The sequence below is a fragment of the Lithobates pipiens genome, unplaced genomic scaffold (assembly GCF_037356315.1).
Source record: "Lithobates pipiens isolate NorthernLeopardFrog02 unplaced genomic scaffold, aLitPip1_a1.2 Scaffold_1, whole genome shotgun sequence".
In the NCBI taxonomy this organism is placed as follows: domain Eukaryota; kingdom Metazoa; phylum Chordata; class Amphibia; order Anura; family Ranidae; genus Lithobates; species Lithobates pipiens.
The window spans coordinates 232,863,984-232,936,072 of NW_027507685.1; the positions used below are offsets into that span (position 1 = coordinate 232,863,984).

General features: G+C 43.7%; 1 protein-coding gene across 3 annotated transcripts; it reads left to right on the top strand.

Annotated features, from left to right (window-relative positions):
- Positions 1–5,182: 5,182 nt before the first annotated feature.
- BRD2 (bromodomain containing 2) lies at positions 5,183–24,156 on the top strand. Of its 3 annotated transcripts, none has more exons than XM_077484655.1 (13): positions 5,183–5,482; positions 5,581–6,362; positions 11,586–11,886; positions 13,308–13,445; positions 13,559–13,697; positions 15,221–15,429; positions 16,381–16,749; positions 17,054–17,182; positions 17,266–17,472; positions 18,628–18,860; positions 19,286–19,587; positions 20,343–20,492; positions 22,815–24,156. In XM_077484655.1, exons 2-13 carry the CDS (start codon positions 6,331–6,333, stop codon positions 22,946–22,948), a joined length of 2,343 nt encoding a protein of 780 aa, XP_077340781.1. In that variant the 5' UTR covers positions 5,183–5,482; positions 5,581–6,330; the 3' UTR covers positions 22,949–24,156. The 3 variants fall into 3 exon arrangements, with proteins under 3 accessions (XP_077340781.1, XP_077340780.1, XP_077340782.1); XM_077484654.1 differs by having other exon boundaries at positions 5,185–5,482; positions 16,378–16,749; XM_077484656.1 differs by lacking the exons at positions 5,183–5,482; positions 5,581–6,362 and adding an exon at positions 12,489–12,594 and having other exon boundaries at positions 11,738–11,886; positions 16,378–16,749.
- Positions 24,157–72,089: the final 47,933 nt, after the last annotated feature.

Below are 72,089 nucleotides of genomic sequence, written 5' to 3' on the forward strand. Positions count from 1 at the left end.
AGTGGTTAATAATAGAGCTTGCAGTCAGTAGTGTTAGGAGATAGTGTGTGCTGTCTGTGTGCTCTGTACCCAGTACATACCGCTATAATATAGGGCAGGCCCCTACTTTCAAACATCCAACTTACAAACATCTCCTACTTGCAAACGCAAGGAGACAGCAGCAAGTGAGATGAAAAAAGATGGACGACAAAACAAATTATACAGGGGTGATAACCCTTCCCTATGTTTTCCAAAAAGCTTAAAGATAGTTTTTTTGACTGGAGCTACACTTTAAAAATGTACCGGTTGAAAATGACAAACAGATTCAACTTAACACAACAAACCTACACAGTCCCTGTCTTGTTTGCACCGCCTGTATACTGCTGTTCTGAGTATATAGGGCCTGGGGGCCACACGCATTTCCTTTTTTTAATATGGGTACGGGGTTCCCCTTAATATGCGTACAAGACCCAAATAGGCTGGTAATGGGCAGGGAGGGCTACCCATGCCATGTTTCTCAATGATTTTCAACCATATTGCAGGAACCAGATATAACATTAAAACCGCAAGCAGTTTTAAATGGTGTTATTTCCGTTTAATGTCATTTTGTGCAGGGATTGTTCTAAACACGGGAAACACGTGGCACTTCACAGGCATACTACAGACACCCCCCAGGCACCATATTTAAAGGAATATTTCACTTTTTTTTTTCACTTTAATCGTCATTAAAATCAGTGCTCCCGCCAAAACGGCAGTTTTTACAACTTTTTTTTGCAGTGACCCATGTCCCCTGAGGCAGGAGGCAGGTCCCCAAACCCTTTTTAGGACACTATCTTGCATATTAGCCGTTAAAATTAGCACTTTCCAATTCGAACGTTCGATTCAATGGGGTTCTAACGTTCGTACCGAACGCGGGGGTCGTTCGCAAGTTCTGGTGCGAACCGAACCGGGGGGTGTTCGGCTCATCCCTACTTATTATTATTATATCACTGAGCTGTTACACACCATACAATATATGTATGCAATTTATTTATAAACCTGCAGATGTACCCACAAACAATTAAAGGGAGCTTCAAATGAACGATGGGTATGCCTCTAATTATAAATAAATGGGGTATATTATTATATCACTGAGCTGTGATACACCCTACAATGTGTGTAATGTATATAACAATGTATTTATAATCATGTATATATAAACCAACAACTGTACCCACAAACAAACATGTGGGGAACTAAATTAAATGAACCATGAGTATCTGGCACACACTTGATTGTATTAAAATTGGTATATTATAACAATGAGCTGTTATACGCCATACAATGTATGTATAAAATGTATATAATACTGTATGTACAGTATATATAAACCAGCAGGTGTATATGCTTCATATCCATACTTCAAAAGAACAAGGGATACCTGGTGGTACACCTCTAGGTATAATAAAAGGGGTATATTATATTGCCAAGCTGTTCTGCCATAAAATAAAAGTATATATTATGTATGTATAAACCAGCACATGTTCCCACAAACATTTGGGGGTTACCTCAGATGAACAATAGGTATCTGGTGGTACACCTTTATGTATAATAAAATGGGTATATTTTTACAGCATTAGGCAGGCATGTATACACCATACAAATATAGTATATAATGTATGTATAAACCTGCAGAGATATCCATAAACATATGTCATAACCCACACATGTACTCCTAAACATTTAGGGGCTACTGGGTACCCGGTACACCTCGAATTATATTAAAAGTGGTTAATTTTTATATCACAGAGCTGTTATATAATGTATACAGTGTATGTAATGTATATGTGTTTATAATAATGTATGTAAAAACCTACATATAGTACATATGTACTGTACTACTTCAGATGAACAATGGCTACCTGGTACATCTCTAGGAATAATAAAAGGGGTATATTATTGTATTACTGAGTTGGTATACTGTATGCCCCACAGGGTATGTAATGTATATAATAATAATAATAATAATAATAATAATAATAATAATAATAATGTATAAACCTGCAGTGGTACCCATAAACATATAGTGGCTTCAAGCCTCAGATTAACCATACTGAGCTGTTATACACCCTACAATGTATGTAATGTATGTATAAACCTACAAAGGAACCCGTAAATATTCAGGGGTCACTTCTGATGAGTCATGGGTACCTGGTACACCCAATATAATAAAATAATATATTATATAATAAAGGGGTATATTATTGTTATTAATATTATATCATGGAGCTGTTCTACACTATACAATATATGTAATGTATAAACACACAGAACCCACAAACATTTAGGGGTTATATCAGATGAACAGTGGGTACCTGATACATCTCTGGGTATAATAAAGGGGTATTTTTTTTTATAACAATGAGCTGTAATACACTATATACTATGTAATGTATATAATAAACTCAAAGAGAAACCCATAAACAATGAGGCTGGGTTCACACTGCAGGAATCCGGTGCGGCCCTTTTCACCGTTTCAGGTCGGATTTCAGGCCGAATATTTGGCTGAATTCAGACTTGAAATGGACCAGAAGATGCACAGGACTTCTGTGCAATTCGCACCAGAGCCGCTCCGGAGATGTGTGAACCGGCTCCACACACAGCTCCATAGAAAGCTGGTCACAATCTCCTGAAACCCACATCCAATTCGCAATAGTGTGAATCCAGCCTCAAGGGTTACCTCTGATAAGCCATGGGTACCTGGTACACCTTTAATTATATAATAAAGGGGTATAATATTAGATCACTGAGCTGTTATTTACTATGTAATATATACAATAATGTATATATAAACCTGAAGAGAAATCCACAAACATTTAGGGGTCGCCTCAGATGAGCAACAGGTACCTGCTCAATACCTGCTGGTATAATAATGGAGTGTACTATTATATCATTGAGCTATTATACACCATATAATGTGTTGTGTATAGAATATTGTACGTATAATCCCCACAAATATTTAAGGAATGCATTACAGCACAGTGGCCGGTGTGCGGTGTTTTGCGGGCAAGATCATCGCAGTGATGATGAGCAGAGCATCGCACTCTCCCCCCCCCCCCCCTTTTTTTTTTTTTTTTTTTTTTTTTTTAGGAACACAGACATCTTAAAATGTTCAGTTGCCAATCACGCAAGGTGAGGTCGTGGATTGCCTCACACTGCGCAGCGCTGGAAAAAAGTGCTGCATGTAGTACTTTTTTCATCTTACACCACCGCAACACAGTGATGTGAAGTGAACCAGCAGATAGAGAGACAAGGATTTTGCCTTATCAAGCGATGTGATTGCGCTGGAATAGCTGCCCAACGCAGTCCCTCCACGTGTGGTGTGAATTGGCCCATAAATGAGGCTCACACTATAAGAAAATTGGGTGAACGATCGTCCGATTTTCCTTGTTGTTTCACAGCAAGTCGGAACCGAAGAAGGAAATGTACAAAAGGTCCCATAAGACAAAGGCTGTTAACGCCTCATATTAAAGGGGAATATTAATATATCATTAAGCTGTTATACACCCTATATTGTATGTAATAGATATATAATGCATGTATGAACCCCTAAACATTCAGGATCCCTCTCAGAGGAAACAGGGGTACCTGGTACATCTCATATTATATAATAAAGGGGTATATTATATAACAGCTGTTATAAATCCTATATTGTATGTATTATAATATATATATATATATATATATATATATATATATATATATTTTTTTTTTTTTTTTTTATGTATGAACCCATAAACATTCCAGGGTCCCCTTAGAGGAAACAGGGGGAACAGGTACACATCGTTTTATATAATAAAGGGGTATATTAATATATAATTGAGCTGTTATATACCCATTATTGTATGTAATATGAATAATAATGTAGGTATAAACCCATAAACATTCAGGGGTCACCTCAGATGAGACCGGGATACACGACAAACCTAATTTTATGTAATAAAGTGTATATTATATCATTGAGCTGTAATACACCCTATATTGTATATATATATATATATATATATATATATATATATATATATATATATATATATATATATATATATAATTATGTATGAACCCATAAACATTCCGGGGTCCCCTTAGAGGAAACGGGGGGGGGGGGGCCTGGTACAACTAATTTTATATAAAAAGGGGTATATTAATATATAATTGAGCTGTTATAAACATTTTATTGTATGTCATATAAATAATAATGTACATATAAATCCATAAATATTCAGGGGTCACCCCAGAGGGGACAGGGGTACCTGGTACACCTCATATTATATAACAAAGGGGTATATTATATAACTGAGCGGTTATACACCCTATATTGTGTGTAATATATAATGTATGTATGAACCCCTAAACATTCAGGGGGCACCTCAGAGGAAGCAGGGGTATCTGGTACATTGGTACAAGTCATTGAGCTGTTATACACCCTGCATCCTATGTTTATATATATATATATATATATATATATATATATATATATATATATATATATATTTTTTTTTTTTTTTTTTTTTTTTTTTTTACACACACATACAAGTGTGTGTAATGTATTATGAACCCATAAACATTCAGGGGTCACCTCAGAGGAGACAGGGATACCTGGTGCACTGCATATTGGTTTATTATTATATAACTGATCGGTTGTAGATATAGTTTATGTAATCTAACCACCCAGGACCTCACAAATGACATTCAGTCGTGTATTTCCTTGATTTGGAGGTCGGGGCGAGCCGTGTGAGGAGAGTCCGCCATGATCTGTGACACACACGGCGGGTTATGGCGGGCTCGCCGCACTCGGCGCCATGACACTCACACCCTCCTCATACAATGTGATAGATATGGAGGACGGGGTCGGAGCCCTCATAGATGTATAGGTGTGATTTATTTTATTGTTGATATGACGATAACTGGGTCCGGGGGGAGACATAACCGTGTGTCTCGCCGCGTTTCTCCTCAGGAGGGGTGGTGGAGGAAGGAGGGGGGAGGTGAGGAGAACAATGAGCGGCCGCCATCTTGCAGCAATGACTATGCACATAGCAGAAGGAGCAGCGGAGGGAGGAGTGCGGAGAAAATAGAGGAAATTCGTCTATTGAGCCGCCAGTAGGTGGCGGAAAGGGTCCAGCATCCGGGGGCCAGGGCGTCCCAGGAGCTGCGGGAAGGCGGCAGCAGGGGGAAGAGGAGAGCCAGAGGAGGAGGATGAAGAAGCGCTGCTGCCTCAGCTCTCCGCAACAAAATGGCGGCGGATCTGAGCAGGCGGGGGCGGCGTGTGCCTGCGGGGACCGGGAGCCACTTTCCGGTGGCCCCGCGCGGTGGGAGCCGGCTCGTTTTGAAGCGCGGACTTCGATTTACCGGAGGACGGGTGCCTTTTCCGAAATGGAGGCGGCTTTCCCGGGGAAAACGGCCGGCTACTGGGTGTGTCGCCATTATGGGTGACCTGAGGGAAAAACCGACAAAGCAGCGTGCGGTAAGGATCAAACCGATTCCGTTCGATGTGTTGTTATAAGTTTATGCCGTTTTAACGTCTTTATATTAATTGTACGTCTTTATTTTACTTATTTGTAGACTTTCTACGACACTGGTATGAATTGGTGGCCATTTTGTGAAATACACGACGGTTCTCTGGAGCTCCGAGGCGGCTATTACGTTTCTGATTCGTTTTATTAACCGGTGTGCTTCAACGGCTGAGTTTTCACCGTTTTACTGAGGAAAACCGGAGCTGCGCAACAAGATGGCGCCGTCTCCTTCAAGGCAGCAGAAGGAGAGAAGAGGAGCCACGTCGCGTGATACCATTAGACCGCCCCGTCTGAGCTCGGCTGCCCGGTAACAGCCAATGGCGGGCGGCGGGACGGCAGAGTTCTGCCTAGCTCCAGCCAATCGCAGATGAGGTTTTCTTGGGTGACGTGGAAGCCGCGCTGAGTCACTTGTCCTGGAGTCCTAGAAAGGAAAGGGCGCGTCCTCCTGAGCTGCTGCAGTGGTAGTACACCTCTCCACCGCCGGGGGCGTCCGCACAGCGGGAAGCATGGCGACCAATGGAAAGGCGTCTGGTTGGCCGTGGGCGGAGGATGTCGTAATGGACGGATCTGAAAGCCAATGGAAGGGCTGTCCCCGCCAAAGAGGCAGGATTTCCGAAACCAATCGGCGACAGGCGCTGCGTTTATATAAGACCGGCCTCAGCCTCTCGAGGCGCCATTTCGCTGAAGCGGAGAGCCGGAGTTGGATAAGAGGGAGAAAAGCGTTGAAGTGTTTTGAGCCAAAGACAGCGCTGCGCCCTCAGCCGGAGAGCGGGCGTCTACACAATCCGCATCCATCCGCATGGAGGCAGCCCTCAACCCAGCGTTTAAAAGGTACCGGAGATCCTCGGGGCCCTCTTGTGCCCCCCACAGTCGATATTGTTACGTAAAACCCGCATTTTTTTATTCAAATGGTGATCTCCCCGCAGCGCCCCCCCCCTCCCCCGGCCTGGCTTCCATAGAGATGGCGTCTACTCCCCCCCCCTAACGCCGGATACAATCCGCATCCATCCTCCTCACCGGAGCCCTCCCCCTCCGCACTCATCACCGCTCTACATACACACGGCGCCGGGGACCTCACCTCCTCCCCGATCGGTGTCCGGAGATGCAGAGCCCGGCGGATCGCGGAGGATTTATACTCTGCCCCCTCCGAGCTCTGCGGCGCCGCCATTTTCTTCCGGCAACCCAGACAGATCTGTCCCGGAGGGGGGGGGGAGGGGACGCCGCGTATCCTGGCAACGGGGAGCCCCGCTCTGTACATGGTGGTCTCGCCTCCAGCCGGGTCACCCTCCACCGTACCCCGGATCACCGGGGGGGCTGCAATACCGGGGAGGGGGCTACTAATCTATGGCTTCCCCATTCAGGTCACTGGCCATATGAGGTCTGTTTACACTGATATGCAAATTACACCGAGTACTATTATTTATAGTGCTTCAGTGTTCTCATATTTATTTTATAGTGTTTTAAATGTTATGCACTGATTTATTTATTGATACACTTCATACATAGAACATTACATTTTATATTTATACATCATTTTTATGTTTTTGTTTACTAAAAGTCTGTATACATAAGACATCAAACATTTTACAATTTTACTCTTATGTGTGCAGTGTTCCAGTAATTTGTTTTTTATTTTACACAAAATATACAAATTTTTATAAACCTAAAATGACTGTTTCAGAGAGATAATCTGAAAACACTCCTTATCTCTCTGAAACACCCATTTTAGGTTTATAAAAATTTGTATATTTTGTGTAAAAGAGAAACAAATTATTGGAACACTGCACACAAGAGTAACACTTAAAATGTACATTTTTGATGTCTTATACAGTTTTAGTAAACAAAGACAAAAATTGTGTGTGTGTGTGTGTGTATATATATATATATATATATATATATATATATATATATATATATATATATATATATATATGTATATGTATGTATATGTATATGTATATATATATGTATATATAATTTTTTTTTTTAGTATGAATGAAAAAATTACTGAAATTTACATAAAATCATTATTTAATGTTTGTACAGCGTTTCAGTAATTTTCTTTATAAAATGTGTTTAGGTAAATATACTGAAACACTGTACACAACTATATAATTTTTATATATATCCCACACAGCATTTCAGTATTTTTTTTTCTCATGTATGCAGTGTTATGTATATGCGTGTAATAATATATAATGACTTTTATAGAGATGGATTAACCTACTGTTATGGGTATTTATTTTCCATATGGATTGTCTTGTTGGACAGACAGTCCTCATATATATATTTTCTATATATATATCTCTCTCCTATTTCCATTATTATGTCATACTTCCTCTTCACAGACTGTTGTAAGGTCACACATGTGGTGTGTGGATTGTTTATGAAGGTTCTCATCCAGGTCATGGGATATTTAGTAGTTGGTCACATTCATTTGTTCTGTAATGTTTTGTAGCTTTTCTCAGACACTTCAGTGATTTTTGATTATCCACAACTTTTTTTTAATTATTATTATTATTATTTTGTACTCTAAATCAAGGTAGAAGTGAAGTAGTATACTATCTGCTGTTTTCTGTGTTGGTCTTTTAAACATGGAGGCCCCCTGGTATGTTTGCAGTCTCGGGGAACATGCTGATCAGTGGGAAGACTCTCCTATTACAGATGGATAAAGGGTGATAGTTGTCAGTGATCACTTTATTAGTGGGACTTTCTTAGAGGAACACTGGTTGATAGACTGCTTTTTATATTGGTTACCTCCTAGGAGTGAGAAAGGAGTGGTGGTGCTGTGGGGGTTGTATTTGTTTTCTAAGGTCATGACCTCCCGGTTCATTGTGTAGTACAGGGATATGCAATTAGCGGACCTCCAGCTGTTGCAGAACTACAATTCTCATGAGGCATTGCAGGATTCTGACAGCCACAAGCATGGTGCCCAGAGGCATGATGGGACTTGTAGTTTTGCTACAGCTGGAGGTCTGCCAATTGCATATCCCTGATGTAGTAGATTGTTTCTGCAGAACCCTTTTTGTGTGATCTTCATTGAGCATTGTATAGGGAAGGTCGGAGGAGAGTGTTGTGTGTATCCTTGTAGTGGTCAGTCAGGTCATATTCAGGGTTTGTTGTGGTTTGTTCAACAAGTTGCTTTGGATCAGAACACCAGAAACTGCCTAGATGATGAGCTGCAGAACATCCCCTCATTGTTAATGTGTCTGACTTATGAATGTCCCATGACCTGGCTGTGTGAGAATCTCCAGACTGCTGTCTAGATGTCATTGGATTGCAGCTTAGTGTTGTAGTTCATGTCAATGACTTGTATGAAAATTGAGCCAAGTAGGGTTTCTGGTGCAGTGGTGTGTAGTAAATCATGTATTAATAGTATATTGTACCTTTTTGTGTTTGTTCTTAGACACTTGTATATGGTCTATTTATCCCTCTTAGTGACAATAACAAGATTGGAGGATGTTATCTCTTTGTATTTTTAATAATTTTGGATCCATTTGTGAAGGATTCCATGTATCCAGGTCATGTTAATGGCTCAGTAGGCACCATTCTCATTCCAGCTGTTCTACTACTACAAGTCCCATGAGGCCTTGTAAGAGTTTGACAACCGCAGGCGTGACTCAGACATGGTGGGACTTGTCATTCACCACAGTGAAGGTTAGCTTCCCTTCACTACATCTACTGGTAGGTAGCTGGGCACCTTCAGCTGGGTTTCTTGTGTAATGGTGAAGAGGTTTTGTAGCTCATTCAAGTCACTGACAAATTAGTGATAAGAAGCTGTAAAATGTTTTACTTGTGACTTTTCACACTTGCGCTCTGTATCAGAAGTTTCCCCAGAATGTTAAAGGTCGTATTGATTTAGTTTAGTCACATTGAACTATTGTATCTTTTGGACTTTGTTTGGGGGATGTCTTTGTGATTTAAAGGTCATTGTGCATTTGTGGGATGTGTGTGGTGTGTGTGTTTATTTTTTTTATTTTTTGTGTGTATAGATGTACATAATGTGAGTCTGATCTGTGGTATAAACATTGTGGTTGGGGGTGGACCTCGATGAGCTCATTCATAGAGGCATGTCCTATGTAAATTCCACCCCTGCTCTAGTTGTAGCTTTTTGTTTCAGAACCTTTCTTTACAACCGGTGAAGATTTGGATGTAAGGACTTTAGAGCTTTCTGAACATGCTTGTTGCTTGACTGTTTCATCAGACTCTGGTGTCATTATGGTTTGCAATGATTGTATTGGCGGTTGATGATTAGATTTTTCCTTTACTAACTTGCCCCCCTTCAATGGTGGGCACCAGGTTACTTTTTAGCTATAGAACTGGTGGCTTTTCCTAATCTTAGTTTTTGTGCCCAAAACATAACCAGATGGATTGTTGGGTGCATACTTTTCTCATTTTGTTGATCATATTGAATACCTAATTTTATTTCAATGTGTTTTTAACGAAGTATACTGGTAGAATCATAAGGACAGTATGTATGAACAGGAGCTTTTTAAACCCTTCTATCATATAGGGCGGTTAAGAGGCAGACTACAGATTTCTGTTCTGACAGTCCTATGTATTCAGCTAGGAATGCATAATAAAGGATCACAAGACCCGATGAGGTCATTGTCTGTACATAGAAATGTGTTTGTTTCTATGGGGTGTGTTGAGCAGGGAGATGAGTCAACATTTCAGATGTGGAAATCAGAAGTTCACTGGGATGTGTCTGAGCTTTTACTACCATGTTCCCTGATGCCTTAACTCTCACCAGTGTCAGTTGTGTTTTCTGGTAATACATTATATACAATTTTTTTTATTTTTTCCTTTTTAGATTTACTGAAACCATATAATATAAGGTCAAACCTAAACACCTTTAGTTTGTATGCAGTCAGGCAGGCCCTTGTAATACATAGCTGAAGGCAAATCTAAAGGAAATTTAATCAAATAATTGTATAATGTATGGCCAGCATAAGGGTCATCAGTTTGGTCAGCTTTCTAAAGCTAGCCTTACATGAATACCACTCTGAACTATGATCACGGTTTTCCTTTTCATGCTTGGTCTTGCTACAGATGATACAAATACACATGTATGCATGTTTTAGTACTTGAATCTGGCAGTGGTTTGTATTGACTGGAGAGTGAGGATCCCCTAGATGGCTTTTTTGCCTTCAAGCCTTTTGTTTGTTTCTTTTTTGTAATAGTAACTCCATAAAAACAGTTGCAGGTGATATAAATGAGCTGCAATTCCAGTAGTAGAGAAGGTAGTCCATATAAAGGCAGTGTTGTCATAGATTATGGAAATGGATGGTCTATCTGAAATCTAATTTCTAATTTGGTCACCAGGGACACTTTTCTGTCCACAGTTTGTGTAATACAGGCTGGAATATGTAAAATGTATAGATTGTCACCAGCTGTACTACACACAGGGGGAGACTTACTAAAATTGGTGTGCACAGAATCTGGTGCAGCTCTGCATAGTAACCAATCCGCTTCTAACTTCAGCTTGTTAAATTTAAATATAACTAAAGGCAAAATTTTAGTTTAGGAAGAAGAGATGGTTGGTTTTTGTTGGTGATTTGCCCTCTTTGTCCTGTTTACCGTTATCACTGAAGTAAAAGAAAATTAAAAATTTTGGATTGTCCCCAGGAAAGTAATGAAGGAGAAATCTTGCAATGGGGACACTAGTTTTGGTGACCTGGGTGTTTTCAAGAGATTCCCTTAATTTGCAGAGATTTCCTCCTTCCTGTTTGGTTCTGGAACAGGAAGTGAAGGTAAATCTCCCCAATAGGATAAAGATAATCCTTATAACCCGTATGGTTATCCAAAAGGGGAAAAACTTTTTTTGTTGCCTATAGTTCTACTTTAAGCTTTGCCAAGGAAACCTGAAAGCTGATTGGTTACTCGGCACAACTGCACCATATTCTGTGTCTTCCCTATTTTAATAAATCTCCACCATAATGTATTTCTTTGGTTGTGGAGTCTTATTTCCTTTTGTTGCACATTTTTAGAATCTCTGTGAAAAATGTAAACTTGTGTAATCACCATATAGATTGACAGCATTTCTATTTGCAGGCCTCCTCTGGATGTAAATCATGGTATAATGGGGCAGACGGTTGAGGGAACCCCAGGCAAGCGAATCCGCAAACCCTCCCTGCTATACGAAGACTTTGAGGGTCCCACCATGAATTCCAGTGTCTTTAATCACATGCCTCAAGTCAACCCACCTCCTCCAGAGGTCAGCAATTCCAAAAAGCCTGGCCGCAGCACTAATCAGCTGCAGTACCTGGTCAGGGTGGTCATGAAGTCTCTGTGGAAGCATCAGTTCTCTTGGCCTTTTCGTCAGCCCGTTGATGCCATAAAGCTGGGTCTTCCGGTACGTTCCTGGGGTAGTTTTTGTGGGTTTTAAAATTGTTGCTTGCACACCACACAGTTGGGGGTGAAAATTAAAAAAACAGGCCCAGTGACGTGCTTATGTTATATATATCTTTTATTTTTTTATTTTTTTGTCTTCTCAATCCAGTTTCTTGTTTGGGCAAATGCAATTTTCTGCATATTGTCACTTTGCTCTCCACAGCACAAACACATTGAAACATTTTCATATAAAACCGCTTGCTTCTAAAACCTGATGACAGCTCTGGGTTTGTGACTAAAGCATTTGGTGCTGTGGGGTTCAGGGCACACAGTGTGACAAATGTCTGAGGACAAGTTCTCCTGCCAATGCAGGATATGATGGGGTAGAGATTTTATATCGCTTCTTTTCTGCGTGGTGCAGAACAGATAAAAATATTTAATATAGTTTAACATTTCTAGCTTGCATCCATCACTGCCCCCTCCCACACATCCCTACAAATGTATGGATGTCTTCATGCACGCTGTGTAGTTAAAGCTTCTTATAATGTAGCTGCCACCCTATATTTTATGAATTGATTGATTTTACTTTGTGAAATGCAAATTTCCAATTAATACGTTTTGCAGATCTGCACATCCATGAATTTGTACAGGACCCCAAGTGTGACAAAGTATTTAACGCTACACACACTGAGATGTCTTGGATTAGAAGTATGAAGGTACATTAAAAATGGTAGGTGTGCTATTATTTAGCTTCTAGACTACAGCCATAATTTGCCCTGCACCTCCTCACCATCTTGCAATGCTCCCATTAATTAAAATACCTGTCTACTACCCTGTGACATGCCCGTAGCTCTAAGCTTCTGGTGTGATCACCTCCAGCACCTTACTGCAGGGCAGGTCCTGGGGCTACAATCTTAATGCTTTTATGGATTAGAATTGACACATTCAGACTTTTTGTTTTTAGAATTGTTGCTTTTTATTTTCACATGGCGGTTAAAAGAGTATGTGAATTTTCAAAGTGGAATCCCATTTCAAACGCCTCCTGTGTCTTATCAAATTGCTTGTAGTGGAGAGTTGCATAACATTTGTAATGTCCCAGAGCTGTCATCAGGTCCTATGTACACACAGAAGTGATAGCCGCTCATGATACAGGGTCTGTTGTACACTGTGCTGAAGATGCAGCCGATATTGGGATCCAAGTGGAAGGTTATTAAATGTGAATTTCATGTGTTTTAAGCAAGATAGAAGAGCAATAATACATGGGCTGAGTTTTCCGAACTGGATTTAAGAGCATCATCTTAAATATTTTATGCCAGTTTCTTTGCCCCTACTTTCATAAATCGGCCATGTTTTCTTTATAGTGAAATAGATTATATGGTTATATTTAATGTTGAACTGTAGCGCTCACCAACATGCTTTTTCTCCGGGTCGGTGTGGTTGCAGGATTATCATAAAATCATCAAGCAGCCAATGGATATGGGAACTATTAAGAAAAGATTGGAGAACAATTACTACTGGACTGCACTGGAGTGTATACAGGACTTCAACACAATGTTTACTAACTGCTATATCTACAACAAGGTGAGAGTAGCTTACTTTACAATGGTTTACTTCTATAGTCGCAGCAGATGGCGAATGTACCCTGTTCGGCTGTAACGACCAGTTTTAGTAATTGTTCTTTAATATTTATAAAGCCCACAGATGACATTGTGCTAATGGCTCAAAGCCTGGAGAAGTCATTTTTGCAGAAGGTAGCGCAGATGCCCCAGGATGAACAAGAAATACCCAATACTGCAAGCAAGTGCAGGCCAGTGAAGAGTGTCAAACCTCCAGGTAGAGAAAACGGCTCTTCTGTTCCTTGTCCTTAAAGGGACTGTCTGACTTTTTGCCACAAAATAGTAAATTCGGCATAAATGCTCCAGGGTGCATTTACTAAGTTTTTGCATTGAAGTCTGCAAAGCATTGCACCCACGATCACTGCATTGTTGGTCTAGACAAGAGATGTGCAATTAGCGGACCTGCAGCTGTTGCAAAAGTCCCATCATGCCTCTGGGTGTCATGCTTGTGGCTGTCGGTCTTGCTATGCATCATGGGACTTGTAGTTCTGCAACAGCTGGAGGTCCGCTAATTGCATATCTCTGATCTAGATTCTAGGCCTGGGTTTCTCAACTCCAGTCCTCAAGGCGCCCCAACAGGTCATGAGTTGAGAAACACTGCTCCGGGCAGTGTTTAGTCCCAGATCTTTCCAGCGTACCTGTTATTCTTGTGTAAAACAAATTTAAAGTGAAGCACCACCCAAATGGGGAAGCTCTGCATGTTAGCACTTGTAGCTGCTGGCATTTAACCACTTAAGGGCCGTAAGGATTTGCCACTTTTAATGACCAGGCAATTTTTTGCGATACGGCACTCCGTTGCTTTAACCATTTGTGCGGTCATGCGACGCTATACCCAAACAAAATTGACATCCACAAATAGAGCTTTCTTTTGGTGGCATTTGATCACCTCTTTTATTTTTTATTTTTTTTGGGGCTAATAAGTGCAATTTTGAAAAACGTTTGCTATAATATTCCAAAAAAAAAATTTGAACATTCTTCATCAGTTTTGGCCAGTATGTATTCTACAGATTTTTAGTGCAAAAGTTGTAGCGTCTACAAAATGGGGGGATAACTTTATGAAATTTTTATTATAATAATTCTAGTAATGGTGGCGATCAGCGACATTTTGGATGCATTTTTTGGGACCATTGACATTTTATACAGCGATTAGTGCTATAAAAATTCACGGATTACTGTGCAACTTGGAAGGGGGTTAACACTAAGGGCGATCAAGGGGTTAAGTGTGTTTCTGGCTGGAGGAGACAGAAATGTTCTTAATTATTAGGAACAGCAGATTCTCTCTCTCTCTCTCTCTCTCTCTCTCTCTCTCTCTCTCTCTCTCTCTCTCTCTCTCTCTCTCTCTCTCTCTCTCTCTCTCTCTCTCTCTCTCTCTCTCTCTCTCTCTCTCTCTCTCTCTCTCTCTCTCTCTCTCTCTCTCTCTCTCTCTCTCTCTCTCTCTCTCTCTCTCTCTCTCTCTCTCTCTCTCTCTCTCTCTCTCCTCCCCCTGTCAGAACGGGGATCTGTCTGTTTACAGAGCCCCTTTCTGGCTCTTGTGCCCACGATCATGAGAGGCCGGCGGACATTGCGGCTGCTGCCTCGCGCCTACTATGGCTCGTAAATGAGTTGACGTATAGGTATGGCGATTCACGGGAACGAGCCGACCTGCCGCTGTATAATGGCGGCTGGTCAGCAAGTGGTTAAATGCATTTTTTTTTTTCTCTTTAAAGGCATTAATACAGAATTGGTCTTTTTCTTCTACAGATGTCACAGGTGGCATCACAACTGCACATCAAGTCCCAGCCATCTCATCCATGTCTCAGTCTTCACTGTACCCCAGCTCCCCGGAAATGCCCACCACCATTGTTGATATACCACATCCAACTGTCCTCTCTAACCCTGTGGTGAAACCAATGCCCACTACTCAGCCTCTAATGCCTGTGGTTCCAGCAGCCACACAACCAATCTCAAAGGTAAGTTATACGTTTATGATGCTATTGCATTTTGTGTTTCTCAGCCCCGTAAAAATTGGCTGCTCAAAGACCAGGCCATTTTTGCGATACGGCACTGCGTCATTTAACCGACAATTGCGTGGTCGTGCGACGATGCACCCAAACAAAATTGACGTCGCTATAAACCAATGCGACAATTCTGAAAAAAAAAAAAAACCCACAATATTTCGTTTTTGCTATAATATCAAAATTTATTTTAAGAAATATTAAAATATATTCCACCCCCCCAGTTTAGGCTAATATGTATTCTACATATATTTGGTAATAAAAATTACAATAAGAGTATCTTGATTGGTTTGTGCAAAATTTATAGCATCTACAAAATAGGGGATAGATTTATGGTGTATGTGATAGAGAGAGAGAGAGAGAGATTTTATATATATATATATATATATATCTATCTATCTCTCATTTATTCACACTAGTAATGGTGATCTGTGATTTATATTTTTTTTTATTGTCGTATGGCGGACACTTTTGACACATTTTTTGGGACGGTTGACAATTATACAGCTATCAGTACTATAAAAATGCACTGATTGCTATATAAATGTCACTAGGCAATCCAGGGGTTATCTGTTCCCTGACTCCTCTACCTGGAGGGGAGGGTCTGCATCTCCTCACAGAACAGGGATTTGTGTGTTTATACACACCCCTGTTTTGCCTGCGATTGTGAGCATCAGCACCCCCGCAGTGCAGCCAGCGCACATTCACCTGCTATCCCACTTAAAGGAGCAGACGTACAACTACGACTGTTCGCGGGATCATGCCGACCCACCGCCGTATGACGGCGGCTGGTCGGTAAGTGGTTAATTCTGTAATGGGATGTGATCATTTTGTCTTCTACCAATTAATATGGAAAAATGTAAATATAAAATTTTTAGTTTCATATATATTTTTCTCTTCTAGCAGAAAAAAGGTGTGAAGAGAAAAGCAGACACTACAACCCCAACCACCACTGCGATCATTGCTACCAGTGGAGACTCCTCTCCTCTAACGCCACCAGATATGAAACCCGCCAAGATCCCTGCCCGGAGAGAAAGCGGACGGCCTATTAAGCCACCTCGAAAGGACTTGCCAGACTCTCAGCAGCATCAAACGTCAAAAAAGGGCAAACTGTCTGAGCAACTAAAATACTGCAATGGCATTCTGAAAGAACTTCTTTCTAAGAAACATGGCGCCTATGCATGGCCGTTCTACAAACCCGTGGATGCCAGTTCTCTGGGACTACACGACTACCATGAAATCATAAAACATCCCATGGACCTTAGCACCATTAAGGTGGGGACAAGATACAGAGAGCAAGCACACATTTTATATCGCTATATACACAGCTCTATTCTAAATAGATTAACATGCTGGAACCAAATGACTTGAATTATTCAATTTTAGTTAATTTTGAAATTTAAACAAACCTTCATATAATGGAAAGGCTTAATACTGGTTGTCGCTAATGACAGGAGGTGAAGCCTATTCACCAAGGTGATTTTGTTCTTAAGTTAGTAGCCTTTTCATTGACAGTCTGAACTGATGGAATTGTTCTGTGTAATCCTAGCAATACTTATTGGCCTTTCTTCCTACACAGAAAAAGATGGAGAACAGAGAATACCGAGATGCACAGGAGTTTGCTGCCAATGTCAGGCTCATGTTCTCAAACTGTTACAAATATAACCCTCCTGACCATGATGTGGTGGCCATGGCAAGGAAGCTGCAGGTATGAATTGTTAAGTAGAAGTCGTTGGTTTATTGTGTTGGTTTATCTATGGTGATATTCATTTGTGGGGTTCGTTTTTCCAGGACGTGTTTGAATTTCGTTATGCTAAGATGCCCGATGAACCTATTGCAATGTCTCCGCCTCTCACCTCCACACAACTGCCTCCTTCCGATTCCAAATCCTCCTCGGAATCCTCCAGCGAGAGCAGCAGTGACAGCTCAGACGAAAGTGAGAGTTCTGATGACTCTGAAGAGGAAAGGGCAAACAGGCTGGCCGAGCTTCAGGAGCAGGTATGAGTACTGGAATTTAGCATTGTCTTATGGCGAAACAATGGCGTGCTGCTCAATGTTTAAGTACTGTAACTCGTAGTAGTTGGAAAATGGTTTAATGTAAAATCTAGTTGCTATCGGATACTCCATTTTACAACTCGCTCTCTCATGGTTTGGTTCTTGCAAGTGTAATTCTTTGCATGACTGCTGCCCTGCCACTCCTTGACTCGTGCTAGTAGTATAAAACAATGATTGTCCACAAGAGACTTAAAGCGGAGCTATGCCCAAAAGGGGAATCTCTGCTTATTTGAACACCACCGCCCCCCCCTTACGGATTTTGATAGGTACCCGCTCTCACTTTCTGGCCATTCCTAAAGCATAGCACACTTTGCACATGCGCAGTATGGAACATTCTTTTGAGATGGTGGCAGCACCCAAGTGCCAATTAAAAAAATCGTCTGGGGTGAAGACTCTGCTGGATTTGTGGACAAAAAGTTAGGCAGGCCATACATTTTTCAACTTTCCTTTTAGATAAACCATATATTATGAGGTCAAACCTAAACTGCAAACTGGCAGGCTCTAGGTGAAGGTAAATCTAAAGGAAATTGAATAAGAAAACTATAATGTATGGGCAGCTTTAGTGTCCTAATATACAGTATCTGTAATTTTTTTTTTTTTTTCTGAAGGACCCTGGGGCTCTGCTTTAAAGCGGATCTTCGTCCATTTCAGGAGCTTTGTCCTTTGCATCTCGCCAAACCTCTGCTGTACAATTTTATTTTTTATTTTTTTTCTTCTGCCATGCGCCCCCCAGCTCCTCCTGAGATATGTGACGTTCATATCCCAGGAGGCACAGGGAGCCCCACATGTCACCCCATTTAATGAGGGGGGGGGAACCTAGCGGCGTGTCAGTGGTAGGTTGTACCACAACCCAGAAGAGCCCGTGCAGCCTACCGAAGATGTCAGATGAACATGGCGGTGCTGGACACAGTGGCTGCTGAAAAGGGGATCTCGGCAAGACAATGCTGGATCCTGTATGTGGGTGATGATCTCAACTGAGCCCATCTGCAAAAAGGAAAAAAATACTTTACTTAGTGTGCTATGGGGGGCCTAGACTGTTTACTTGGCTTGCTGGAGGGAGAGTCTTAACCTTTAACATTTTTATATTTATCTTAAAAGCTTCGAGCCGTACACGAACAGCTGGCTGCTCTCTCCCAAGGCCCAATTTCCAAGCCTAAAAAGAAGAAAGAGAAAAAGGAAAAAAAGAAAAAGAAGAAATCTGATAAAAGAAAAGTCAAAGATGATGAAGAATGGAGATGTAGCAAATCAAAATCGTCTTCTCAGACCAAAAAATCCTCTAAAAAATCCGGAGGGACCACTACAAGTAGCAGTGCTATGCTTTCTGTTTCAAAGTAAGTTTATATTAAAAAAAATAATTGTGATCTGTAATTGTAAAGTTTGAAATTATTGGACAGTTGATACTAAATGCACAACTTTCTTTCCTTTTGGTATTCTGTCTAAACTATTCTGAGTAAGGTGATCAGTTTCTACACTTCTGTGGATTAAGGGCCAGTTCACACCATAGAAACGCAGTCTGGGTGCATTTCTGCATGCGTGTTTTCTGATGCTTTCCAGTGCGTTCCAAACCCATTTTTATTTTTTCTTCACCTTTAAATGCGTGCATTCTGGTGCATTTAGCAACTAACTACTGGTGTGAACTATGCCATTGGAAACCATATAACCTACATTCCATGTGTTTCTGATGCAGAATATAAAATGCACTGGATTGCATGTGGTACGAACCGGTGTTTATGAGCTTTTTCTCTTGATTCTTCAGGAGTTCTAAGAAATCCAAGTCCCTTCCCCCACCTCCGCCTGTTATGTATGACTCGGAGGAGGAAGAGGAGTGCAAGCCAATGACCTATGATGAGAAGCGGCAGCTGAGCCTGGACATTAACAAACTTCCAGGAGAGAAGTTGGGCCGTGTAGTACATATCATCCAATCCAGAGAGCCCTCTCTGCGGGATTCCAACCCTGAAGAAATAGAGATTGACTTTGAGACTTTAAAACCTTCCACTCTTCGTGAGCTGGAGAGATATGTCATGTCTTGCTTAAGAAAGAAACCACGAAAGCCCTACAGTAAGTGCTTAATCATTATAGCAGAATTTACTCATGAACACCAGGAAGTTAGTACTGTTTATAAAAAAAATTTTTGCAACTTTTACAGTATATGAATAATTCCAATACCCTTGTGTAACTACTGCATCTGGGATAGGAGAGGGCCCATTGCTGAATACAATTCTTTTCCACTGTATTGGGTATGGGTTGACCGGACATGAGGGCGCTGATTGATCTCATCGGTGTGCTTCTTATTGTCCAGTGAGAAAGTTTTGAGGTGTATTCTTGACTGTTTTTTTCAGGCAGGGGTCACATAACTTGCAGATATTTTAGCGGGTAAGCAGTACCCATATCTGATCCAAAAGTGGAACGTGTTAAAGCGGAACTAAAGTATCGCTGTTACAAAACTGAGCAGACTTATTGCAGACGACATGCAAGGTTTCTTGCAAGTTTAACTTTAAGTCAATTTTTAAAAGAATGTATAATTAGGGAAGCTGCGTACATCTAGAAGTAAAGCAATAAGGTGCAGTAGACTCCCTCCATCTGTCAACTCAGACACCCAAAGATTCTTCTGTAAAGGTGATGCGATTGGGTGCTCTCAATTATAGATGAGTAGTTTAAAGGCATTGGAATATGTGTACAAAGTGCAAGTTGCTTAATTGTAAGAAGTTTTAAATTTGTAAAAAGAAAATTATAAAAAATGTCTTTTAGATAATGGTGTGTGTATAACGGAAACTTGTTCCTTGTCTAAAATCCATGTCCTTGTTTATCCCCAGCTTCCCCTAACTCTGTGCTCTCTGCAGCACTGAAGAAACCAGTGGGAAAGACAAAAGAGGAGATTGCCATGGAGAAGAAGAGAGAGTTAGAGAGGAGGCTACAGGATGTCAGCGGGCAGCTGAACTCTGCTAAGAAACCACCCAAGAAAGGTAAATGTCTTTAAACCACTTCATCCCTGGAAGAATTCTTCAACCACTTCAGACGCTGTGCTGCTTTAACTGCATGCCGACCAGCTGCCGCAGTTGTACTGCACCAACATGGCTCGGCTGTACGAATCACCGTCATGTTACGTTGGTAACATAGACGGCAACTAGGTGTCTGCCCCCTGCTCGCCCACGGAGCCGATTCGAGTGCCTGGCGGTCGTGATCACCGCTAGGCTCCTGCGATCGCTCGGGGCACACAGAGTACCGGGATCTGTGTGTAAACAGTTTCCTGTTCTCTGAGGGGCGAACACAGACCGTATGTTCATACAGAGTATGAACAGATGATTTGACATCTCCCCTGCACAGTCCCCTCCCCCTTCAGTTAGAACACTCCCTAGGAGACACTTAACCCCTTCACTGTCGGTGACATTTTTTGCAGTAATCAATACAATTTTATAGCACTGATCGCTGTAAAAATGCCAATGGTCACAAAAATGTGTCAAAATTGTCCATGTCCACCATAATGTCACAGCCCTGATAAAAATCGACATCACCGCTATCACTAATAAAAAATAATCAATAAAAATCCTAATTTGTAGACGTTATAACTTTTGCACAAACAAATCAATGTACGCTTATTGGGATTTTTTTTTTTTTTTTTTTTTTTTGGGATATGTATTAAAGGCAAGAAATATTGCTTTTTTTTTTTATAATGGTGCAGAAAATAAACTGTGGATGTGATCAAATGCCACCAAAAGAAAGCTATTTGTAGGAAGAAGAAAAGGACGTCGATTTTGTTAGGGTGCAATGTCGCACGACCGCGCAGTTGTCAGTTAAAGCGATGCAGTGCCAAATCACAAACAGTGCTCTGGTCAGGAAGGGGGTAAAATATTCCGGGGCTGAAGTGGTTAACTGACAATTGCGCGGTCGTGCGACACTGTACCCAAACAAAATTGACATCTTTAATGGAGCTTTCTTTTAGGGATATTTGATGATCTCTGCGGTTTTATTTTTTGTTCTTTAAACAAAAAGGTGGCAATTTAAAAAAACTATTTTGTACTTTTTGCTGTAATAAATAGCCCCATATATTTTTTTTTTTTTTTTAGCAAATTTTTCCTCAGTTTAGACTTGCAAAAAGCGTATATCAATTGGTTTGCGCAAAGGTTATAGCGGATAGCTTTATGGCATTATCCCCCCCCCCCCCCCCCCCCAAGACCGCAACATGGCAAAAACAAAGTTCTGTTTTACTTTATTAGGGAGATATTTTACATAAGAGTATGGGTTCTTTGTGCTAATGACCCCCCATTATGTGAAAATGGCCATACATACATTAATAAATTTTTTTTTTTTTTTTTAACTAAATTTCCTTTTTAAAGAGGTTGTAAACCCAGATAAAAAAAAAAAAACCCTGTAAGACAAAGGCATTATGAAATGCTTACCTTATAACAAAGACCTGCAGCGGTGCCCGCACACCACTGACACGGCCGACATCTGTTCCGGTGCAAGTTTAAGAAATATTTACTGTACTTGTAGGTAAACCTTCTTATTGTAGACTTGCCTATAGGTACAAACACAAGGAGTTTACTTCCTCTGTAAGGCCTGACCATACACTGGTCAAACCGGCTGAGATTCAAACCTTGAATGGACAAGCTGAATGTACCAAGTTGGTTGATCAACTTGGATACAACCCGCCTGCTGGTTTCTATTTTGATTATCGCTACTTTTAGCTCCTAGTAGTAATCACTGGCTTCCCCCACCAGAAGACAATTGCTGATTCCCAGCAGCACTGTCTGTGTTGGAGGAATCGTGCGAATTGTGACCAGCCTTAGATTTCCCTTCAACTATGTAGTGCAAGGGCCTGCCTGATTGCATACAAATTGAAAGTGTTTAGATTTGAAATCATTATATATAAGGGTTAAGGTAAATCCAAAGGAAAATTGTAATAATGTATGGCCAGTGTGGAGCAGGTATTTGGGCTAATTCAGGCCTCTAGGGCCTGTTTTTATTCCATGTACCAGGGATAGCAACAAAATTTAAAGTCCATAAAGCTCAGTCTAAGGCTGGGTTCGCACTTATGTGGGTTCCCTCGTATCCAATTCGCAACAATGAGACTGACAGGCTGTCAATGCAGCCGGTTCACACATCTCTGGGTCTGCCGTGGCGGGCACAGCAGAAAAGTCCTGTGTCCTTGGCTCCAATTCAGGCAAAAATTCGGAACTGATTTGCCCTTGAAAAGAACGGGGATGCAAAAAAAAAAAAAGCTTGTATATTGGATATTTTTGTACTCCTTACTTGGCACTAACAATACTCTCTCTGTTCTATTACAGTCAATGAGAAAGTGGAATCTGCCCAACCGGTGTCGGTGTCTCGCCTCAGTGCTTCCAGCTCCAGTTCGGACTCTGACACTAGCAGTAGCTCCACATCCAGCTCCTCAGACACTAGTGACTCGGACTCCGGCTGAGGGAGAGGGTGTAGCACAGCGGGGACATTACCTTCCACTGTAGCAGGGTCGGAAGGCTGGAATTCATGCTTAAAGTGGTTCTCAAAGGATCTGCAGGAACAGAACCCTCCTGAACCAGACTTGATGCCCTTTTCAGGGTAAAAGCAAACTGAGGCCTTTGGTATTTAGAGAACACCCGCCTTTCCCTCAGCTAGGTGTACTCAATGGCTGGGGAATCTCCTGGAGTATGAGGCTGATTACCCATTTACCACCTGAATACTGACTCCTGTGGGGATCCTCGTACAAGGCATTATAAAGGGTGGGTGGCAGAAATGCAGTGTCCTTATTTTATTCTGTTTACAAGTTCTCCTTGGAACGCACAGACGCCTGGAAGCTGTAATCGGCTTTTGGATTATCTCGGCGGAGGATCTGTTCAGAGTTGGTCTCTTAGTTGTTACTTAGTGCAGTGTTAATCGTTGACTCTCCAGGCTTTCTCCTTCCTGTTTGTTTTCTGATGCGTACAGCACACGATGGCAAAGTACTCTGTGTATTGCCTCCATGTACAGTGTCTTGCCCATCTGTGCTTTGTCTAGGGAATTTTTTTTAGCACAGCAAAGTGGGCTGCTTGAGGGTCCAGAAAACATCAGCCTTCTGCTTCATCATGCAAATTTTAGGGCACTTGGAAGAGTTTTTATGCCTGTCTGACAAGTAAATCGGTGCACAGGAGGCCAGAAACCCTCTTTAGCCCCCTACTGCATGCAGCGTGTAAGGTGGAGGGTAGTTCTGTTTCACTGAACGCATTCTATACTGGAGGCTCCATACTACAGAACTCATTCATAGCCTTTCATGTGTTTTTTTTTTCTTTTTGTATTTATTTTAAATAAGCGAAAGAAGGATTTTTTTTTTGTGTTCATTGTTTTATAATGTAAAATAACAGAGGGTGCCCTGTTGATACAGGGGCCGGTGTAGATGTAAGATTTTATAAGCCCTGTACATAAATATATATATACCGAGTTGCACAAGCAGCATGTTTCTCAATACAAAGGGTGACTTTATTTTTTACCTGGAAAAGCATTTTTATTTTCTTCCTAATATTGTTCTGTTGCTATAAATATATATATATATTCTCCTCCTGTCTTTTATTCCATGTTTTTTTTTTTTTCGTCTCTCTTGTTATCGGTTCAAGCCCTTTAGTTTGGAAACATGTAAATAAAGAAAATTTACATCCATCTTGAGTTGGTTTCTTTACTTACTAAACAGATCTAAGATGAAGTCCGGTTGTTTTTATGAGGTCTATTGTCGCTTTTCTTTGTTCCACTGTAAGTGCATTTCCTGTTTTTTTAAAAATGACACAGATTTTACACTTGCGTGCTCTGTGCAATGGCATTTGACTGGCCTCCCTAGACCTCCTCAGGTCCCCCGCCGGCATGCCTGGCTCCTCTTTGGCGATTGTCCCCTTAGCTGCTTTCTATGGGGATGCTCGTGGGTCTTGCTCCTTGTCACTGGCTTTGATTGACAGCAGCCACTACAAAGCCTGTGAGGGGAGAGAAGAGCTGTATCCGTGCACAGCACTGAATAAAAAAAAGGACTCCTGGTATGTAAATTGGGGGGAGGGGCAAGGAATGCATTAGGGTAAAGAATGTTTAGGCTTTATAAGCCTCTGGAAACACCAGTGTGACTTTGGAACTGTCAAATTGCATAACAGGTTGCACCCTATTGTCCGCATTGGAAGTGGTGTCCCACTGACTTTTGAAAGTAGCTCCTGCGCTACTTTTTACAAGTTTGGGTGCAACTTGCATAGACATCTGTGCATTAAGTGGCACAGATATTTTCCAAATTGCACCTGAAGTAGCACTGAATGAATATGCTGCTTTGAATTTTTTTTTTTTTTTTCAATGTTGCGATTGGTGTGACAGGTGCAGGATGAGGCCTACTCATTAAAGTTAGAGTAACTCCACTTTTTGCTGATGGAATAAACAAAAACTTTCCCCTGGGTGTTCTGTGTACTTTAGGATTTTAATAAACTTGCAAATTTTAACCTTTTTGAAGAAATAGCTGTTTCTTTAACCACTTGGGATCCGCGCTTTTGCCAAATGACGGCATTAGCGCGGACCTACTTTTCCGGGACTACGTCTATTGACGTCGTCCCGTGTACGAACGGCCTGCGCGCCCCCTGAGGCGCGCTCTGTGATCGGCGAGTCCATGAGAGTCGCCTGATCACCGATCCGTGCAAGGGGTCGATCCCGACCCCTTATCACGTGATCAGCTGTCAGCCAATGACAGCTGATCATGTGATAGAACGGAGCCGGTAATCGGCTATTATTCCTCCTCGCGCTGACAGCTGACATCAGTCCCGATCACGGCCAGCAATACAAGCGACCACCTGCCCCCTGCAGTGCCATCCTGAATAAAAGTGACCCCTGTCAGTGACACCCATCAGTGCCCATAGTGCCACCCACAGTGCCCACAATCTGCCTCAAAGGTGCTGCACCCCAGTGCCGCCCAGCAGTGCCACCTATCAGTGCCCATGAGTCCCATCTATCAGTGGTACCTATCAGTGCCCATCCGTGCCATCTTATCTGTGCCCATCAGTGCCGCCTTATCGGTGCCGCCTTATCTGTGCCTATTAGTGCTGCCTTAACTATGCCCATCAGTGCCCACCAATGCAGCCTATCAGTGCCGCCTAATCAGCGCACTTCAATGAAGGAGAAAATTACGTGTTTGCAAAATTTTATAACAAACTATTAAAACATGATTTTTATTTTTTTTTTGCATCTTTTTTTGTTTGTTTAGCAAAAAATAAAACTCCGAACTGTAACTAAATACCACCAAAAGAAAGCTCTATTTGTGGGAAAAAAATGATAAAAATTTCATTTGGGTACAGTGTTGTATGCCCGCGCAATTGTCATTCAAAGTGCATCAGCGCTGAAAGCTGAAAATTGGTCTGGGACTGAGGGGGGTTTAAGTGCCCAGTAAGCAAGTGGTTAACTGTACATCACGACACAGCCATAATTACTATGTGGGCTATAGTCCACCTTCATGTGCTGTACACTGGCACACCCTAAACAGGAAGTTGCCTCCCTATATAACCCTTCCCACTACTGGGAGTGTCTCGTTTTTTTTTTTTTTTTTCCACAGTGTCTAAGGTGTTGGTCACGAGTGAAGATGTGCTGTGCTCCTCTGGGGCTAGCTATACAGTGGGCAAAAAGGATTTCCCCGATGGGGCTTTTTGGCAGCTCAATAGCAAAGTCAAGTACCTTTTATCATAGTTGTGTATAAAAGGATTGATTTATTCAAAAAATGTCCAATGTCATAGTGTGGTTCAATACAATGTATACAGTATATCATCTGGTTCAAAGAATACACATTACATATTCCACAACCCAATAAAACAAACATGTATAGTTACACATTGTTGTATTACATAGTATTGTATAGTAATTGAGCCCCGACGCGTTTCGACTAGCATATGGTCTCTTCAGGGGGACAGTTGGATCTGGAAGAATTTACATGAATTCAAAGTTAAAAAAACGTGTCAATGTAGATAACATTTAGGTGAGCCAATGGTGGTATATTTACCCCTCAAGAGTGGAATGGGTATTCCTATCACCCAAGATTCTAAAAGTCGCTTAAGGAATCCGAGAGGTCTCTGATGTTCGCCCCCGTCTCCCCAGGGAGAAAGGAAGACCACCCCGAAGGACTTACAAGGAGCCACACTGTTCATGCCCCTGGAGGGACGGAGGAGACTGCGCCTGCAATCAACACCCAATAGCAGTCTTTTAGTAATTGCGTAAAATAAGGTAAATAAGCCCATAGCGGTTTCACCAGAGTATCATTATGTTATAAATAATTATATATAGATGTATAAATAAAGAGGGTTATCCAGTAATAATTTGGCACGGTATCATGTATGTCCCGTAAACATACTAACTTAGTCAGTATTAAAGGATGGTGTGCTTAAAAGAAAAAAGCATATTAATGTAATAGAAATATATTAATGATATTCGTAGCAGTGATGGTACATAGTGAAGTGTAAGTTATGAGGGTGATTGTGTATGAGTGGATTGGTACGAGCAACAAGTGCTGTATATGTGAAATAATGATACGACTAAAACAAAAAACAAAACTTGCATGCTGTGAAAAAGAACTAAAAATAAATAAAAGAATGAGTGGTAAATGCTAAGCACTTGAACATAAATGTGACAATGTGAGTGTAGTGGTGTAAATGTCATCGTGGTAGAAATAAAGTATACCTATGCAGTGTGGAAGTCCGTATGGACTTGTAAATTGTTAAAACTTGTGACGGTTGTTTGTTAGTACAGTTCCACATACACATATTTCTTATACACAGAATGCACATTTATATATTTTGGTTTGCTTTTTTCAATTGGCTTTTCTTTGTCTAAATTGACTGCTTGGCAACACATGTTGGGATCCAATCACAATTGTTTTCCAGCTGTCTGCAATTGCTTTATCAATTAATTCATCGTGTGATATGCACTTTTTGGGCTATATATTTGATGTTTGTTTTAGAGATAGCCAGCGATGAGTAAGCACTGATTCCAGTGGGAAACGCGTCAGTATTTTTGTACCCTTTTCCTTTTACTGTGGATAATTTGATGTGACCCTCGATTTTTAATAAAAACAGGATTTTAAGTCTTTCTGGTGTGCGGCTATCCAGAATTTTTTCCTGCTATTGCCTGCCTATTAAAAAGGTTCAGGCGTTAGATTTTCGATGCATCTGTCCCCTACAATGCATCGGAGCCTCAGCTGGTGGTTGATACCCGAAAATCTGCGGAAAGGAAAATCCCTTTTACCAGTTACCTAGACAGTGGTAACAGATGCCAGTCTTTCGGGTTGGGGGGCAGTCCTGCAACAGTCGACTGTCCAAGGCAGATGGTCCAAGACCAAGAGGGCCTTACCCATCAACATTCTGGAGATCCGTGCAGCGTATATCTAGCCCTAAAAGCCTGGACACTCGGGTTGCCCTGTCAGGATCCAGTCCGACAATGCCACAGCAGTGGCTTATATCAATCACCAAGGGGGCACCAAGAGTCGTGCAGCTCAGGGAGAAGTAAACCAGATCTTAATCTGGGCACAAAGACATGTGCCATGCATATCGGCAGTCTTCATTCTGGAGGTAGAGACCTGGCAGGCAGACTACTTGAGCCGCCAGCAGTTAGTCCCTGGGGAATAGTCTCTTCACCCAGACGTCTTCTTGGCCATATGCCAGAGATGGGGGGGGTTCCGGATGTAGGTTTCTTTGCGTCCAGTTTCAACAACAAGGTTGACAACTTTGTGTCAAGAATGAGGGATCCTCTTGCATGCGGGACATATGCGTTGGAAACTCCATGGCATCAGTTCTCTCTGATTTATGCGTTCCCTCTTATTCTGCTACTGCCAAGACTTCTTTTCAGGATCAGGCAGGAAAATAATCGGTGCTTCTGGTGGCCCAGAAGAGCTTGGTCCAGACCTGCTATCCCAGGGACCGGTATTCCATCCTTCCTTACAAATACAAAATTTAACGGTTTGGATATTGAAACCCACTTTCTGAAGAATCGTGGGCCCTGTGATATCTACCTTGATTAATGCAAGAAAGCCATAGCCTTATCGGTTCTGTTTCAACGTCCACTTGCTTCACATTCTTTGGTCCGAAGCTTTATACAAGGGGTAACGTGCCTTAATCCTCCAGTTAGGGTTCCTCTGAACCCCTGGGATTTGAATTTGGTTCTGTCAGCTTTACAGAAGCAGCCTTTTGAACCGATACATCAAATTCCCTTAGTTCTGTTGACAAGGAAATACATTTTCCTGGTGGCCATTTCTTCTGCCAGAAGAGTATCGAATTAGCGGCCCTCTCTTGTAAAGAACCGTATCTGATAATGCACAAGTATAGAGTGGCGTTACACCCTCATCCTAGTTTTCTACCGAAGGTGGTCTCAGGTTTTCATCTAAACCAAGATATTGTTCTGCCTTCCTTTTTTCTAAATTTCTGCGCTATGGAAGAGAAGTCACTACATTCTTTGGATGTAGGGAGAGCAGTCAAAGCCTATCTGGAAGCAACTGCTCAGGTTCGCAAAACGGATGTTTTGTTCCTATTGCCAGAGGGTCCTAAGAGAGGACAGGCAGTATCGAAATCTACCATTGCTAAATGGATTTGACAAGTAATTGTTCAAGCTTATGGTTTGAAGCAAAAGATTCAATTTTCAGATCAAGGCTCACTCCAATAGGGCTATTAGTGCTTTGTGGGTGGTGCATCACCAGGCCTCCATGGCTCAAATCTGCAAGGCCGCAACCTGGTCATCAGTCCATACATTCACCAAATTTTATCAGGTGGATGTGAGAAGGCATGAAGACATCGCCTTTGGGGTGTAGTGTGCTGCAGGCTGTGGTACAGGGTCCTCAGGTCTGATTACATCCTATGTTGTGTGGTTCCCCTCCCCTCAGATAGCATTGCTCTGGGACATCCCATCAGTAATTACTGAGTCTCTGTCCCGTGATGTACAGGAAAGAAAATAGGATTTTTATAACAGCTTACCTGTAAAATCCTTTTCTTTAGAGGTACATCACGGGACACAGAGGTCCCCCCCCTCTTCTAATACACTTATATTGCTTTGCTACAAAACTGAGGTACCTCCAGTAGGGGGAGGGGTTATATGGGGGATTGAACTTCCTGTCTAATCACCTAGTGATACCCTATAACCCATCAGTAATTACTGAGTCTCTGTGTCCCGTGATGTACCTCTAAAAAAAAAAGGATTTTACAGATAAGCTGTTATAAAAATCCTATTTTTGCAAAAGCGTTCGATACAGTTCCACACACACGTGTGGTCTACAGGTTTGGAAATATCAGTTTGTAAATGGATAGAAAACTGCCTAAAAGACAGAATTCAGAGAGTAGTGGTTAATGATTCTTACTCTGAATGGTCTAAGGTACTGATGGCGAACCTTGGCACCCCAGATGTTTTGGAACTACATCTCCCATGATGCTCATGTACTCTGCAGTGTAGTGGAGCATCATGGGAAATGTAGTTCCAAAATATCTGGGGTGCCAAGGTTCGCCATGCCTGGTCTAATGTTATCAGTGGTGTGCCCCAAGGTTCAGTGCTGGAACCCTGACTTTTTAATATCTTTATAAAGGATATTGGGTCTGGGATCAAAAGTAACATTTCCGTCTTTGCAGATGACACCATGCTATGCAGTGGAATAACCTCCTTACAGGATGTCTCCAATTTACAAGCCGACCTCAATGCTCTGTCTAATTGGGCGACTATGTGGCAGATGAGGTTTAATGTTGATAAATGTAAAGTTATGCACTTGGGGGCTAAGAATATGCATGTATCATACATGCTAGGGGGAGTACAACTGGGGGGATCCATAGTGGAGAAGGATCTGGGGGTTTTGGTAAATCATAAACTCAATAATAGCATGCAATGCCAAGCTGCGGTTTCCAAAGCGAGCAAAGTCCTTTCTTGTATTGAGAGGTATGGACTCCAGAGAGAGAGATATTTTGCCCCTGTTCAAATCATTAGTAAGACCTCATCTGGAATATGCAGTTCAGTTTTGGGCACCAGTTTTCAAAAAGGATATCGGGGAACTGAAGAAAGTGCAGAGAAGGGAAACCAAACTGATAAGAGGCATGGAGGAACTCAGCTATGAGGAAAGATTAGAGGAACTGAATTTATTCACTCTTGATAAGAGGAGATTAACCACTTGCCGACCGCTGCACGACGATGTACGTCCTATTTTTGAAGAGGGATATCTCGGTAACGGCAGCAGCTGCTGCCACAACCGAGATATCCATCTCTTCAGGCAGCGGTCGGCTGTACGATAACGGTGGTCTCCGCGGCAGATTCGCCGCGAGATCACCGCTATCGGCGGCGGGAGAGGTGCCACTCCCCCCTCCCGCCGCCCTCCCGCACCTTTCGCCGCTTACCGGAGCCGTCGGTAGTGGCGGAGGCGATCGGGTCCTTTCATCTGCTGGGCATAGAGACAAGTGAGGCTAAGATGGCCCCCACTCGTCTCTATACCATAGGAGGGCGGAAGCGATGTCAAAACGTCACTTCCGCCCATACCTCTTAAAGGTATTATTTTTTTAAATGTCAGATTTTCTTTTCTTTTTGTTGCATTTTAGCCCAAATATGAGATCTGAGGACTTTTTGAACCCAGATCTCATTTAAGAGGACCTGTCATGCTTTTTTCTATTACAAGGGATGTTTACATTCCTTGTAATAGGAATAAAAGTGATCCATTTTTTTTTTAAAACAGTGTAAAAATAAATAAAATCAATTAAAATAAATAAGAATTTTTTTTTTTTTAAAAACACCCCGTCACGACGAGCTTGCGCACAGAAGCGAGCGCATACGTGAGTAGCGCCCGCATATGAAAATGGTGGTCAAACCACACATGTGAGGTATTGCCACGATCAGTAGAGCGAGAGCAATAATTCTAGCCCTAGACCTCCTCTGTAACGCAAAAAAGGCAACCTGTAGAATTTTTTAAATGTCGTTTATGGAGATTTTTGAGGCTAAAAGTTTGACGCCATTCCACGAGCGGGCGCAATTTTGAAGCGTGACATGTTGGGTATCAATTTACTCGGCATACCATTATCTTTCACAATATAAAAAAAAATTGGGCTAATTTTACTGTTGTCTTATTTTTTTTTATTCAAAAAAGTGAATTTTTTCCAAAAAAAGTGTGCTTTTAAGACCGCTGCACAAATATGGTGTGAAAAAAAGTATTTCAATGACCGCCATTTTATTCTCTAGAGTGTTAGAAAAAAAAACAATATAAAATGTTTGGGGGTTCTAAGTAATTTTCTAGCAAAAAAAACTGTTTTAAACATGTAAACACCAAGTCTGAAAAAGAGGTCTGGTCCTTAAGTGGTTAAGGGGGGATATGATCAACATGTACAAATATATAACGGGTCCATATAGTGAACTTGGTGTTGAGTTATTCACTTTACAGTCAACAAAGAGGACAATGGGGCACTCTTTACATCTAGAGGAAAAGAGATTTCATCTTCAAATACGGAAAGGTTTCTTCACAGTAAGAGCTGTGAAAATGTGGAATAGAATCCCTGCAGAGGTGATTCTGGCCAGCTCAGTAGATTGCTTTAAGAAGGGCCTGGATTATTTCCTAAGTGTACATAATATAACTGGGTACTAACATTTATAGGTAAAGTTCAGGGAAAGTCTGATTGCCTCTCGGGGGATCAGGAAGGAATTTTTTCACCTGCTTTAGCATATTGGTTCATGCTCTGCTGTTTTTTTTTTTTTTTTGCTTTCCTCTGGTTCAACTGTGGGTATAGAATTGAGTACACAGGCTGCTAATAACAGATTTGCCAAGGGGTGCGGAAAGAGCGGCAGCTTTACTGGCATCTCTGGAGGAGCTGGAACAGCAGGATATAGTGTCACGAGTCCCACCTGGGGAGATAGGCAGAGGGTTTTATTCCCATATTTTTGTGGTCCGGAAGCCCTCAGGGAAATTCAGGCTCATTTTGAACCTGAAACTCCTGAATCTATCAATCTCTTACAAGAGGTTTCGGATGGACTCAATTTTTTCTCCATAGATCCAAGAGAAGCCTAACTGTATATTCCAGTTGCGGAGGACAGTCAGAGATTCCTCAGACTGGCAGTAAGGTCAGGGGAGGAAATAGTACATCTTCAATTTCAAGCCCCCCCTTTGGGCTATCCTCTTCTGCCCGGATATTAACCAAAGTGATAGTGGAGGCTCTGGCTTTTCTGCGACTTCGGGGAATCGCAGTAGTCGCATACCTGGATGACCTGCTCCTCTTTTCTCCTTCGCCGGAGCAGCTGGTACAGGATTTGCAGGTAGCAAGGAGTGTGCTGGAACATCTGGGATGGCTCTTAAATTTGGAGAAATCCAACCTTGTTCCATACCAGAGGGTTACGTTCCTAGGTTACATTCTGCACTCAGCAGAGTGTTCCTTCCAGAAGAGAGTTTGCAAAATAGACAAAGCTTTGGCAGTTCTACAATACAATCAACAGATCTCCATAAGAAAGGCCATGTCAGCTTTGGGTCTACTGGCATCTACCCTCCCAGCAGTAAGGTGGGCAGGATTGCACTTCTGTCCTTTGCAGCTGTTCATCTTGGACGTTTGGGAGAGCACTCAGAGGTCCTTGGACTCAACGGTTCTCATTCGAATATGGGTAAAGAGGTCCCTGTGGTGGTGGAGGAAGGCAGCAAATGTATCGCAGGGTCTGGAATAGGTACTGCCAGTATCCAAGGTCGTCACAACAGGCTCAGGTTGGACAGGTTGGGGAGCATACCTGGGGACATGTCTGGCACAGGGATCCTGGGGAGTCTAGAACGCGGGGAAGTCCTCGAACTGGAGAGAGCTGAAGGCCATCTTCCTGGCTCTCAGAGCTTTTCAGCAGGAGCTCCAGGGACATCATGTCCAGGTCCGCTCAGACAATTTGTCAGCAGTTGCTTACATCAACCGATGTAAGGGGCACCAGAAGCAGCTTTCTTTGGGCTCTGACAGAAGCAATATTCAACTGGGCCAAGGTCAGATTGCTCTTACTGTCTGCAGTACACTTGAAAGGGAAATGAAATCAGATGGCAGACTTTCTCAGCAGGAGGAAGCTGAGGGAGGGCGACTGGGTCCTGAGTCAAGTCATCTACAGCAGTGGTCATCAACCCTGTCCTCAGGGCCCACTGACAGGCCAGGTTTGCAAGATAACTGAAATACATCACAGGTGATATCAATTACTGCTCAGTGATTGCAGTATTCTAGTCTGCATCTCTCCAGAGTCATATATAAAACCTGGCCTGTTAGTGGGCCCCGAGGACAGGGTTGATGACCACTGATCTACAGGATGATTGTCCAGAAGTGGGGGGGGGGGGGGGTCCCATGTGTGGACCTTTTTTCTTCAAGGGAGAACACAAAAATTTCCCTCTTCTTTTCTCTGAACCGCTGGGATGGGGAAATAGGGGTGGGTGCTTTCTTATGCCGCGTACACACGGGCAGACTGTATGGCCTACTTAGTCCGCCGAAACACATTTCAGCGGACAGTCCGCTCGTGTGTGGGCTTCAGCGGACTTTTTAAGCGTGCAGTCTGGCGTACTAAGTATTTCGGAATTTCCGTAATACTGTCCGTCATACTTTGGTTTCAGCGGACAATCCGCTCGTGAGTAGGCTAGTTCGACCGACTAAGAATGGCGCATGCTCAGAAAGGATTTACACGGCAGAAGGTTGCATTGCTGTGTATTGGACTTCCTATTTCTAGTCCCGTCGTACGTGCTGTACGCGTCATCGCGCAAGCTTTCGACGGACTGTTTGTGCATCTGTGTGTGGTCAAGTCCGTTCATTCGAAAGTATGACGGACTGTCTGTCGGATTGCATGATGGACTAAGTAGGCCATACAATCCGCCCGTGTGTACGCGGCTTTAGAGCTGGCATTTTTCCAAGTGTTATGGCTTCCACCCTCAGGTTCCATTGCTGCTGCCCTCAGGTGGAGAGGGGGAATCTGGCAGCCTGGCTACTGAAGAGGAGATGCTGAAAAGTAAGAGGTTTGCCGAAAAGTTGGTAGCGACTCTTCTATATTCAACGAAAGAAGAGACTTGCAAGATTTATTTGAAAGTCTGGAAGAAATTCAATTCTTGGTGCGCGGAGAGCTCCTTTTAGAGTTTGTAGTCCAGTAGCAGTGCTGGAGTTACTACAGAGTGGGGCAGATAAGGGATTGGCCCTCAGTACTCTTAAGGGTCAGGTTTCTACTTTAAGTGTATTTCTTGAACAACAATTAGCAGTGAATCCTTGGATTTCCAGGTTCTTTAAAGCTTTAAGTAAGCAGAGACCAGTCAGCGCCCATCCTTTTCCGGTCGGGAATCTCTCCCTAGTATTGCAGGCTCTTACAGGTGATCCTTTTGAGCCTATTGAGTCTTGTATGGTGACATTTTTAACCCTCAAGACTGTTTTTTGGTGGCAATCACTACCGCAACGAGGGTTAATGAGCAAGAAGCCCTCTCAAGGAGGGCACCTTTTTTTCAGGTGTTTCTGGATCTGATTATTTTTAAAACCGATCCGGCATTTTTGCCAAAGGTGGCTTCAAAATTTCATAGGAGCCAGGAAATCTGCTTATCCACTTTTTGTTCAAATCTTGTGAGGGAACAGAAGCACATCTTCCACAGGTTAGATGTCAGGAGATGTGTATTAAAATACTTAGAGCTTACGGATCAATTTAAGAGATCCGATTCCTTTTTTGTTTCTTTTTCTGGGGCTAGAAAGTGGTCAAGAGCTTCCAGACATACTATAGCCAGCTGGTTGAGGTTGGCTATCAGTCAGGCCTATATAGCAAAAGGGGTGGAGGTCCCAGAAGGTATTAGGGCTCATTCCACTAGGGCCATGGCAACATCACAAGCAGAGTGGGCTGGTGCTACACCCAAACAGATCTGCAGGGCAGCAATGGGGTCAAGTTTTAAGACTTTCGTTAAGCACTACAGACTGGACTTGTCTGCTCAGGACCTGGCCTTTGGGCATAAAGTCCTACAAGCAGTAGTCCCACCCTAGGGTAAGTGCTCACCTATCCTCTCAAGTGTGCTGTCCTGAAAGAGGAAAAGGGGGAAAATCGAAGTTACTTACCGGTAATGTTTTTTCCAAGAGTCTTTCAGGACAGCACCGGTACCCACCCAAATCATTTTTTGCCACCAGGACGCAAGAGCATCAGGACTATGAAGGTTGGTATGATGTGTTCTTGTGTCCCTAGACTGGCCAGAGGTTCTCGTGGAAAAACTGATGGGCTGGAGGGATGGCGTGGCTTTAAACTCTGGTGGAGGCGGTGTTTCCTGAGAAGGGAGGAGCCGAGGTCTCTCAAGTGTGCTGTCCTGAAAGACTCTTGGAAAAAAACGTTACCGGTACGTAACTTCGATTTTTGGGCAGATACAACCTATTCCCTTGGTAATTTTTTGACAGGGAAACAATTTTTTTCTGGTAACCATATCTGCTGCAAGAACGGTATCGGAATTGGCTGCTCTTTCTGGTAAAGAGCCATATTTTTATTATTCAAGGATTAAGGTAGTATTGCCTCCTCATCCTAACTTTTTACCAAAGGTAATAGCAGGTTTTTATCTAAACCAGAATACTTTCTACCTTCATTTTTCCAGAACCCAGTTCTATGGAAGAAAAATCACTACACTCTTGATGTGGTGAGAGCAGTCAAAGTCTACTTGAGACGACTGCTCAGATTTGGAAAACTGATGTTTTGTTCATGTTGCCTAAAGGTCCTAAAAGGACAGGCAGCATTGAAATCTACTATTTCTAAATGGATTTGACAAGTAATCATTCAAGCTTATGGTTTAAAGTGGTAGTTCTACCCTTTCTAATCAAAGCACACTAGGGCTGTTAGTGCTTTGTGGGTAGTGAATCACCAAGCCTCCATGGCTCAATTCTGCAAGGCCGCAACGTGGTCTTCAATCCATACTTTACCAGATTCTATCTGGTGGATGTAAAAAGACATGAGGATATTGCCTTTGGGCGGAGTGTACTGCAGGCAGCAGTATAAATCCTCTGATCTCATGGTGCCCTACTTTGGTTGCGTCTCCCTCCCCTCAGTTGGCATTGCTCTGGGACATCCTGCATAGTAATTACTATGCCTCTGTGTCCCGTGATGTACGATGAAAGAAAATAGGATTTTTATAACAGCTTACCTGTAAAATCCTTTTTTTAAGTACATCATGGGACACAGAGGTCCCACACCTCTTTCTAGTATACACGTGTATTACTTTGCTACAAAACTGAGATACTCCCTGATAGCACACCCTGGACCCTGAACCCCGAACCCTGGGTCTGCGGGCAGCTTATTGGAATCTGGGAGCCCCCTTTAATAAGGGGGCCCCCGGGTACCGGCTACCCACCTTATGTGAATGAGTATGGGGTACCATTCACCTGTGGAAAAAATGTACAAAAAAAAACACAACACACAAGGGTTAAAATAGTTTATTGCACAGCTCTGGAGGTCTTCCGTCTTCGGGGGTCTTCTCGCCGGACTCCTCCGCTAGCAAGAGCTTTCTTCTTTGCCGCCGCTCTCTTCTTCCGACTTTGGGGGTCTTGTACCCCTCTTCGATTCTTCTTGCCGGGCCACCACTTCTGTTGCCGTCTTCTGTTCTTCTCTTCAGATGTTGCCTCGTCGCTCTCTCCGCTCACAATGACGGGACACGCGGTGTGCGGCGACTTATATAGGGACATCACCGGATGATGTCCCCGCCTATTATGATGTCACAGTCCCAGCATCCTCTGGGAGAAGGCGCGGTGGCCCGGCAAGAAGAACCGAAAAGGGGGACAAGACCCCCGAAGTCGGAAGAAGAGGGCGGCGGCGAAGAAGAAAGACAGGCTCCTCCGCTAGCAAAAGAGCTAGCAGAAGATAGCGGAGGAGTCCGGCGAGAAGACCCCCGAAGACGGAAGACCCCCGGAGCTGTGCAATAAACTATTTTAACCCTTGTGTTTTGTGTTTTTTTTGTACATTTTTTCCACAGGTGAATGGGTAGGGGTACATTGTACCCCATACTCATTCACATAGGGTGGGGGGCCGGTATCCAGGGGCCCCCTTATTAAAGGGGGCTGCCGGATTCCGATAAGCCCCCCGCCCGCAGACCCCGACAACCAACGGCCAGGGTTGTCGGGAAGAGGCCCTTGCCCTCATCAACATGGGGACAACGTGCTTGGGGGGGGGGGGGGGGGGCGCGCGCCCCCCCGTCCCCCCTTCCCCAAGGCACCCCCATGTTGAGGGCACGCGACCTGGCACGGCTCAGGAGGGCGGGGGCTGGCTCGCTCGTCCCCACCCCCTTTCCTGGCCGGCCGGGTAACGTGCTCGGACAAGGGTCTGATGTGGACCTGGGGGGGGACCCCCACGCCAGTTTTTCGGGGTAGGGATTCCCCTTTAAGTCCATACCAGGTGACGGGGCCAGCGACGCCTCCTTCGCTGGCCCCGGCTACCTGGAGACGCGCTCAAAATGAGCGGACTTTTCTCTGGGCGGGAAAAATATGTTCATTTCAAAAGTACGGCGGACTGGCACACACACGCCCGGATTGTCCGCCAAAATGCGAGTCCGGCAGGAAAGACTGGAGTGCAAAACTACTTTCTAAGTCCGCTGTACTTTTGGGTAAAAAAAGTCCGCCGGAGGCTACACACGGACGGAGTATAGCCTGTATAGCACCCCTCAGGAAAACTTTTAGGTAATGTACAGTAGCTTGTCCTGGGGTCCAGCCCTACAAAGAGAGGCGTTACAGGCAAAACCTTGTTCTTCTTATGCGAGGCCCGGGTACCATCCACCTTGGCCTCAGTGGCACTTTGGAGGGATCCGGTCTATGGAGGCTGTTTAAATCCAGCAGGGATCCCTCCAGCTTGGAGCTCTGGCAAAAAAACTGAGGTACTCCTGGAAGGAGGAGGGGTTATATAGGCAGCGAACTTCCTATATTGGGTATACCAGTGTCCATCACCTGAAGATGCCTATATACCCATTAAGCTAATAGCTATGTCTTTGTGTCCCATGATGTACGATAAAGTAAAAGATGTCTGTGGTAAACATGGAATGAGGCGTGATACCCGTTTTTTTGTCCCTCTTGACCTGACCTCTACATCAAGGACTGCTTCCGTCACTACCACACACTAGTGATCCATTAGTGTATGGTACAGCAAAGTATAGGGTTCCACACAATTCTGCACAAGAAGGGTCTCTAAAGATGTTAAGTGGTCAGGAAACAGTTTATCACATTTTAAGAGCCCCTAAAATCAAAGGCTGAAAAAGTTATTGTTCTGAAAATGAAAGTTACAAAAAAGTTAAAGAAAGGGAAAAAAAGGTTTTATTGAGTTTTGTTATATTGTTATAGGGTGTTATTTTAAACTGTTGTTGTTTGCTTTGCAGGAACGGCAGTCGGCTGCAGCACTGATCTGTATATTCTGACAGCAGCAGGGCGCTGTTTTCAGAATACATATGTCAGTGCCTGCAGCGCTGCAGGGGGAGATTTTCTCCATCCGCAGTTTAAAAAAAAAGTGAATATCCCCAGCATTAGGAGCGCAAGTAAGCCGGGGGTGGTAGCTCCCATGCTTCAGCATATTTATTTTTTTCACTTTTTTCTGGCAGGGATTTCTTCATCCACATTGATCAATGTGATTGGAGGAATCGGTTAAGTTCTTTTTTTTGTTCAGCTAACAGGCCGCACAAAAAAAAAGAACATTACATGTAAGCTCAACATTAAAAGAGTGGGTGAATGTGTGGCAGAAGATTCAAATGGTGGGCATACACTTTTTCCAGACAGAGATTTCTTCATCAAATTTGATCAATGTGAATGACCGAGCGCCCCCCCCCGGACCATACCAGGCCACATGCCCTCAACATGAAGGGGTGGGTAGAGACGGACGGCCTCCTTACATTAGGAGGCAGATGTCCTGCCCAGGATGACTACGATCTGATCTCCCCCTTTGTAAATATTTGGCACTATATAAGTACCTTTATACAGGGCTAGCGCTACCACTAGACAAACTAGGGTGCAGCCAGGGCTCTGCAGCCATGATCACACACAGAGGAGGTGGAGATTTGCAGTCACTTAATCGGCCTCCTCTCCTCCTCTGTCCCTGGAATCTGAGTGGTGCCAGTGTCCAGGAAGCAGCCCTTTCAGCTCTCTTCCCATCTCCCTGCCTGGGCCATATGCAGTCATTGGAGGAGCAGGGCAAGCGACATCGGGCCTGGTGGATCCATCCCAGATGTCTCCATCCACGGACACTGGCCATAGAGCACACGCCGGGCATTTTCCTGGTGGGATGGGCTGTGCTGGGTTGGGCTGGGGTCGCTGGGCTACTTGTCCTGGTGGAGCCCTGTAGGAGACCCCATCTCCTGATCTTGGGACAGGTGACACTGGCTGCAGCTGCCTGACTTGTGAAGGAAGCCAGAAAAAAGTGACAGTGATGCTATCCCCCCCAAGGTAAGAACCCCCCCTCCTGTGCACCTGGCTGTATGTACCCCCCTCTCCTGTCCACCTGGCTGCATCCCCCCTCCTTCTGGCTCCACCCCCTCTCCTGTCCACCTGGCTGTACTCCCCTCTCCTGTCCACCTGGCTGCACCCCCTCTCCTGTCCACCTGGCTGCACCCCCCTCCACCTGGCTGTACCCCCCTTTCCTGTCCACCTGGCTGTACCCCCCCTCTCCACCTGGCTGCATCCCCCTCTCCTGTCCACCTGGCTGCACCCCCCTCTACTTGGCTGAACCCCCTCTCCTGTCCACCTGGCTGCACCCCCTCCACCTGGCTGCATCCCCTCCTGTCCACCTGGCCCTGTCCTCACCTCACCTGGCTGCATCCTCTCTCTCACCTGTCCACCCGGCTCTGTTCACCCCCACCTGGCTGCACCCCCCTGTTCACCTGTTCACCTCCTGTTCACCTGGCTGCATCCTCCTGTCCTGTTCACCTGGCTCCGTCCTGCCCCCACCTGGCTGCACCCCCTCTCCTGTCCACCTGGCTGCATCCCCCTCTCCTGTCCACCTGGCTCTGTCCTCCCTCCACCTGGCTGCACCCCCCTCTCCTGTTCACCTAGCTGCATCCCCTATCCTGTCCACTTGGCTCCGTCCTTCTCCACCTGGCTGCACCCCCCCTCTTCTGTCCACTTGACCCCATCGTCCCCCACCTGGCCAAACCCCCCTCCTGTTCACCTGGCTATACCCCTCCCTCTCCTGTCCACCTGGCTGCACCCCCTCTCCTGTTCACCTGGCTCCCCCCCACATCGCTGAACCCAGCAAGTAGCTGGTCTTAGCTGGTGCAAAATAGTCTAGCATGGGCCCAGCCTGTAATAAATAAATACAATAAAAAAAAATGTGTCCTCCCCCCACCTGGCTGCACCCCCCTCTCCTGTTTACCTGTCTCAGTCCTCCCCCACCTGGCTGCAGTCCCCTCCTGTTCACCTGGCTCCATCCTGCCCCCACCTGGCTGCACCCCCTCTCCTATTCACTTGGCTCCATCCTGCCCCCACCTGGCTGAACCCCCTCTCCTGTCCACCTGGCTCTGTCCTCCCCCCACCTGGCTGCACCCCCCTCTCCTGTCCACCTGGCTGCACCCCCTCTCCTGTTCACCTGCCTCCCCCCCCCCCCCACATGGCTGAACCCAGCAAGTAGCTGGTCTTATCTAGGGCGCAAAATAGTCTAGCATGGGCCCAGCCTGTAATAACTAGATACAATAAAAAAAAATGTGTCCTCCGCCACCTGGCTGCATCCCCCTCTCCTGTTTACCTGGCTCAGTCCTCCCCCACCTGGCTGCAGTCCCCTCCTGTTCACCTGGCTCCATCCTGCCCCCACCTTGCTCCATCCTGCCCCCACCTGGCTGAACCCCCTCTCCTGTCCACCTGGCTCTGTCCTCCCCCCACCTGGCTGCACCCCCTCTCCTGTCCACCTGGCTCCGTTCTTCCCCCACCTGGCTGCACCCCCTCTCTTCTGTCCACCTGGCTCTGTCAGCCCCCACCTGCCTGCATCCCCTCTCCTGTCCACCTGTCTGCACCCCCCTCCTGTTCACCTGGCTGCATCCCCCCTCCACCTGGCTGCACCCCCTCTCCTGTCCACCTGACTCCGTCCTCCCCCCACCTAGCTGCACCTCCTTCTCCTGTCAACCTGGTTGCACCCCCCTCCACCTGGCTGCACCCCCCTCTCCTGTCAACCTGGCTGAACCCCCTCTCCTGTCCACCTGCCCCCCCCCCCCCCCACATGGCTGAACCCAGCAAGTAGCTGGTCTTACCTAGGGTGTAATAAATAAATACAATAAAAAAAAAAACTGTGTCCTCCACCACCTGGCTGCATCCCCCTCTCCTGTTTACCTGGCTCAGTCCTCCCCCACCTGGCTGCACTCCTCTCCTGTCCACCTGTCTGCACCCCCCTCCTGTTCACCTGGCTGCATCCCCCCTCCACCTGGCTGCACCCCCTCTCCTGTCCACCTGACTCCGTCCTCCCCCCACCTAGCTGCACCTCCTTCTCCTGTCAACCTGGTTGCACCCCCCTCCACCTGGCTGCACCCCCCTCTCCTGTCAACCTGGCTGAACCCCCTCTCCTGTCCACCTGCCCCCCCCCCCCCACATGGCTGAACCCAGCAAGTAGCTGGTCTTACCTAGGGTGTAATAAATAAATACAATAAAAAAAAAACTGTGTCCTCCACCACCTGGCTGCATCCCCCTCTCCTGTTTACCTGGCTCAGTCCTCCCCCACCTGGCTGCACTCCCCTCCTGTTCACCTGGCTGCACTCCCCTCCTGTTCACCTGGCTGCACTTCCCTCCTGTTCACCTGGATCCATCCTGCCCCCACCTGGCTGCACCCCCTCTTCTGTCTACCTGGCTGCATGCCCCTCTCCTGTCCACCTGGCTCTGTCCTCCCCCCACCTGGCTGCACCCCCCTCTCCTGTTCACCTGGCTGCATCCCCCTCCACCTGGCTGCACCCCCTATCCTATCCACCTGGCTCCGTCCTTCCCCCACCTGGCTGCACCCCCCCTCTTCTATCCACCTGGCTCTGTCCTCCCCACCTGGCTGCACCTCCTCTCCTGTCCACCTGTCTGCACCCCCCTCCTGTTCACCTGGCTGCATCCCCCCTCCACCTGGCTGCACCCCTCTCCTGTCCACCTGGCTCCGTCCTCCCCCCACCTAGCTGCACCCCTTCTCCTGTCCACCTGGTTGCACCCCCCCTCCACCTGGCTGCACCCCCCTCTCCTGTCCACCTGGCTGCACCCCCCTCTCCTGTCCACCTGGCTGAACCCCCTCTCCTGTCCACCTGGCTCCCCCCTCCCCCCACTTGGCTACACCCCACTCTCCTGTCCATCTGGCTACATCCCCCTCCACCTGGCTGCACCCCCTCTCCTGTCCACTTGGCTCCCTCCTCCCCCACCTGGCTGCACCCCCCTCTCCTGTCCACCTGGCTGCATCCCCTTCTCCTGTACACCTGGCCCCGGGCTTCCCCCACCTGGCCGACTCCCCCCATTCTGTCCACCTGGCTCTCCTGTTCACCTGGCTCCCCTCCACATGGCTGAACCCAGCAAGTAGCTGATCTTACCTAGGGTCAAAATTATCTAGCATGGGCCCTGCCTGTTATAAATAAATACAATAAAAAATTGTGTGGCGAGTTGTGTTTTTGTATATTATTACAATGTTTCATTCAATTTCTCCCTCTATTGGATACTATGTTGCAGTCATGTATATTTTTAAGATATGCAATGTCTGAGTGCTAGTTCACGCCAGACGCAGTTCCATTCAGTTTTGTGCACTTTGTTTCTGCACAAAATGCATGCACAGTGTTTTCCCATGTATTTCAATGGCTCTAATTCACACCATGCACCAGAAACTGACTGCATGGTGTGAACTAGAGCCATTGGAATATGAATGTTGTGCATGCATTTTTAGTGCAGAAAAAAGGGCACAGAACTGCATCTGGTGTGGACTGGCAGTGGCCCTGAACGAATGCTCCCTCTGGTGGTTACTACAGCATATTGATAATGTTACACAGTTTATGATGTTGGAGAATTTAAAGGGCTAGTTTACACTTGCTTTAACACAAGGCTTTGGACAGGCAGGGCCGGATTAACAGGGGCTATTGGAGCTAAAGCTCCAGGCCCCTTTCTCAAGATAGGCCCATTTGCCCCCCAAAAAAATCCAAAAAATAAATAAATAAAAAGATTGACTTCGAGGATTGTAGCTCGGCGATCAGGAGTCACAGAGATCCCACATTTGGGGGGTAGGTAGTTAAAGATCCACTGGGGCTGCTATGATCGATGGTTCCGGAGCTCCTTGCACAGCCTGTCAGAAGCTACATACAGAGCAGCCACTATAAATACAAGCTGGAACACTCTGCAGGAGACTGAGAGGATGAACTCACAGTGCTTATAATAATTATTTGTATATTACTTATAATAATTAACCCCTTGCCACCCAGGACCATTCTGAGACTTCTCTCCTACATATAAAAATCATCATTTTTTTTTTATGCTAGAAAATTACTCAGAACCGTCAAGCATTATATATTGTTTTAGCAGACACCCTATGGAATAAAATGGTGGTCTTTGCAACTTTTTATGTTACACAATATTTGCGCAGCAATTTTGCAAACTTTTTTTTGGAAAGAAACTGTTTCATTCATAAAAAAAAACACTAAAGTTAGCACGATTTTTTGTTGTGTACTAAGCGATGCTTTACATTTTTTACAGATTACATGTTTAGAGTTACAGAGGAGGTCTAGTGCTAGAATTATTGCTCTCGCTCTAACGATCATGGCGTATGTAACCTGTGTGTATCTGGCTCTGATACTAACCAGTGCCTACCCAGGGACCGACTAGTATGTCTCCCCAGCCTGTCCCCACACACCCTCTCACCTGCTGCCCTGTGAATGGGGCAATCACTCCCGCAGTGTTAGTGTGTTCTGCCAGTCAATACAATGATTAGTGTTGCTAACTTTAGCTGGCAGCACTGATTGTTTTGGGGAAAACCTGACAGGCTGTTTGTACTCAAGTCGGTTAAAAGGTTGACTCGTGTAAAACCAGCTAGCCCATACATAGATCGACTATGGCTGGTCTCTGCTTAATTGGTGTAATTTCAATCCATGTATGGCCCGCTTAACCACTACGCAGTCCCTAAACATCCTTCCACAAACCTTTACATTTTTCCTTCCCAGATTACTTCATCCTCCTCTCCTATACATAGTGCCCACTCTCATACTCTCCACATTTCTCTCCTAAACATAGTGCCCACTGTCATACTCTCCACACTTCTCTCCTATACATAGTGCCCACTGTCATACTCTCCACACTTCTCTCCTGTACATACTGCTCACAGTCATACCCTCCACACTTCTCTCCTATACATAACGCCCGCTGTCATATCCTACACACTCCTCTCTTGTACATGGTGCCCGCTGTCATACACTTCTCTCCTGTACATAGTGCCCACTGTCGTACCCTCCACACTCCTCTCCTATACATAGTGCCCACCATCATACCCTTCACACTCCTCTCCTGTACATACTACTCACCGTCATACCCTCCACACTCCTCTCCTATACATAGTGCCCACTGTCATACCTCCAACACTTCTCTCCTATACATAGTGCCCACTGTCATACCCTCCACACTCCTCTCCTGTACATACTACTCACTGTCATACCCTCCTACTCCTCTCCTATACATAGTGCCCACTGTCATACCCTCCACACTTCTTTCATATACATAATGCCCACTGTCATACCCTCCACACTCCTCTCCTGTACATAGTGCCCACCGTCATACCCTCCCTCCACACACCTCTCCTGTAATTGCTGCTTACTGTCCTACTCTCCACACTTCTCTCCTGTACATAGTGCCCACTGTCATACCCTCCGCACTCCTGTACATATTGATCACTGTCATACCCTCCACACTCTTCTCTTATACATAGTGCCCAATGTCATACCCTCTACACTCCTCTGCTGTGCATACTGCCCACTGTCATACCCTCCATACTCCTCTCCTGTACATAGTACCTTCTGTCATACCCTCTGCACTCTGCACATACTTTCCACTTTTATACCATCCATACTCCTCCCCTATGCCTCTTACCCACAAAAACTGTCCTTTAAAATTATACTGAATATCCTCAATGTTACCAGCTCTAGAATGGGCACTTTTGTCAGTTCAACTAAAGGAAATCTCACAGTCCTCATATGTGTTCTTCCCCATTATTAGTACTTATTTAATTTTGTAATTACTATTGTGATGTATAGAGGAACACGGGGGATGTCAGCTACTCTAAATATAGCACTTGTAAAAAAAAAAGCGTCCCTGAAAATATTTTTTAAATTTTGACAACTATGCACTTAGGCACTGCCCAAGGGCCACAGGGTCAGTAGGGGGCCCCATGAGAGGCTCCTGTGATATTAAAGCGGTAGTAAACTTTTCTAACATTACTACTTTTTTTAGAGGCCCTGGGGTAGGTTATGCCATAATGTACAAGTATGCATAGCATATTAGCACATTCGGGTACACTTACCTGTCACACTGAGCCCTCCAGTGCTGTGCTGTGATAAATCCGGCGGGGGCCCGGGCACTTCCATCTTCACCTGGTCTTCCTTCTGGGTATATAGATCAAAGTGTGTTGCCGAAGTGAAAACCTGTTTTTTGTCCACTTGGAAAAATACTTCCCTTTTATTCTTGTTCTCCCTCCTGCACATTTCTCTTGGGGTGTACCCATGAAGAAACAAAATTGTTAAAGCTCCTGAGGAAGCGTTGCTCAAAAACGCGAAACATGTAGAGCGCCAGAACATATCTGAGTTTTAGTTCTGTACTCGATACCCTGTCTTATTTACTTCCTGTATTAATGTATAACTTGTCATGTTTTGGATATATATGGAAATGAATATGGATCTTGTCTAGACTATGCTAACATTGACAGGATATAAAGCAGCACTTGATATGTTTTTACAATCCCCTCTTTTTTTGTTTAAATTTTTAGTTTTTAAAAAAAAAAAATATTTTTGAATATATTGTTTTTTATTTTTAATTTTGCCTAAAAAGTCCAATAGAACCAACACTGTTCCTTGAGGTCTTTTGTGTGAAGGTTCCTTTCTCTTTTCCCCTTCTCCCTTTTCCCTTACAAATTTTTTTAATTTGAAGTTATGATTAGGATTTGGAAATTGGTTTTTTGACTTTTTGAGTGTATCCGCAGATACCACCCTGTGATAGATACACACCCCTATTTAATGACATTCTTTACTTATTTTTTTCAAATGACATTTAATTTTTTTTTATTGCATTTTAGTGTAAATATGAGATGTGAGGTCTTTTTGACCCCAGATCTCATATTTGAGAGGTCCTGTTGTGCTTTTTTTTCAATTAGGAATAAAAGTGACACATTTTTTTTTTTTTAATAGAACAGTGTAAAAATAAAAAGTAAAATAAATAAAAAAATAAATAAATTTTAATGCGCCCCGTCCCGCCGAGCTCGCGTGTGAACGCATATGTGAGTAGCGCCCGCATATGAAAATGGTGTTCAAACCACACATGCGAGGTATTACAACAATTGTTAGAGCAAGAGCAATAATTCTAGCATTAATTCTAGACTTAATCTGTAACTCAAAACATGCAACCTGTAGAATTTTTTAAACATCACCTATGGTAAGGGTAAACATTTGTTGCCATTCCACGAGTGAGTGCAATTTTAAAGCGTGACATGTTGGCTATCAATTTACTTGGTGTAACATTATCTTTCACAATATAAACAAATTGGGCTAACTTTTGTTGTCTTATTTTTTTAATTCAAAAAAAGTGTATGTTTTCCAAAAAAAGTGCGCTTGTAAGACCGCTGCGCAAATATGGTGTTACATAAAGTATTGCAACGACCACAGTTTTATTTTCTAGGGTGTTAGAAAATTATATATATATATAAAATATGTTTGGGGGGATCTAAGTAATTTTCTAGCAAAAAAAAAACAAACTGATTTTAACTTGTAAACACCAAATCTCTAAACGAGGCTCAGTCCTTAAGTGTTTGAAGCAAGGGTAAACTAGCTGTTAAAGTGATTGTAAAGCTTAGTTTATTTAAAAAAAAATAACAAACATATCATACTTACTTCCACTGTGCAGCTCGTTTTGCACAGAGTGGCCCCCGAACACCATCTTCTGGGGTCCCCCGGCGGCTCTCGTGGCTCCTCCCCACATCAGATAACCCCCTAGGAGAATTGCTCTCCCAGGGGGGTTACCTTGCGGTGCGCTCCCGAGTCCAGCATTAGGCGTCCTTGGCCACCGAATGTAGGACTCGCCCCTGCCCCCCGACACTCACATCATTGGATTTGATTGACAGCAGCAGGAGCCAATGGCTGCGCTGCTAACAATCTATCAAATCAAGAGCCGAGAACCCCAGGCAGAGGAAGAGCGCATCCCCGCCGGATGAAGTTCCAGGGCTCAGGTAAGTAAAACGGAGGGGGGGAATCACTGCCAGGTGTTTTTTCACCTTGATGCCTAGGATGCATTAAGGTGAAAAAACACAAATGTTTACAACCCCTTTCATGTGTGTCGAAGCCAATGCAAATGTAAATGAGCACAAAGAGTAATTCCGCTTTAGTTGAAAACAAAACAAAACAATCTTCTCTGGGTAATCAATGTAGATTGTAGGGATTTTAACAAACGCTGTAACAGATTGCAACTCTACTTCCTTTCAGAGGGTGACCATGCAGACTTACCTCTATATAAATTAATCCAGCTATATCAGACTACAGCTGGGTCCAATTACTCCACAGTGGGTGTGACTGTGATTGGAGGCTACAGTGAAGTAACTAACCATAGCTTGTCAATCAGTGTAACATGCATGCCTATGCCCTGCCCATCCACTGTATGTATGCTAAGATGCCGTGTCCTATGAGAGAAGCAGCAGCTAACACAGTACACAGGATATGATGTGCTAACTTTGCATAACTCCTCCCAAGATCACTACAGGATTCTCTAGCAAGGAAGCAAAGCACCGATGACGCAAAATGCTGAGATCCTAGGATCTGGAACTTTCTTAGGGTTTACTGGTAAATAAATAAATTAACACATTCTTTTTTTAGTCGCACTTTAACCATTTGCCGACCGCACTTTAACCACTTGCCGATTTATTGTGGCAGGACGGCTCTATTGAGTGAAATCACGTAACTGTACGTTATGTCCTGCAATAGCTACAGGGGGCGCGTGCGCACCGCCAGAGGTCCCATCGCGCATTATTGGACACAGGGGATGCAAATGAGCAGGTTCGATGGACTCCATGTCTGCTGGCCACCCGCGATCATTTCCCAGAGAGGCAGAACGGCAATCTGTAAAACAAGGCAGATCGCTGTTCTGACAGGAGATCAGATTGCGGTTTTGTCATAGCTCCCTAAAGTAGTGGTCAAGTGCGGCGCTGTTAATGAAATATAGGTAAAGTGCTACAACCAATAAAAGACTGTATGCAATAACAAAATATCTGTATAAATATGTAGCAATAATAATAAAGAATCTGTTGGTTTGATTGGGCTTACCGTTACCTTCTTTTCCTCAATTCACGTCTTGGGGTGTCCCGTGGTAGATGGCCCAGTAACTTGAGAGACTGACGACAGAATCCGCATAAAGGGATTTTATTTGCAAAAACGTAAACAATGAACAGTCTCTTAAATCGGGATCAGAGGGTTAAGAGGAAGGTTTAGGTTCTTAGCCCTTGTACACACGATCGGAGATTCCGTCGGAATGTTTCCTATCGGACCGTTTTGTCGGATATTCCAACTGTGTGTGGTCTGCATCGGACTGTTTCCGTCGGAATATCCGACAGACCAACTTTTCCAACTTGCCGGTAAAATTTTCCGACAAAATGCTCCTATCGGACATACTCCGATCATGTGTAGCCTACTGCGACAGACAAAGTGCCACGCATGCTCAGATCAAATTCCTAGGCCAAAGCTATTGGCTACTAGCCTGAACGTAGTCCCGTCGTAACGAAATAACGTCATCACGTTATGTAATATCGGATTTTCCAACAACTTAGTCCGACCGTGTGTATGCAACATCACTTCCGGACCTCTTCCAATCATTTTCGGACCACGCCCCAACCTCAGTATCCCTGAAAGAAATCACATCTGCACCAAAATCTTATAATTGGAGATTAAATGCATCTCTCCTGACAGCCAAAGATTTAATGACGGAACTTACCGCTACAATCATTGACTTCTTCCAACGAAATACCTCCATAGATATTGACCCACTCATAACGTGGGAAGCCCACAAATGCACGATAAGGGGGGAACTCATAAGGATGGGCTCCAAGCGCAAAAAGGATAGAGACAAACTCATTCAATCCCTGACGGAATGCATAAAATGCCTAGAAATGCTTCATAAGCAATCTCTTTTAATTCAAACAGCTACTGAACTTCAGGAAAAAAGTAAGGCTCTCCAGAGACTCCTTGAGGATAGGGCAAAGAGGTATCTGTTTTTTAGAAAGCAGATTTATTATGAATGAGGCAATAAGACACGGAAACTATTAGCAAGGGCTTTAAAGGAACAGACAGCAAAATTAGATGTGACCACTGAGGCAATAACAAAACATTTCCATGGCTTCTACACAAAGTTATACAACTTACCATCCCAACACAGACTGGAGGGCCTGAAGGGAGGGAGGGAGAGCACAGATCATTCATCTTTCATTAATATGTCTGATCGGAATCAGACATATTAATGCTAGAGGAACCAATAACAACGGAGGAGATAAATACCGCTATCAAACAACTTAAATCAGACAAAAGTCCTGGCCCAGACGGATTTACATCCATATATTACAAAACTTTTGCAAATTTACTAAACATACCGCTTAGGGCCGCTATAAACTCTTTGGCCAAGCCTAGAGCGGTAAAGCTGGATTTCCTATCAGCGCACATCACCATTCTCCACAGGGAAGGCAAAGATCCAGTGGAATGTACTAGCTACCGCCCTATCTCTTTGTTAAATTTATATGCAAAGATCCATGCAAAGATCATGGCCTCTAGACTGAGCCCATTGCTCCCAAACCTGATAAGCCCGGACCAGGTGGGCTTTATGCCTGGCCGGGAGGCTAAAGATAACGTCATAAAGGTGCTGCTCCTGACTCAGGTGGCACGCACGGGTAAAACAGAAGGCTTTTTCTTGCCCACAGATGCAGAGAAAGCCTTTAACCGTGTGGCATAGGACTACATGTTGGCTGTTTGTGCTAAGATAGGCTTAGGACCATGCATGATGGCTGGCATCTCCACGCTATACCAATGCCCAACAGCAAAATTAAAGATAAATGACACCCTGTCAGATAGAGTCCTGATAAAGAATGGAACTAGGCAGGGGTGCCCATTATCTCATCTGTTGTTCATACTTTCCCTGGAACCCTTCATTAGGATAGTCAGAGCAAACACAGAGATTCGGGCTTCAAGGTCAGAGATAGGGAATATAGGGTGGCCATTATGCGAACGACTTACTCTTTTTCTTGTCCAACCCGCTAATCTCCCTTCCTTTTCTATTGAAGGGCTTTGCCACTTATGGCTACATTTCAAATCTTAAGATTAATTATGCAAAGTCGGAAGCCCTGAATGTCTCATTGCCAGAGAAACTACTTAATCAGGTACAAAAAATGTCCCCATTTGGGTGGGAGTCTAAGGCGCTAAAATACCTGGGCACTTGGCTTACACCCAAATTAGAGGACATATATGGATGTCATTTCCCCCCGTTTCTACAGAACGTACAGAGAGACCTCAGTAGGTGGCAATCAGGATACTTTTCCATAATTAAAATGACCATTCTTCCTAGACTGCTCTATCTGTAAGCCCTTGTACACGCGGTCGGAGATTCCGACGGAATGTGTCCGATCGGACCGTATTGTCGGATAATCCGACTGTGTGTGGTCTCCATCGGACTGTTTCCGTTGGAATATCCGACGGACCAAGTTTTCCAACTTGTCTATAAAATTTTTCAACAACATGCTCCGATTGGACATACTCCGATCATGTGTAGCCTACTCCGACGGACAAAGTGCCACGCATGCTCAGATCAAATTCCTAGACCAAAGCTATTGGCTACTAGCCTGAACGTAGTCCGGTCATAATGAAAAAACGTCATCACGTTATGTACAATCGGATTTTCCGACAACTTTGTCCGACCGTGTGTATGCAACAATTTCGGACAAAATCTGTCGGACAAAATCCAATGGATTTGGTTGTCAGAATGTCCGACCGTGTGTGCAAGGGCTTACACACATTCCCACTCAAAATTCCAAGGGCCTTCTTTGCGTCACTTAGAACTATACTACTGAAGTTCCTATGGTATTCCCAAAGACCCTGAATCCGGAATACCTACCTGATGAAACCTAAAGAACGAGGTGGCTTAGGCCTGCCAGATTTTGAATCATACTATAGAGCCACACACCTGTCCAGAATTATCGATTGGCACTGTCATGGTGCAGCAAAAGATTGGGTGGTCCTAGAAACAGACTTAAGTCCACTCCCTTTGAGGTACTTCCCATGGATTCCGTGGGAAAGCTGCCCGACGAGCTTAAAAAGACATCCCATTACTGGAAACAAGCTAGAAATCTTTCATCACTAACCATTTCTTCCCAACCCAGTCCACTAACACCCCTGAAAGATAACCCGAGTTTTGCCACAGGTCCACACTTCCAGTCCGGTGAAAACCCACAGCCCCTACTGGCCGGGGATTGTTTTAGGGAAGGTGTAGTGAAAGAACGGGCAAAAATCAAAGAGGGATCCAACATGACACCTCTACCTCTTTGGGCTTACCTGCAACTACGTAGCTACTTGGGGGGGCAAGCCGACAAAAATAAATTCCACAGACCCCTTACAGCTCTGGAGTCGATATGCCTCAATGGTACCCACTGTGCTAAAACTACTCCTGGCTACAGGATGCAAAACATAGAGAAGAGAGCGGACTCAGAGCAAGATGGTCAGAGGAGCTCCACATGGAGATCAATGCTAAGCAATGGAAGTATGCCTGATAAGTACTAAGGTGCAGGAGACAGCTTACAAACGAATGACTCATTGGTATAACACCCGGTCAAGATTCATGGATGGAACCCGCAATTTCCAGACACCTGCTGGAGGCGCAGACAAGAAAAGGATACGCTGTACCACATCTGTTGGCAATGCCCTCAGATAACACAATTCTGGGATAAAATCAAGCTGCTAATTAAACAAATAACTGAAACCAAAATTGATCTGAATGCAGCCGTATGCCTGCTTCACATCACGAATGTCTCATTGAGGAGATATAAAAACTCATTGACGAAGCATCTCTTAAACACGGCAAAATCTTTGATCCCGATATACTGGAAGTCGCAAAAGGTTCCCCCCATTACGGAATGGCTGAACAGGGTGTCTGACATATACACAATGGAAGAGACTCTTGCACAGACAGATGACAAAGTAGACAGGCTTCACAGAACTTGGCAACCCTGGTTGGCTTTCAGGTATTCCACTACATATGTGGAGAACATTTCATGAATTACTACCTTGAGTTCTTGTATAACGGTATTCTAGGAATCCCTACCGCCTCAGAAAAAAAATATCCCAAGGTTTGAACATCTCACAGAGTTCTGTTCAATCCATCATCCGAAAATGCAAAGAGTATGGCACAACTGCAAACCTACCAAGACATGGCCGTCCACCTGAACTGACAGGTCGGGCAAGGAGAGCATTAATCAGAGAAGAGCCAAGAGGCCCATGGTAACTCTGGAGGAGCTGCAGAGATCCACAGCTCAGGTAGGGGAATCTGTCCACAGGACAACTATTAGTCGTGCACTCTACAGATCTGCCCTTTATTGAAGAGAGGCAAGAAGAAAGCCATTGTTGAAAGAAAGCTATAAGAAGTCCCATTTGCAGATTTTTGAGAACCCATGTGGATGACACAGCAAACATGTGGAAGAAGGTGCTCTGGTCAAATGACACCAAAATGTAACTTTTTGGCCTAAAAGCAAAACACTATGTGTGTTGAAAAACAAACACTGCACATCACCCTGAACACACCATCCCCACTGTGAAACATGGTGGTGACAGCATCATGTTGTGGGGATTATTTTCTTAAGCAGGGACAGGGAAACTGGTCAGAGTTGATGGGAAGATGGATGGAGCCAAGTACAGGGCAATCTTAGAAGAAAACCTGTTATGCCGGACTTTTCGACAAGAAAGGTTCGACAGAACGAATCCAGCGGACAATTCGATCATGTGTGGGCTTCGAAAAATCAGACGGACTTTAGATTTAGAACATATTTCAATTTTTTCCGACGGACTCGAGAAAAATCAGTTCATCTGTATGCTAGTCCGACAGACAAAAACGAGGGCAGCTACTGGCTATGAACTTATTCTAGTCCGGTCCTACGTCATCACGGTCAAATCCGTCAGACTTTGGTGTGTTTGTGTGTGTCCAAGTCCGTTAGTTTGGAAAGTCCATCGGAAGTCTGCCGAAAGTCTGTCGGGAAGACTGTCGGACCTAGTCTGCCAGAAAGTCCGGTCGTGTGTACGCGGCATAAGGCCGCATACACACGGGTGGATTGTATGGCCTACTTAGTCCGTCATACAATCCGACGGACAGTCCGTCATACTTTCGAATGAACGGACTTGACCACACACGGATGCACAAACAGTCCGTCGAAAGCTTGCGCGATGACGTGTACAGCACGTACGACGGGACTAGAAATAGGAAGTCCAATACACAGCAATGCAACCTTTCGCCGTGTAAATCCTTTCTGAGCATGCGCCATTCTTAGTCCGTCGAACTAGCCTACTCACGAGTGGATTGTCTGCTGAAACCAAAGTATGACGGACAGAATTACGGAAATTCCGAAATACTTAGTACGCCAGACTGCACGCTGAAAAAGTCCGCTGAAGCCCACACACGAGCGGACTGTCCGCTGAAATGTGTTTCGGCGGACTAAGTAGGCCATACAGTCCGCCCGTGTGTACGCGGCCTAAGAGTCTGCAAAAGCCTTGAGACTGGGGCGGAGGTTCACCTTCAAGAAGAACAACAACCCTAAACATACAACCAGAGCTACAATGGAATGGTTTAGATCAAAGCATATTCATGCGTTAGAATGGTTCAGTCAAAGTCCAGACCTAAAGCCAACTGAGAATCTGTGGTAAGACTTAAAAATTGCTGTTCACAGACGCTCTCCATCCAATCTGACAGAGCTTAAGCTATTTTGCAAAGAAGAATGGGCAAAAGTCTCACTCTAGATGTGCAAAGCTGGTAGAGACATCACCAAAAAGACTTGCAGCTGTAATTGCAGCGAAAGGGGGTTCTACAGTGTTGACTTGGGGGGGGGGGCGCTATACAAATGTACTCGACACTTTTCACATATTTATTTGTAAAAAATGTTGAAAACCATTTATCATTTTCCTTCCACTTCACGATTATGTGCCACTTTGTGTTGGTCTATCAAATACAATCCCAATAAAATACATTTATGTTTTTGGTTGTAACATAACAAAATGTGGAAAATGTCAAGAGGCGTGAATACTTTTTTAAGGCACTGTGTATACAATACCCCAAATCAATGCAGTGCTATTTCAACAAAACTCCTGAAATGATAAAATAAATCAATATACAAAATATGTGTACTGTCTCTACTCCTTGACATATATGCTTAAAATGTAAACTTCTGCTTTCTTCCACTGCAACTTGTAAAAAATTCTTTAGAGCCCTAAGGCAAACGCTGCGCTACAACCAAAAATCAAGTGAAATATATATAATAAGTACGGTACTGAAAACTTCTAAACAAACATAATTTTAACAAAACAGATGCAGTGCTAATAATGAACTCACAAATACATATAAAAATTTGTGATTTATTACAAAGAGAAAAAAAAGTGACAAAAAAAAGAAAAACGAATGCAGAGTCCCATTTAAAAGAAATGGTGAAAAAAACAAAGTGTCTGCACAAATGAATGAAGCAATAATAGTGACATCCGTGATGTGTCTTCAAGAACATTCAGAGTGCATCCTCTGCACTCTGCAGGTGTGGTGCACTTTCAGAAAGCTCACCAAACTCGCAGGTAATAATAGAAGTCTATGGCTCAGTGCAGGTAAATTGCGCCGCACCTGCGGATCAGTTTGAAAGCAGCCCAGTAACCACTGCAGATCAGATATGCCCATATATACACTGTGATTTTAGTAATAAACTAAAAGGAGGTCGCGGGCCACATCAGAGGGCTCCGCGGGCCACATGTGGCCCCTAGGCCACTGGTTGGGAACCCCTGCCCTACACTGTCCACATCCCCCCATTCAGTTAGAACACTTCCTAGGACACACATTAACCCCTTCACTGCCCCCTAGTGTTAACCCCTTCACTGCCAGTGACATTTTTTACCGTAATCAATGCATTTTTACATCGCACTGATCGCTGTATTAATACCAGAAATGTGTCAAAATTGTCCAATGTGTCCGTCATAATATCGCAGTCATGATAAAAATTGCTGATCGCCGATATTACTATTAAAAAATATATATATATATATATATTAATAAAAATGCCATAAAACTATCCCCTATTGTTTTTATATATTTTTCGGGGATATTTATTATAGCAAAAAGTAAAAAATAATGCGTTTTTTTTCAAAATTGTTGTGATCAAATACCACCAAAAGAAAGCTCTATTTGTGGGGAAAAAAGGACGTTAATTTTGTTTGGGAGCCACGTCGCACGACCACGCAATTGTCAGTTAAAGCGACGCAGTGCCGAATCGCAAAAAGTGCTCTGGTCTTTGGCCAGCCAAATGGTCCGGGGCTGAAGTGGTTAGGATACTCTGCTGTACCTAGAATTGTTTATACAACCACTAGGGGGTGACATTCTATAACTTTATTAAAATCAGCATAAGGTATTTTGAGAACAAACGGAGTTGTTTGAAGCAAGCAGTATGTTCATAAATGAGCATAACCTCGTGTGAAATGAGCCAGAACCGGTACTGTTTGGATGCTCTTTGAAGAGCTGTTTGTAAATGATACATGACTAGTAAGTGATATGTTATGTTGTGTTACAGTCAAACAATTTTAGCTGTGTTTATAGCCTTAAAAAAGTATCAAAGGCAATATTAAAGATGAACTCCAGGGACAGGATTTATTGCATGACATTGCTCCACCTTGGACCAATCTATGGTGCCCAAGAGGGACAGTGGACCTCGGGATATGTATGGTGGGGGGTTGCCAGGGTATGGTGGCACCTTGAAGTATAAGTGAAAGTAATCAGGCAGCTTTACAACTGTCCAAATCCCTTCCACTAGAAAGCTGGCAGTAAGCTGAAAACATGCAAATAGACTATCGAACACTATAGCAGTCAGGGGTCAGTTTACTGGGCTGTGCTGCCATGGACGTACTGGCATGGTTATAGTACTTATGCCAACAACAGTGAAAGGGTTAAATCCTTCATCAATCTGCGGGGTGAAGCACCATTTTTAAGATCTATGAATTGGAAGGAGTTCTGTGTTAATCACTCATGCTACCATATACAGTAAATTACCAAAAGTATTGGGACACCTACCCTTACATGCACATGAATTTTAATGGCATCCCCGTCTTAGTCTGTAGGGTCCAATATTGAGTTGGGCCACCCTTTGCAGCTATAACAGCTTCAACTCTTCTGGGAAGGCTGTCCGCAAGGTTTAGGAGTGTGTCTATGGGAATGTTTCACCATTCTTCCAGAACTGCATTCGTGAGGTGGATGAGAAGGACTGGCTCACAGTCTCTGCGCTAATTCATCTCAAAGGTGTTCTATCGGGTTGAGGTCAGGATTCTGTGCAGGCCAGTCAAGTTCCTCCAGTCCCAAACCCGCTCATCAATGTCTTTATGGAGCCAATATTGGAACCTATGGACTAAGACTGGGATGCCATTAAAGTTCATGTGTGTTCAAAGGCAGGCGTCCCAATACTTTTGGTAATATAGCACAGAACCCCTTCTTTTAGCCATGGTAAGATCTCTTCTTCACCCACATATGATGCCCTCTGGTTCTTTGGACAGTCCTCGGAATAAACTATCCCTGCGCCAAATTAATGGTAAAACTCACCCTCAGCCAGGCACATTTTATGTTGAATGGAAACCATGGCACCATTGAACAGGCACATCTCTGAGAATTTTGGGTGGAAGTTGTTCAGGACACAAGGAAGTTCTCAGAACAGCATTAGATTTAACCAGCCCAGGGTTGGGCACTACACTTACTGTATACGACTTGAAAAAAAACATTTAATATGAAATTTACCCAAATCTGAGTAGTTTCTCTTCTTCTTTAACCAGCTTGGTTTCTGGCCATCCCCGCTCGATCGCTCCTGGCGAATGAGAAGCTTCCCCCGCTGTGTATAGTAAACACAGGCAAGGAGGAAGTGATGTCATTCTCCTCGGGGCGGTCTTTTTGACCGGACTACGAGGGGAAGACAGAAATTGAGTGTGCACCAACACTACACTGACATGTAGGCACACATAGGCACACAACCCCCTCCCCCCCCGATCACCCCCCCCCGATCGCCCCCCGCCCTCCCAGTCACAGTGTCACTGATTGCAGTGATCATTTATTTTCTGATCACTGCATTTAGTGTCAGTTGTGACAGTAAAAACTGTCAGGGCAGTTAGTGTTAGGTCCAGGGTAGCCCCCTACCCCCCCCAATAAAGGTTTAACCCCCTGATTGCCCCTAGAGTTAACCCTTTCACCCCCTTTTGCCAGTGTCACTAAGCAATCGTTTTTCTGATCGCTGCATTAGTGTCACTGGTGCCGCTAAGTAGCTAGTTATTTTTTTAGGTTCACCGCCAGGTTTTTATAGCGCTAGGTACCCCGATATACTACCCAATAATGGTTTTAACCCCCTGATTGCCCCTAGTTAACCCTTTCACCCCCTTTTGCCAGTGTCACTAAGCGATCGTTTTTCTGATCGCTGCATTAGTGTCACTGGTGCCGCTAAGTAGCTAGTTATTTTTATAGGTTCACCGCCAGGTTTTTATAGCGCTAGGTACCCCGATATACTACCCAATAATGGTTTTAACCCCCTGATTGCCCCTAGTTAACCCTTTCACCCCCTTTTGCCAGTGTCACTAAGCGATCGTTTTTCTGATCGCTGCATTAGTGTCACTGGTGCCGCTAAGTAGCTAGTTATTTTTTTAGGTTCACCGCCAGGTTTTTATAGCGTTAGGTACCCCCATATACTACCCAATAATGGTTTTAACTCCCTGATTGCCCCTAGTTAACCCTTTCACCAGCGATCACCGTATAAGTGCCACTGGTGACGCTGGTTAGCCAGTTAGTTATTTAGGTTCCCCGTCAGGTTTTTATATAGCGCCAGGGACCCCCATATACTACCTAATAAAAATTTTAATTGCCCCTTGTTAACCCTTTCACCAGTGATCACTGTATAAGTGTTACGGGTGACTCTGGTTAGTTAATTTGCTTTTTATAGCATCAGGGCACCCACCATTTATTACCCAATAAAGGTTTAACCCCCCTGATCACCCGGCAGGTGATATCAATTAGGTTTTAGGGTCAGGGTCTGCGTCGCCCCAGGCAGCGCTAGGTTAGTGCCAGTAGCGCTAACACCCACGCGCAAAGCATACACCTCCCGTAGTGGTATAGAATCTGAACAGATCAATATCTGATCTGATCAGATCTATACTAGCGTCCCCAGCAGTTCAGGGTTCCAACAAAAAGCATTGTTAGCGGGATCAGCCCAGATACCTGCTGGCACCTGCGTTTTGCCCCTCCGCCCAGCCCACCCAAGTGCAGTATTGATCGATCACTCTCACTTACAAAACACTAAACACATGACTGCAGCGTTCGCAGAGTCAGGCCTGATCCCTGCGATCGCTAACAGTTTTTTTTTGGTAGCGTTTTATATTTAAATCCGGAAGGCAGTGATTGGTTTTCGGGGTCCCGTACGCGGCTAGACTCCCAAAAAGTCCCACATATGTGGTATCCTCGTACTCAGGAGAAGCAGCAGAATATATTTTGGGCTGAAATTCCACATATAACTATGGCATGTGTGAGCAATATATCATTTAGTGACAACTTTTTGTAAACTTTTTTTTTTTTTTTGTGTCTTTATTCAATCACTTGGGACAAAAAAAAATATTCAATGGGCTCAACATGCACCTCAGCAATTTCCTTGGGGCGTCTACTTTCCAAAATGGGGTCATTTGGGGGGGGGGGTTTGTGTTATTTTGGCATTTTATGGCCTTCGAACCTGTGATAGGTAGTGAGGAGTGAAATCAAAAATTTGCACCCTTAGAAATCCTGAAGGCAGTGATTGTTTTTTTTTGGGGGGGGGGGGCGTACGCGGCTAAACTCCCAAAAAGTCCCACATATGTGGTATCCCTGTACTCAGGAGAAGCAGCAGAATATATTTTGGGGTGCAATTCCACATATAACTATGGCATGTGTAAGCAATATATCATTTAGTGACAACTTTTTGTAAACTTTTTTTTTTTGTGTCATTATTCAATCACTTGGGACAAAAAAAAAATATTCAATGGGCTCAACATGGCCCTCAGCAATTTCCTTGGGGTGTCTACTTTCCAAAATGGGGTCATTTGGGGGGGGTTGTACTGCCCTGCCATTTTAGCACCTCAAGAAATGAGATAGGCAGTCATAAATTAAAAGCTGTGTAAATTCCAGAAAATGTACTCTAGTTTGTAGACGCTATAACTTTTGCGCAAACCAATAAATATACACTTATTGACATTTTTTTTACTAAAGACATGTGGCTGAATAAATTTTGCCCTAAATGTATGACTAAAATTGAGTTTATTCGATTTTTCTTATAACAAAAAGTCGAAAATATCTTTTTTTCTCAAAATTTTCAGTCTTTTTCCATTTATATCGCAAAAAGTAAAAATCGCAGAGGCAATCAAATACCATCAAAAGAAAGCTCTATTTGTGGGAAGAAAAGGACGCAAATTTTGTTTGGATACAACATTGCATGACTGCGCAATTACCAGTTAAAGCAGTGCAGTGCGAAATTGTAAAAAGACCTCTGGTCCTTAGGCTGACAATTGGTCCGGGGCTGAAGTGGTTAATCAAAGCCAAATTACTGTGTAGTCAGATAAGAAGTCTGCAGCTCTAGCTGTCAAAAAAGCACACTTAAAGTGATTGTAAAGGTACATTTTTTCATTTAACCACTTCAGCCCGGGAAGATTTGCCCCCTTAATGACCCGGTCATTTTTTGCGATTCGGCACTGCTTCGTTTTAACTGACAATTGCGCGGGCGTGTGACTTTGTACAAAAAAAAATGTATGTATTTTTTTTACCCACAAATAGAGCTTTCTTTTGGTGCTATTTGATCACCTCTGCAATTTTTATTTTTTGAGCTATAAACAAAAAAAAGAGCGACAATTTAAAAAAAAAACAATATTTTTAACTTTTTGCTATAATAAGTATCCCCCAAAATTAAAAAAAAACACATTTCTTCCTCACTTTAGGCCAATATGTATACTTCTGCATGAAGACAAAACAATAAGCGTATATTGATTGGTTTGCGCAAAAGTTATAGCGTCTACAAAATAGGGGCTATATTTATCCTGAACATGTCTCTGCCTGCCACCTGAATTGAAACTGGCCTATTATTCTACCGCGTTTCTGCCTGCCACCTGGACTGATACTTTACTTGCATACCAACCATGTCCCTGCGTTCCACCTAAACTGACCCCATTTGTTTATCAACAAGATATTTGCTTGCCACCTGGACTGACCCTTTTCTTGTATACTAACACCTCTGCCTGCCTCCTTAACTGACCCCAGTCTGTTAATTGACCATGTTTTTGTGTGCTGCCTGGACCAACCTTTTGGCTATTTGCTGAGCAGACCTCTGCCTGCTACCTGTGCTGACCCTGGCCTGTTTATCAACCGTGTTCTTGCCTGCTGCCTGGATTAATCCTATGCCTGTTTTCTGAACACATCTCTGTCTAGCACCGGTACTGACCCATCTGCATGTCCCACTGACTACGTTCCTTCAAGACACTTGTCCGATCCTCTATGAACAACTGCACTACTAGAACTACAGGTACTCTTTTGTTCACCCTTTGTTCAGTCTCCTGTACGTAAAAATGAGCCTGCCTGGCTTTTAGGAACAAGGTCTGCTGTAAGGAAAGCTACACTATTCTATATTTGCTAACATCTGTACAGAGGTGGCTATTACAGCTTTTTTTTCTATACAGTGTTGATTGATTTTTCTAATACACAAGATGTAATGTTGGGTAAATAATCAGTCCAAACATTTAAAAGGTCTTACACATGTGGTATCCCCATACTTGGGAGGAGTAGCCAAATGTGTTTTGGGGTGGAATTATGAGTATACCTATGCTATGTGTTAGAAATATCTATGTTAAAAACATGCATTTTCTTTTTATTTCCACATTTCTGAAAAGCTTGTGGCAAAAAATAACATGTTCAAAAGACTCATTATGCCTTTTAGAAAATATATGGGCATGCTTACTTTCCAAAATATGGTAATTTTGTGAGTGTTTCCATTGTCCTGGTGCTCCAGGGCCTCCAAAAAAATTGGTAGGTAGTTAGGATATTAGATGCATAGCTTATGCTCCTAGAAATCCTGAAGGTGCTCCTTGAATTTTGGGCCTCTCTATGTAGCTAGGATGTGAAAAATTCTGATGCATGTGGTATCCCCATACAGTTTGATCTACATTTATGACGAAATATTATTTTATTGAAAAGAGTTATAACACAAACTACAAAAACTTTTTTTTTTCTCCAAATTTTCTGTCTTATCTTTTATATAGCTGATATTTCTTAAGGCTTTCTTTAATTTATTTTCATCCGGTGATCCTGCCATTAAGTCTGTTGTTTTTTAGCAGAACAAGCTGTCCCGCAGAAGTAGCTGTTAGGGGGTTGAGACAAACCATTTATCACTGACAGGGTGCTTCCAAACGCCAGTCCTCAAGGCTCCCCAACAGCTTTTCAGAATTTCCCTCAAATGAAACAACTGTGGTAATTAATAAGGCAGTAAAACTGACCAAATCGTCTGTGCAAAATATGTACAGGCTGAAAACGTGATCTGTTGGGGCGCTTTGAGGACTGGAGTTGAGAAACACTGTTCCAATGACCAGCTTTTATTTTTTTATGTAAAATCTTTATCCCAAAAGAAAAAAAAGTTACTGTAACTGCTTGTGTAACTGCAGAGTTTGTCCTAAATTTGTTAGTGCATCGAAATATCTGCTAATACATCTAAAGGCCCGTACACACGATCAGACTTTTTGACAACAAACATGCAAATTAGCTGTTTTGGCGCAACATCCGAACATGTATACGCTCCATCGGACAAACTTTTTCAGTTTTCATCAGACTTTTGTTGGCTGTGCGAACGGACAAACTTTTTGACAACATAAGTCCGATGGAGCAAAGTCTGATCGTGTGTACAGAAAACCAGAGGACTTATGTACAAAGTACAAACACGCATGCTCAGAACCAATGCAAAAGATCAGACAACAATACAGAAGTTGACCAAAGGTGGCGCTGAAGTAATTGAACGTCCTCTTTTGAAGTGTCGTCAGTACCTTGAAACGTCATTACGTTTGTGTTTGTTGCCTAAAAAGTCTGATTGTGTGTATGCAATACAAACTTACGGCCAATGCCCTTTGTACAAAAGTCCACGGGAAAGTTTGTACAAAGTCAGATCGTGTGTATAGGGCTTAACACTTCCCTCCCTTCAGACTGACAATGCTGGTGTCTAAATCTGCCCCCTGTGTCCTTCATCCAGAGTAGGAACACTTTAAAGCCCATACACACTATCAGATTTTATGCTGTTTTTTTGTCTTCAGATTTAACAAAACCATGTAGTAGAAGGGCCTGCCTGATTGCATACAAATTTAAACTCCTAAGGTTTGACCTTATATTATATGGTTTTGGTAAATCTAAAGGAAAAAATCAGCAGGAAATCTGATAGTGTGTATGGGGCTTAATACAGTGTTAAAAAGCTTAAAAAAAAGGAAAACAAATGCAGCTACCACATCTAATGATTGGTAAGCTGCAATAAATTGCATTTTTGTTTTTGGGTTTAATACCACTTTAAGTATATTAAACCACAACAAATACCCCCTAATATGACTGGCACATTGGAAACTTCCAAACAATTATCAGTGTAGATGAGCTTTGATGGGCAAATGGAACGTGCTTTTGTCATCAGTTTGAGACACTTCTGAGATTATTCAGAATTCATTGCAAGCACAATTGACCCATAGCTCCCAACTGTCCCTGATTTCAAGGGAATGTCCCTGATTTGGAACAAAGTCCCTCTGTCCCTCTTTCCTCCTCATGTGTCCCTCATTTTGGTCTGATCTGTATAGTTGTATATAAAATGCACTTTTTATCTTTCAAAAAGTGTTTCCCAGTGTTAAATATTTCATACAATTTCTAAATTTCTGCATTTATACAAATGGCAAATGAGTTTTTAAATATACATTTAAAAACTCAGCATAAAGGAATAGTAGTGGTAAAAAAAAAAAGCGCTTGTGGGTTTTACTAATCCCACATCAGATTTCGCACTCTTCAGTTTTAGTCCTTCAACCCCAAAGTCTTGGACCCCTTTCACACCACACCGCCCATAGCGTGGGCAGTAAAACGCTGTTATTTTTAGTGGCGTTTTACTGCTGGATTTGTGGAGGATTTGCAACGCATTTCGGCCGCTAGCGGGGCGATTTTACCCCCTACTAGCGGCCGAGCAAGGGTTAAAACCGCCGGCAATACGCCGCAATAGCGACGTTTTGCCGGCGGTATTACAGCGCTGCCCCATTGATTTCAATGGGGAGCAGCGGTGGAGGAGCGGTAAACACACCGCTCCAAAGAAGCTGCTGGCAGGACTTTTCCCTGACGTCCTGCCAGCACACCGCTGTAGTGTGAAAGCCCTCGGATTTTCACACTACACACAATGGTGCAGCTTCTTTCGGGCGGATTGCAGGCGCTATTTCTAACGCTATAGCGCCTGCAAAACGCCCTGGTGTGAAAGGGGTCTTATAGAAAAACTATATGTAGTACTACATGTATTCAAATGTAGAAGTAGGATTCGATCGTCCAGGTTAATCATTTTTGTGTCAAGACCACTGACTAGTTGTAGCTCCACACTGGCTGAACCGTTTCACTGGGACAGCAGTTTCCTCTGAGGAGGTAGTCATTGCAGGGGATTTATGGAAAAATAAACTGCAGTCAGCAATTATAAAAAAACATTTGAACTCAACTTTTCAAATTGCATTAACATTTAAAAGCTTTCAAGAGATTTTAGTGACTGGGTTTAGATTTACCTTAAACATATCCTTACCTAATTTACATTACTACAACCAATTTTTATTTGCCTACTATTGACATTAAAGCTCAGTTAATTAAATGTCTACACAGTCCAGGGGTGTCCAATCTATTGACCTTCCTTGGCCACATTGAAGGAAGAAGAATTGCCATGTGCTGCACATCAAACAATAAGGGTCCGCGATGAGCAGGAAAAGTTGGAGATCACAAGGTAACAAATCACTGATATAGATAATGTACCTATCTGGAACTTTTTTTTTTGTAACATTTTTTTATTATAAAAGTAAAAGAGGGCAACATAATATATTTGACACTGTTTTTGATAAACTAACACACCAATATCTGGTTGGATGGATGTAGTAGCAATTCTCAATGAATTCTCAAGGTGCTCTTCCGATATTTTGGTACTAATTTTGCATTTGTGTTTCATCCTTGAAAATAGTTACTCACATAGGTGAGCTGCTGAAAACTGATAACATGAATAAAGTGTGATTATAAAGAATGGGGTGTTTTTCTTTGGGAATATAAAACCATATACAGGTCCAGTAAAGACACACTGTCAAATGTATCTTTGGAATCATGTATTCGCTAAGTGTAAACACATTTTTACAAAACCCCCCCAGCATTTTTAAGTAAGTTTACAATTTTGTGTGGGGCCACATTTATAGCCACATGTGGCCCGTGGGCCCCGCAAGTTGGACACCCCAGGTCTACACAGTTATTAATAAAGTAAGTTAATTAGTTATTCCCTCCTTCCTACTCCATTAGTGGAGGGGCTGGATGGGCGTTCCGCTGCACGTTGATGCCACGCCCCCAGGCCCGGGGTGCATGACGTTGATCTGACGTCGGTGCGCTGGCTTCCTGGGCTTTACATCCAGCGTTTTGGATGAGTGAGTGTGTTTGGCGCCATTCGCTGGGCGGTTATCACTCGGGTTGATGCCTTCCCTCACCATTTCTGCCGGCATGACGTTGGTGGCAAACAATGGTTGCAGTGGAGTATTCATACTTCCACTGTTTGAACGGGCACTCTCTGTTTGGGCTGGTGCTCTCTGGGTTATCATGCATGGCTATCTCACATACATGCACATTCACTTAAGAGGTAATTTTCATCTTTCATCCCTGCTCTTTTAGTTTTTTTGCCTTTGTAGTTTTTTATCATTTAGTTTAGGCACATTAACAATATTGGTCTTTCCTTTATAGTGTGTGTTTTTATTTTTATTTTATTTTTTCCATGGTTTTTTTTCACATTCTATTCCACATTTACGTTTACTTCCTACATCTTTTACCACTTTCCTACAATAGATTTGGATTACTGCTCCACCAATAATATAATAATATCTCACATACTGCTCATATTTTCATACACATTTTTATATTCATTTACAGATGTTTTCATTCACAAACCATGCACATACATGGATTTTGGTGGGGTCCACTCCCCCAGTCATACCTCACCCTTCAGGATTCCCCGTTGCTTTTCCATTGTTTTTGCCACCTCTGCTCCCATGGGAGACAATTGTCCGCAGCTTCGCCTTGGCATCCACCGCCGCACTCCACGTTCATTGTTGACCTGTAAGTATGGGTGAATGTTCCATCATTCCCCTTCCCCATCTTATGTGTATTCAGTTTACTCACTGTTCACCTTTCAATTTTTTAGACATCCCTACAGCGTCTGCTCCTGATGAATGACAGTTAGTCAGGAAACGCGTCAAGCTATAGATGCTACAATCATGGTTATACATCCAGTTGTTTGAACCAACAATGCTGCTACCTTATGTTTACAGTCAGTGACTATTTTATCACTATTGTATGGGACGTCATATACAATTATATCTTATGTTTATGTATTTATATTGCATATTATAAATTATGCAACTCAACTTTAGATGGCTTGCGGATCTCAATGTATCTCTGTTCCAGTAATGTATTGTATTGTATGTTCTATTTATGGAATAAAATGAATTTGGATAACTTTTAGTGCCTCCTTGCTCTCCAGCTGCATACTTCACTCAAAGTCCTAAAACCCTTTCTCTCTTTTTGCTGCGCAAAAGCCGGGATGGAGGTACCTCTGATTTCTACTTCAGAGGCCTCATTTAAAGTCCCAAACTCTTTTCTTTTTCACAGTTATTAATAAAGCCTAATGATTTTTTTCTTTTAAACTTCACACACAGCAAAATATTATTTCCCAGCCTCGCACTGTCTCCTGCCTGCTACCACTATAATTTGACCTGCCTGTTGAAGGCTTTTGCAGCACAGAGCTCCATATGCTTCCTTATTCTCCTCTGCAAAATATATATGCAGATGTCAGGCCTTGTTCACAGAAATTCATAGCTACGTGCTGATCAGGCTGCCTACAACTGAACAGGGCTGCTTCTTCCTGGAAGCCCATAACCCTTGGGCAATTCTTGGCTCCAGGGTATAATGGCCAGCTCAGTTCCTTGAGTGGCAGTGTCAAAGTCGCAAGTCACAAACCTGTTATTTAAAAGAAATACATACATACTAACCTAAATACATACATACTAACCTAGGTGGATGCAGCATCAGTCTGATGCTGCATCTGTCCCCTGTCACTTCTAAGACCAAGAACTGAGTGATCAAAGACCACTGATTGCTCATTTTTTGCTCTTCAGTGAGAGTCGTGACTGTCCACCTGCTCTCTGCTCCGCCCCAGCCAGCACTCACTGGTGCGCTGAGCTGTAAAGGGGCTACAATGACTGCCTCAGGCTCTTAGTGGTGCATTGAGAAGCTAAGCCAACTTCCAGTCGGGCATCTGGGTTGATCCCGACATTAAAGCAGGAATCCCTTCAGAGTCTGGACTGGCTGAATATGGATCACAAGAGTATGTGCACCCCTATGCACAACTATGTGCACCCCTGTGACCTAAAGGACAAGTATGATCAAAATAGCTTTGGCTATACTTCTCCTTAAATAAACATAATATGCCTGTGTTTGCTAATGTTGACTACAGAGTGGCCAGGCCACTTATGGCAATCTACCTGCAATGATGGAAAACATGTAGGTAGGTCAATGCGTAGCCAGCCGGCATCTGTGATGTATGTCATACCTGATCACTTTGTCTAATTCTTCCCAGTTATACCCAGAGTGAAAATATATACAGAACATCCTGTAGTGCTTGGAGAGCCAAACATGATCTACTCAGTGACAAACATCTTTCCTCCGGTAATGAACATGACTTGGCTGAAGAATGGCGAGAAGATAGACTGGGAGGTTACTGAAACCCTCTTCCTACCACATCAGGAGGATCACTCTTTCTTCAAGTTTTCTCTATCCGGCTTTCATTCCAACTAAGAATGATCTTCTGGGGTAAGTCTAGGGACAAAGATCTAAATATAGATGTATTATGTGATTTCCATAAGAATGTGTGAAATTACACAATCAATTGACAAAATTATTCAAAAATGTTTATATTTATGAATTTGTATTTTTTCCACTTTGCCTATAAATCCTTCAAATACTCTATGGAGCGTCTTGATAGTTAAAAGGTAAGGAATAAAGATTTTGGAATTTACTGAGCTGTCACATTTCAGAAGCCTACCTATTGCCCCTTCCCAGAGAATGTGGAGAATTGCTAACACACATGTACTTGCCAGTTGTCAACCTTCTTGATAATGCGGCTCCTGACATCACCAAATGACCACACTAATAATAGGTATATAATTCTAATAAAGCAAACATTCAACAGGTGATAAAAAAAAAAAAAAGAGGGTGCACCAGACTCAGAAACTAACTGGGTCCATGGGTACATGTATACATGCTGGGTCATACATGAACCAAGAAATAAACCTCAATCTATGAAAAATGATTGTTACTCTCAATAGCCATAATTTGATTAAAGCGGAAGTAAACCCTCCTGCAAAAAATAAAATAAAATAAAATATAAAAACACACACTGCAAGATGAAGGCATAATGAGCTAGTATGCATAGCATACTAGCTCATTATGAATTACTAACCCAAGAATGAATCCCCCGCAGCCATCATCGTCTCCCTCTCAGGCTGCCAACAACATCACCCGGGGCTTGCTTCTGGGTATCACGGCTCCGGCGCTGTGATTGGCCGGAGCCGTGATGATGTCACTCCCGCACATGCACCCGGGAGCCACCGCAAACGGCACAGTACAACTGAAGTAACGGCACATACTGCCATTGCTTCAGTTGGCTTAAGTGTGCATGTGCTGCATGACATCGGCACATGCAAATACAGGGATATCTCCTAAAATGTGCAGGTGTAGGAGATATCCAGTGCAGCTAAAGGCAACCACTTTAAATAAAATTATTTAAAACATGAGATTGCTGAAACCCTTCTGGGGTCCAAGCTTGGCTTTTTCCCATTCGCACACTGATTTCTTCTCTTGGTCCCCATTCACTTCCCCTCCCCTTTAATTTTTTTCTGTCTACTTCCTCTACTAGCAAACTTTTTCTCTAGCCCATTTAACTTCCACTTTTAACTATCCACTTACACCTGGATTTCCAGCCATGATGGTGATTTCCTCCTTTTAGGGAAGGAGCAGAAGCAGCACATTCCAATGCCGGCTACTTAATGCACTCCAAGACCCACATGGAGACCCCTGTGACACACACACAATGTGAGATTCTGGAAACCAGGATCTACCATGTCCACCCTCCACAGGGGCCAGATAAATGTTATAGGTCTCCTTTTTATACTCACCTTAATAGTCTTCACACTGGGAATGTTTTCTGGAATTTACATGATGTAGTCTTTTCTATGTATGTACCAGTGGCGGCTGGTGCTCAAAATTTTTGGAGGGCGCAAACAAACTAAAGAATTCTGAAAAAAAACATCAATTGTAGCCTCACTGTGCCCATCAAATGCAGCCACTGTGCCCATCAAATGCAGCCACTGTGCCCATCAAACACTGTCACTGTGCCCATTAAATGCAGCCACTGTGCCCATCAATTGCAGTCACTGTGCCCATCAAAACACTGTCACTATGCCCATCAAATGCAGCCACTGTGCCCATCAAATACCGCCAGTGTGCCCATCAATTGCAGCCACTGTGCCCATCAAATACCACCAGTGTGCACATCAAATGCTGCCACTGTGACCCCCTCGCCCACCTGACATCTGCCCGGCACTTACCCTATTTCAGTGAGGCAGCGTGTGACGGTGTCTAGCGGTTTAACCCATGCGCCTCCTCCCGTCCTCTCCTCCTGATAGGCATCCAATCACAGCACCTGTCATTTCAGCCAATCGGGTGACGGGTAACAGACCCACACACCTGATTGGGGAGAGGCGGTTCAGTATTAGGAAACTGAATATTCATTTGCTTTTATAACACACCTGGGTGGACTGCAAGCACAATGCTTTGCACTCGCAGTTCACCTTTTTTGGAAGCCAATTAGAGCCTATGGCTCTAATCAGGTGTTTCAAACCCTGCCCCCCCACCACTGTAATTCAGGCGACCAGTGTCCGAAAAGGGACTGGATGCCCGAATAGGGGGTAGCGATGGCCATATATGGTCATCCCTGCCCATATTGCCCATATTGTTGCGGACTTCAGTACATTACATGGATACTTTCATATACTTTGACTCCTAGATAACCCTTTAGTAGTTATTAACGGACTCAGTTACATATACTAATACAATTTTTTGTAACAGTTATGCTGCATATGGCCAATGGGGGACTTCATGGGACACTGTCTTTTCACACATTTTTCTGCCGTGTTCGCCCTCCACTTGGTCTCTGTCTGGGGGTGTTGGGTCCGCTTATTCAGCTCCCGGTTGGAATGCCTTTCTCTGCTGCCGCGTGGGGGGTAGCCCTTGGACCCAATCTGCTTTTTGTCTGACCACAACCAATTTCGTATGTCCTATCTCGTTGATATTTACATTACAGACAAATTTGCATAAACAGACATCAACTCCTGAAGAAGCGAGCTGAACTTGCAAAACGCGTTGAGTATACAGATGTACATGCACATTTTTTGTGTTACTACCATTGCATATCACCATGGCTATGACAGTTTACAACTTGCACTATGAGTTTACTATATTTTTTACACCAATACATTCTGAGATTTTACTTACTCAACTTACTCCATTTACTGGTTTTGACCATTATGATCACCTCATTTAAAGTCCCATGGGCAACATTTTGTTGTATTGCATGTTATTTGGGATGGAGGTGTGTCATAACAAAGAGAAAGCTTTCAGACTGCTTCTTTTGTAACTAGTAAATAAAGTTCACCTGTGTGTAATTTATTCTCCATATAAATACAACTGTTCTGTGAAGCCCTCAGAGGTTTGCTAGAGAACCTTAGTGAACAAAGAGCAACATAAAGGCCAAGGAACACACCAGACAGGTCAGGGATAAAGTTGTGGGGAAGTTTAAACAGGGTTAGGTTATAAAAAGTATCCAAAGCTTTGAACATCTCACCGAGCTCTGTTCAATCCATCATCCGAAAATGGAAAGAGTATGACACAACTGCAAGCCTACAAGCATATGGCTGTGCACCTAAACTAACAGGACGGGCAAGGAGAGCATTATTCAGAGAAGCAGCCAAGAGGCCCATGGTAACTCGAGAGGAGCTGCAGAGATCCACAGCTCAGGTGGGAGAATCTGTCTATGCACTATTAGTTGTTAGACATGTGCATTCATTTTTGTCCGAATGCATTCTCGTCTGAATTTCAGGTATTTTCGTTTTCATTTTGACAAATGATAACGAAAGCACAGAATCCTAAAAATGAAAGATCCGACATAAATAAATGCATTGTTACAACAGTTCGATATAGAATAGGAGATTCGACGTGACTCTGACAATAATGCCGCGTACACAAGTATCAGACTTTCCGCCAGACTTTCCGAACGAGCTACCTGCCCACACATGGTACTTTTGCGGCGGACTAGGTACGGCGGACTAAGTCCGCCGGACTTTTGAAATGAACGGACTCGCCCACACACGCGGAGGAAAGTCCGCTCATTTTAAGCGCATCTCCAGGTAGCTGGGACCAGCGAAGGAGGTGTCACTGGCCCTGTCACCTGGTATGGACTTAAAGGGGAATCCCTACGCCGAAAAAATGCCGTGGGGGTCCCCCCAAGGTCCATATCAGACCCTTATCCGAGCACGCTACCCGGCCAGCCAGGAAAGTTTAATAAGGGGGCCCCGGATCCCGGCCCCCTACCCTATGTGAATGAGTGTGGGGTACAATGTACCCCTACCCATTCACCTGTGAAAAAAAAAGTAAAAAAAAACACACAAGGGTTAAAATAGTTTATTGCACAGCTCCGGGGGTCTTCTCGCCGGACTCCTCCGCTATCTTCTGCTCTTTTGTTAGCTCTTTCACTAGCGGAGGAGCCCGGCTTTCGTCTTTGCCACCGCCCTCTTCTTCCGACTTCGGGGGCCTTGTCCCCCTCTTTGGGGGTCTTGTCCCCCTCTTCAG

Bases quoted from the DNA above. Each gene is read 5' to 3' on its own strand.
- BRD2 (XM_077484654.1), top strand. From the start codon at position 6,331: ATGGAGGCAGCCCTCAACCCAGCGTTTAAAAG. The intron at 13,698-15,220 runs GTAGAGAAAACG...TTTCTTCTACAG, and splicing joins GAAGAGTGTCAAACCTCCAG to ATGTCACAGGTGGCATCACA. The intron at 15,430-16,377 runs GTAAGTTATACG...TTTCTCTTCTAG, and splicing joins CCACACAACCAATCTCAAAG to CAGAAAAAAGGTGTGAAGAG.